Consider the following 72,089-nt stretch of genomic DNA (forward strand, 5'->3'; position numbering starts at 1 on the left):
ATAGTGCGATGAACAAGTGCATTCTTCAGGGAGCATCTTTGTATTATGGGAGAAGTAGCATTCAGTAGACTCAGCAACCCTAAGTGGGTCATCGTGCAGACACACACACAAACTCACGTTGGAGAGTCCAAAAAGAAAGGCACACTCTGACCACGAAGGAACAGTAGTCAGCTGCCTCCACCTCACTTTTATACACAATAAAGCACTTGAGCAGCATGACCATGAATATTACTGACAACTTTATACATTTCCCACCTACTCTAAAAGTCTGGTGTGTGTAAGAGAGAGAGCGAGAGGAGAGAGGTGGCTGCCAAGGCCTGACTTAGTGCAAGAAGATTAATGTGGTAGCCTGAGGCTGGACAGCTGCTATAGAGTCGACCGGCGGTCTTACTATCGCCACTGCCAACAAATATATAGCAAAAACAGGCCAAAGCCTGAATCTAGCACTGGTGATTCCATGAGCCAGCTGTATTGTTGAAAGCCTCTTTCCACAGTACAGCTGAAGGCATACAGTGCCTTGCAAAAGTATTCATCCCCCTTGGCGTTTTTCCTATTTTGTTGCATTACAACCTGTAATTTAAATTGATTTTTATTTGGATTTCATGGGCATACGCAAAATAGTTGAAATTGGTGAAGTGAAATGAAAAAAAAAAAAAAAGGAAAGGTCGTTTTTACATATGTATTCACCCCCTTTGCTATGAAGCCCCTAAATAACATCTGGTGCAACCAATTACCTTCAGAAGTCACATAATTAGTTAAATAAAGTCCACCTGTGTGCAATCTAAGTGACACATTATCTGTCACATGATCTGAGCATATATACACCTGTTGTGAAAGGCCACAGACTCTGCAACACCTCAAAGAAAGGGGCACCATGAAGACCAAGGAGCTTTCTAAACAGGTCAGGGACAAAGTTGTGGAGAAGTACAGATCAGGGTTGGGTTACAAAAAAATATCTGAAACTTTGAACATCCCACGGAGCACCATTAAATCCATTATTAAAAAATGGAAAGAATATGCCACCACAACAAACCTGCCAAGAGAGGGCCGCCTACCAAAACTCACGAACCAGGCAAGGAGGGCATTAATCAGAGATGCAACAAAGAGACCAAAGGTAACCCTGAAGGAGCTGCAAAGCTCCACAGCGGAGATTGGAGTATCTGTCCATAGGACCACTTTAAGCCGTACACTCCACAGAGCTGGGCTTTACGGAAGAGTGGCCAGAAAAAAACTGTTGCTTCAATAAAAAAGTAGGGGAGACTCCCGAAACATATGGAAGAAGGTACTCTGGTCAGATGAGACTAAAATTTTGCTTATAGGCCATCAAGGAAAATGCTATGTCTGGCACAAACCCAACGCCTCTCATCACCCCGAGATGAGAGGTGTTTCCCAGGGACTGGGAATGATGGATGGTGCTAAATACAGGGAAATGGAGGCGAACACTTTTGCAAGCCACTGTAGGCACGTGGATCAGAAAAGCAGTCAGTATCTGGTATGACCACCATTTGCCTCATGCAGCGTGACACATGCCCTTTGCATAGAGTTGTTCAGGTTGTTGATTGTAGGCCGTAGAATGTTGTCCCACTCCTCTTCAATGGTTGTGCGAAGTAGCTGGATATTGGCGGGAACTGGAACACAGTGTCGTACACGTCGATCCATTGCATCCCAAACATGCTCAACGGGTGACATGTCTGGTGGGTATGCAAACCATGAAAGAACTGGAATATTTTAAGCTTCCAGGAGTTTTGTACAGATCCTTGTGACATGGGGCTGTGCATTTCCATGATGAAACATGAGATGATTGCGGCTGATGAATGGCCTCAGGATCTCGTCATGGTATCTCTATGCATTCAAATTGCCGTCGATAAAATGCAATTGTGTTGGTTGTCCGTAGCTTATGCCTTGCTCATACCATAACCCTACCGCAACCATGGGGCACTCTGTTCACAGCGTTGACATCAGAAAACCGCTCGCCCACACGATGCCATACACGCTGTCTGCCATCTGCCCGATACAGTTGAAGCCAGGATTCATCCGTGAAGAGCACACTTCTCCAGCATGCCATTGGCCATCGAAGGTGAGCATTTGCCCACTCGGTTACGACGCCGAATTGCAGTCAGGTCAAGACCCCAGTGAGGGTGATAAGCACGCTGATGAGCTTCCCTGAGTAGGTTTCTGATAGTTTGTGCAGAAATTATTTGTTTGTTTAAACCCATAGATTCATCAACTGTCGCTGGTCTCAGATGTTCCCGCAGGTGAAGAAGCCGGATGTGAAGGTCCTTGGCTGGCATGGTTACACGTGGTCTGCGGTTGTGAGACCGGTTGGACGTACTGCCAAATACTCTAAAACAACGAGGCGGCTTATGGTCAAGAAATTAACATTACATTCTCTGACAACATCTCTGGTGGACACTCTTGCGGTCAGCATGCCAACTGCACGCTCCTTCAAAACTTGAGACAACTGTGGCATTATGTTGTGTGACAAAACTGCACATTTTAGAGTGGCCTTTTATTGTCCCCGGCACAAGGTGCACCTGTGTAATAATCATGCTGTTAAATCAGCTTCTTGATATGTCACACTTGGATGGATTATCTTGGCAAAGGAGAAATGTTCACTAAAAGGGATGTAAAAAATTTGTGCACATAATTTGAGCGAAATACACTTTTTGTGAGTATGGAACATTTCTGGGATCTTTTATTTCAGCTCATAAAACATGGGACCAAGACTTTACATGTTGCGTTTATATTTTTGTTTAGTATAGAGAAGGTTAAACAAATCAAGATGGTCCGGTAATTGTTTTCAGATCCCACCTCCAGTGCACAGACATCAAATGGCAACTGCCTCCTCCCTTGTATACTTAATATACCATCTATTGACTTTCAATGTATACCTTCGCTGCATCTCAGGTTCCCTTGTGGATGGATACATTTTAGGCCCAGATGTAACATATGGCCTGCCACAGACTTTTGTTACGTTTTCATTGTGGAGAGCTACTGGAATAGAAAAACATTGATATATACGTATACTGTAGTCTTGCTGGGCCGAACACATATCCTTTTGTATTCAATAGCACCATACAGAAGTAGCAATTGGAGAAGCTGCTGAGGTCACTCTCTGGCTTTGGTTATAAGTCCACGTGACAGGTCCAACCTTTGAGTGTCCATTAACACCTCCTTTAGCCAATGAGGGCGCTGGCAGGTTGTAGGTGAGACAACTCAACAGCCAATATGATTGCCTGGATACCTGTGGTGAGATCGTACATTGTTCTTGTTTACCCCTCACAAGTCAAAATTACATATAGCTCCGGAACTGAGCACATATATTGTTGGAATGTGTGTGTGTGTGTGTGTGATAATTGGTTTAACATAGCTGTGAAAAGTAGGTTTGATTACCAAAAAAGCGCAGACAGTCTACATGGAGGAGGAGAGGGCCGTGGTGGAGTGGTGGCAGGAAAATAACCTCAACATCAAGCAGCTGATCGTGGACTTCAGGAGATGACCATGAGCTTTGACAAGCCATGAGTTGTGTCAGTCATGGGAAAAACCAAGGTCTGTAACTTCTTGGACATGGATTAATTGAACAATTGCACTTTATAATCTAGGGGTTTGGTACACTTGCCATTAAAAACAGACTGAGGGAGCAGCATTTACAGCAGCATTCTAGTGTGGTAGGATTTAGATTTGATTGGGATCCCCATTAGCCAACGGCAATGGTGACAGCTCGTCTTCCTGGGGTCCGACACATAACAAGAAAATACATTTACAATTTACATACAGTACCAGTCAAAAGTTTGGACACAACTACTCATTCAAGGGTTTTTCTTTATTTTTACTATTTTCTACAAGTAGAATACTTGTGAAGACATCAAAACTATGAAATAACACATATGGACTCAGTTAGTAACCAAATAAGTGTTAAACAAATCAAAATATACTTTATATTTGAGATTCTTCAAAGTTCTTCAAAGTTCTTCAAAGTAGCCTTGATGACAGCTTTGCACACTCTTTGCATTGGCATTTTTTTTTAAGATAACACAAAATTAAAGGCTGCTGGTAAACTAGCCATGAGTGAAACGTATGTTTTAAGGAGAGAGAGCAGTGAATAAGTCAGTGACTATTGATTGCTGATAAGGTGACTACACTTCAGTCGTGATTGAACAACAGGGCGCAACATAATGTGCAACATAATGCAACATAATGCAGCATTATGTTGCACACACCTAACATACCACAAAATTAAAGGCTGCTGGTACAATTAGCCATGAATGAAACCTATATTTGAAGAAGTGAGAACAGACAGTGTTTATAGTGCCATGCTACAATATTAAGATACAAGTTTGAGACAATGTCGCATAGGTTTAAGAGAACTTCACACCTTAAAAGTGATTTATATCATTTTGGAGCCATTTGCCATTTCTTTACTGATGTAATCATGTTATCACAGCTTTTTGTAACACGCAACATACAGTACGGGGGCCTTATAAAAAAAAGTAGTTGTGAGATCTCGTACAATCCCTGGATGGGTAATACCTTGGTTTCACCTTCCAGTGCCCTGGGGCAGTCCCAGAAACCCACTACAGTACGAGACACAGCAAACAATTGCTGACGTGTCTCTCACCATCCACCCATATCACTGACAGCAAGATCATTGGAGGATATTAAGAGACATGCCTCTGGTTTTTTGGTCTACCTCTACCCCCCCCTCACCCTCACCCTCAAGCCGATGTCTCCATGATGCACTACTCCCTCACCTGGTGCTGAGTTTAGCTGCCGTTGCAAAGCTGGGAACACGCTGATAAACACAGGCTTTTGGCAAGAGAATGAGGGATATTGTATTGTTTGTTTTGTGCTCCACCACTGACTGATTTAGAAAGGTTTGGCATTGTTGCGGCCTGAGTAACCATTATGACGGCTAAAAGTAGAACATGCATGTACCAAATGATATGGACCTACCTGCTGGCAGCATTGTTTTTAACCAATAAATGGCCTTGTAACATTTAAGTACAGTGGCTTGCGAAAGTATTCACCCCCCTTGGCATTTTTCCTATTTTGTTGCCTTACAACCTGGAATTAAAATAGATTATTGGGGGGTTTGAATAATTTTATTTACCTACCACTTTGAAGATGCAAAATTTGTGAAACAAACAAGACCAAAAAAACAGAGAACTTGAGCGTGCATAACTATTCACCCCCCCAAAGGCCAATACTTTGTAGAGCCACCTTTTGAAGCAATTACAGCTGCAAGTCTTTTGGGGTATGTCTCTATAAGCTTGATACATCTAGCCACTGGGATTTTTGCCTATTCTTCAAGGCAGAACTGCTCCTGCTCCTGCAAGTTGGATGGCTTCCGCTTGTGTACCGAAATCTTTAAGTCATACCACATATTCTCAATTGGATTGAGGTCTGGGCTTATCTGACCAGAGTACCCTCTTCCATATGTCACATGCCTTTTGGTGAACACCGAACGTGTTTGCTTATTTTTTTCTTTAAGCAATGGCTTTTTTTCTGGCCACTCTTCCGTAAAGCCCAGCTCTGTGGAGTGTACAACCTATCCCTCATCGTAACCAAGACTAAGGAGATGATTGTGGACTACAGGAAAAGGAGCACCGAGCACGTCCCCATTCTCATCGACGGGGCTGTAGTGGAGCAGGTTGAGAACTTCAAATTCCTTGGTGTCCACATCAACAACAAACTAGAATGGTCCAAACACACCAAGACAGTCGTGAAGAGGGCACGACAAAGCCTATTCTCCCTCAGGAAACTAAAAAGATTTGGAATGGGTCCTGAGATCCTCAAAAGGTTCTACAGCTGCAACATCGAGAGCATCTTGACCGGTTGCATCACTGCCTGGTACGGCAACTGCTTGGCCTACGACCGCAAGGCACTTCAGAGGGTAGTGCGTACGGCCCAGTGCATCACTGGGGCAAAGCTGCCTGCCATCCAGGACCTCTAAACCAGGCGGTGTCAGAGGAAGGCCCTAAGAATTGTCAAAGACCCCAGCCACCCCAGTCATAGACTGTTCTCTCTACTACCACATGGTAAGCGGTACCGGAGTGCCAAGTCTAGGACAAAAAGGCTTCTCAACCGTTTTTACCCCCAATCCATAAGACTCCTGAACAGGTAACCAAATGGTTACCCGGACAATTTGCATTGTGTGCCCCTCCCCCCCCAACCCCTCTTTTATGCTGCTGCTACTCTCTGTTTATCTTATATGCATAGTCACTTTAACTATACATTCATGTACATACTACCTCAACTGGCCCGACCAACAAGTGCTCCGGCACATTGGCTAACCGGGCTATTTGCATTGTGTCCCACCACCCACCAACCCCTCTTTTTACGGTACTGCTACTCTCTGTTCATCATATATGCACAGTCACTTTAACCATATCTACATACTTCCTCAATAAGCCTGACTAACTGATGTCTGTATATAGCCTTGCTATCCTTATTTTCAAATGTATTTTTACTGTTTGCATTTCTTTACTTACCTACACACACACACACCTTTTTTTCACACTATTGGTTAGAGCCTGTAAGTAAGCATTTCACTGTAAGGTCTACACCTGTTGTATTCGGCGTACGTGACAAATAAACTTTGATTTGATTGTACGGCTTGAAGTGGTCCTATGGACAGATACTCCAATCTCCACTGTGGAGCTTTGCAGCTCCTTCGGGGTTGTCTTTGGTCTCTTTGTTTGCCTCTGATTAATGCCCTTCTTGCCTCGTCTGTGAGTTTTGGTGGGCGGCCCTCTCTTGGCAGGTTTGTTGTTGTGCCATATTCTTTCCATTTTTTAATAAAGGATTTAGTGGTGCTCCGTGGGATGTTCAAAGTTTCAGATATTTTTTTATAACCAACCCTGATCTGTACTTCTCCACAACGTTGTCCCTGACCTGTTTGGAGAGCTCCTTGTTCTTCATGGTGCCACTTGCTTGGTGGTGCCCCTTGCTTAGTGGTGTTGCAGACTCTGGGGACTTTCAGAACAGGTGTATATATACTGAGATCATGTGACACAGATTGCACACTGGTGAACTTTATTTAACTAATTATGTGACTGCTGAAGGTAATTGGTTGCACCAGATCTTATTTAGGGGCTTCTTCATAGCAAAGGGGGTAAATACATATGCACGCACCAATTTTACGTTTTTAATTTTAGAGACATTTTTTAAACAAGTAATTTTTTTCATTTCACTTCACCAATTTAGGCTTGTATCTTCAAAAACGAAGAAGAAATATCCGTTTTAGTACAGGGACACTGACTTGGAAATTAGTGTTTGCGCGCACCATGAAGACGGAACGCACCTGCTAAAATCGGTTTCCTATTGAACATACTTCTTTCCGTAAGAAATATTATAATTTGATTACATTTTAGGGTATCTGAGGAGTAAATACAAACATATTTTGACTTGTTGAAACAAAGTTTAGGGGTAGATTTTCGGATTCCTTTCTCTGCATGTTGAACGAGTGGATTACTCAAGTCGATGGCGCCAACTAAACAAAGTTTTTTGTGCCTGGCCGTGCAGTCAGAAGTGAACAGGGAGTACAGGAGGAGACTGAGCACACACCCCTGAGGGTCCCCCGTGTTGTGGATCAGCGTGCCGGATGTGTTGTTACCTACCCTTACCACCTGGGGGTGGCCCGTCCAGGATCCAGTTGCAGAGGGAAGTGTTTAGTCCCAGGTCCTTAGCTTAGTGATGAGCTTTGAAGGCACTATGGTGTTGTACGCTGAGGTGTAGTCAATGAATAGCATTCTCACATAGGTGTTCCTTTTGTCCAGGTGTGAAAGGGCAGTGTGGAGTGCAATAGAGATTGCATCATCTGTTGATCTGTTGGTGCGGTATGCAAATTGGAGTGGGTCTTGGGTTTCTGGTATAATGGTGTTGATGTGAGCCATGACCAGCCTTTCAGAGCATTTCATGGCTAGAGACGTAAGTGCTATGGGTCAGTAGTCATTTAGGCAGGTTACCTTAGTGTTCTCGGGCACAGGGACTATGGTGGTCTACTTGAAACATGTTGGTATTACAGACTCAGACAGGGAGAGGTTGAAAATATCAGTGAAGACACTTGCCAGTTGGTCAGCGCATGCTCGGAGTACACGTCCTGGTAATCCATTTGGCCCTGCGGCCTTGTGAATGTTGACCTGTTTAATGGTCTTACTCACATCGGCTGCGCAGAGCGTGATCACACAGTCGTCCAGAACAGCTGATGCTCTCATGCATGTTTCAGTGTTATTTTCCTCAAAGCGAGCATAGAAGTTATTTAACTCGTCTGGTAGGCTTGTGTCACTGGGCAGCTCTCGGCTGTGCTTCCCTTTTGTAGTCTGTATTAGTTTGCAGGAGCTGCCACATCTGACGAGCGTCAGAGCCGGTGTAGTACAATTCGATCTTAGTCCTGTATTGACGCTTTGCCTGTTTGATGGTTCATCGGAGGGCATAGCAGGATTCTGGGTTAGAGTCCCATTCCTTGAAAGCGGCAGCTCTACCCTTTAGCTCAGTGAGAATGTTGCCTGTAATCCATGGCTTCTGGTTGGGGTATATACGTACAGTCACTGTGTGGATGATGTCCTCGATGCACTTATTGATAAAGCCAGTGACTGATGTGGTGTGCTCCTCAATGCCATTGGAAGATTTCTGGAACATATTCCAGTTTGTGCTAGCAAAACAGTCCTGTTGTTTAGCGTCTGCTTCATCTGATCACTTTTCTATAGACCGAGCAACTGGTCCTTCCTTCTTTCATTTTTGCTTGTAAGCAGGAATCAGGAGGATAGAATTATGGTCAGATTTGCCAAATGGAGTGCGAGGTAGCTTTGTACGCATTAGGATCTAATGTACGCATTAGGATCTAATATTTAGACTTTAACTTTGTTTATGGCATATTTCACGAAACAATCTTCAGATTTGTTGTTTAGCTTGTCTTCTTTGTGAGGCTCCACCCTATACTCTTCTATACTTCTATGCTGTGATGTACTGTACTGCTGTATACACATTGTTATGCCTGTCAGTCACTTAGCATGCGTGTGTGCACCCTGCCTAACCTGAGTGATAAAAACAACTCTGCTTTACACGCCAGGAAGTGGGGGCACCAGCTGGCAAACATTAACAACATGAAATATGGCCAAATGGTGACTTGGAATTTTAAAACTGTTCCGTCGTTTGTAGCTAGGTTTCTCTCATGTAATCTCTGGTATAAAGAGCAGTGGACTGTTGCAGCTGATGAGTGTGTGTGTGTGTGTGTGTTTTGTATGCATGTTTGTGTGTGTGTGACTTGGAGCCAGAGAAACATTGAACACGCTCCAACCCACCATCAAAGCTAGCTCCATATCACAGCTCATTAGCGTTGACTACTTTGCCAAACCAAGTCATCTCTCTCTCGCTGTCTATCTCTCTCTCTAGCTCTCCATTTCTCTCTCTTTTCCTGCTGATGCACTAACATGAAAGGCACAGACTACAGGTACTGTTTGACAAGTGCAATTCTCCCCATGACTCGGAGCCATTCTCCTTTTTCTACTGTTTAAAAGATCACAAATCTCCCCTAAGCCTTTTATGTTTGAATAATGTTGGTGGGAGTGTAAGGGTGGTGTGTTTCAAATGAAATTCTAGTCGAGTTTATTTAGCGGGCATTGTGTTTTCTGTCTGTGTGTGTGCGTGTGTGTGCATGTGCGAGCGAGTGTGTGTGTGTGTGTGTGTGTAGCGGTAAGTTCAACAGGTTCAGAGGTTGGGGATGGAGTTGTTTACTCTGAGACTGACAGCTATTGTTCCCCAGTGTTTGCTTTTGGTTTCTGTCCCTCTGTATGTGTGTGCTTGTGTTATTGTGTGTGTTGACTGCTCTCCAGCTGGGTCTGCCATGCTTCACAGTGTCTTTATCTATTCTGACAGGGAGGAGTTAATTAATGGTTGCTGTTGAATACATACGAACACTTGAATACAAACAGACATTGACATTTATGGCCTTTATAATTGTTTTGGCTTTTGGCACTTGGCAGACAGCGTGCCTCGACAATAACACTTCTCTCTTGGGCAGCTATTCTGTTGGGCAGATACTGTGTCGTCTTACATAAAAATGATAACACAAAAATAAGTGTGTATTTGGGAACGAGAGTCAGAGAGAGAGAGGCTATGAAACTAACCGGTCTATCACTCTCTCTGACCACTTGTCCTTGCCTATATTTTCTCAGCTGGACAGCTGCAGTGAAACTTAACCCCACTGCACCTGGACTCCCCCCAAAATTTCCCACTGGTTCTGGGAATGAAGCCATAAGTTTCCCGACCGGTAAAAGAGAACGTTTAAAAAACCGTTCTGAGACCGGAAGTGAACATTTTGCCTATTTTGTAAATGTTCATTGTTTGGTTGCTGAGATGTTCTGAGAATGTTTTACTATGGTTCTCTGAAAGTTTTCCTGGGAGGTTTTATTAACATTATGGAAATTACAGGTTATTTGAAGGTAATTAAATAACATTCTGAGAACATTTCAATCACACTTTGAATAATATTGCTAGCTTATGTTAACTCTTTTGAACTCCAAGCACAGACAGGACACATACAAATTAATTTGCTTAGACATTAATGATAGAAATATTTTTTTTTATTATGGCACGCCGTCAGTGAGATTCTAATCTACGATCTTTTGTTCTCCAGCCATGGAATTAGAACCACGGCATCAGGATGGAGCTAACATGCCATGTTTTTTTTTGTACTCATACAAAGCTGATAATCTTAGTCTATTCAAACAGACTACAATTTAAAGGAACAAAGCACTCATTAAGATCAGGTGTGGCCAACACACCTGAACACACTTAACAAGATCTCAGAACGTTATGTGCTAGCTGGGTATCCTGCACCATTCCCAGAAAATTCTAGGAAGGTTGCAGTCAAAATATCCGTAGGGCAATCACACTCTCACCAAGCTCTAAGAAAAATATGGTTCTCAGAACGTGATTGTTTCAGTATGATATATTGGATGAAGTAATAAAGACAGACACCAATGTCTAGTTCAATAGCCTTGTTCATGCATTGTACAAATCCCTACACGCGGAGTCCGGGGAACAGTCCGGCTAGTCGATTACCTATCAACTAGACTCCGTAACATCATCCTTTTCAATAGAAAGTGCAAACATAACAGCATAACATTAAATTCTTAACAATCAAGTCATAACAATTAAAAACGCATGACATTTTCTTTTTACTTCAGTTGTCATCTTCCTTTCTTTTTAAATGTATTTTTTTTAAAATTTTTTTTTAATAAAGAGGAGGACAAGTTAACACAGTCTCTTGCTGACAGAGTAAGCCTGTCCGGTGGCTTGCACAGCCGACCCACCCGTGAGTAAGTATGGGCTCTGACAGGGGTAGGATTAGGGCCACGAGCTGGAGAGCTTGGTGGGGTAGAAGCCTCACCTTCAGTTGGCTCATGTCTCAATTCTGCACCTCTTACCCTTAGGCCTGGACTGTGATCCAGCTCATCTAGGTGAGTGTATGGCGTGTTCTGGTTTGTCTGCTCTGCTACGCGCAGATCCACCCGATTGCGACGATAGAGGGAGCCACCAACATCCACCAGGTAAGAGCGTGGTGCAACTCTCTGTAGGCACGTGCCCAGCCTCCAAAGTCCTCTGTGGTCTCCCGGCAGCGGTTTCATCCTTATCGTTTCACCCACCTCCAGCTCTGGTAGGTCTCGAGCAGTCCGGTCGTAGAAGCACTTAGCGAGCTGCTTTCTGTGACGCAGTTTGTCCGTGACGCCAACCATGACGCAGGGCTCAAGTAGCTTGTTAGCTACGGGGATGGCAGTCTTCAGACGTCTGGACAGAAGGCGTTGTGCTGGGCTGCTGTCCATGTTTTCGGTGGGTGTGTTCCTCCACTGTAAGATCGCTTTCCATGGGTCGTTGCTTTCGCGCGCGGCCCTGCTTAACAGGTTTTTTGCAATCTTGACAGCTGACTCTGCCTTGCCATTTGCTTTTGGGTGTCTTGGAGAGGAGGTCACGTGGTCAAACTCCCATTCTGAGGCGAAACGCTTGAACTGTGCAGTGAATTGTGGGCCATTGTCCGTGATTACCTTGTCAGGCTGACCTTGCCTGGCAAACTGCGCCTTGCAGCGCTTTATGACCGTTTCTGCAGACAAGTCAGGGAGCAGTTCAATTTCCCAAAAGTCAGAGTAGTGATCAACAATGAGAAGATAGTCCTTTTGTCTATGGCTGAATAAGTCCATGCTGACGATTTGCCAGGCCCTTGTGGGTAGTTCGTGTGACATCATGGTTTCCTTTTGATGTTCATGAGCGTACTCGTTGCACGTGGTACAGTTGCTGACAAAGTCTTTAATTTCTGCTTGCATGTTTGGCCAGTATAATGTTTCACGAGCCTGGCGGTAGCATGCGTCACCTCCAACGTGACTGGAGTGTATGCGGGTAAGCATCTCTGGACGTAGTGATTTGGGAATAATGACCTTCTGACCTCTGAACAAGACGCCATTTTGCACGCTGATCTCATCTCGAAAGGTCCAGTATTCTCTCACTGTGAAAGGTGTCTCCTCTTTCAGGTATGGCCAACCTGCGAGAGCCATGGACTTCAGTGATTGTAGGTGTTCGTCCTTGTCAGTGTGTTGCCTGATCTGGGCTAGGCGGTGATCTGTGACGTTTAAGTAGTCTGCCTGATTGATCTGTTGAACATCTTGTTGTTCCTGCTGTAGCGAACAGATGGCCTGCCGCTGATAGGCAGTGCCTCTGCCTGTACATTGTGCCGTAGCCCTGCTCAGTGTGTCGCTGATTTACATCTCTGGTCCTGGCTTGTAAATGACCTTCAGGCTGTAGTTTTGCAGAGTCAGGAGCATGCTTTGAAGCCTCTTGGGCGCGTTGAGGAGAGGTTTACTGAATATGGCAATGAGTGGTTTGTGGTCAGTTTCAGCGGTGACCAGCTCTCGACCATATAAGTAGTGATGGAATCGCTGGCAGGAGAAGACGATGCTGAGGCACTCTTTCTCAATTTGTGCATAGTTCTGTTCGGTGGGGGTGAGCGCTCTCGAGGCAAACGCAACGGGTTGGCCTTCCTGCATAAGGCAGCATCCAAGTCCCCTTTGGCTGGAATCACTCTGGATTGTGACAGGCTTCGTGACGTCGTAGTAGTGCAACACTGGCATGGATGAAGCCAGAGATTTCATCTCCTGCACCGCGGCCTCGTGCTTGGGTAGCCAGTGCCATGGTGTGTCTTTGTCCAGCAACCGGCGCAGAGGCTCACAGACTGCTGATAGGTGTGGCATGAACTTTGCAAGATAGTTTGCAAAACCGATGAGACGCTGTACGCCTTTTGCATCAGATGGGTTTGGCATGTCGAGGATCGCACGGACCTTGTCTGGGTCCGGCTTCAGGCCTTTTGCTGAAAGAATGTGGCCATGGAAGTGAATGTCTTTCACCTTGAACTGTAGCTTCTTCAGGCCAAGACGAAGCTTAACTGATCGACAGCGCTCCATCAGTGCCAGGAGCTTCACATCGTGGTCGCGTTCTGCTTCATCGTCTGTGTCACCACAGCCTACGATCAGGACATCATCGGCGATGGGTTCAATGCCCTTGAGCCCAGCCAGTAACTCGTGCTGCTTGCGTTGGTATATCTCAGGTGCCACTGAGACACCAAACGGGAGCTTGAGCCAGCGTTTCCGACCCCAGGGGGTCCAGAAGGTAGTCATGAAGCTGCTTTCTTCGTCCAGCTTGCATTGAAGGAATGCATCTCGGGCATCCACCAAGGTGAAAATCCTGGCCTTGGGAAGCTTGTAGAGGACATCCTCTAGTGTCGGCATGATGTAGTGGGATCGTTTCAGTGCTTGGTTCAGATGCTTTGGGTCGATGCAGACCCTCAGCTTCTCTGGTTTTTTCACTATGACCATATTGCTGATCCAGTCAGTTGGTTCGGTCACAGATGTCATGTGGCCATCGGCCTCATACTTGTCCAGCTGGGCCTTCACAGCCACTTTCATTGCAATGGGCACATTGCGAGGAGCACACTGGACTGGAGTGATGCTCTCATCCACTTCAAAGTGTACCTCCCCAGGCACTGATTCAACGGGCATGTTGAATACATCGTCATATCTGCTGAGTAGTTGTTCTTTGGACAGGGGTCCATGCTGGACATGATCCACAACGTGCAGGTCATTTGGTACAGTGAACTGCATCAGTCCCAGGCGTTCGCATGTAGAGCCTGAGAGGAGAGGATGTTGACTGGTTTTCACAATCTCAAACTCCAGCTTGTGTTTGCGTCCCCGAATAAGACATTCGGTCTCAAAGGTGCCCATAGAGCTCATTAGCTCTCCTGAGTACAGCTTTAGTCTAGTGTCGCTGGGCAATAGATGTGTGTCAGGTGCCAGATTGATTTTGTCTTTGTAGCTCATTACATTGCATGTAGCACCGGAATCCAGTTGACATTGTTGTTGCTTGTTGTGTAATCGTAGTGTCACAAACCATTTCTTCCCTCTTGAGTGTACAGCCCCAATGGATTCATGCATGTAAATGTCACTTTCACTGTTCAGCTCTGAACATGGAGTGATGTCATCAACACAGTGAATCTTGCCCTCACTCACCCTTCTTTTGCTTTTGAGACACACTTTTGCAAAGTGATTATTAGTTCCACAAGCTCTGCATGGTTTTCCATAGGCAGGGCAGTGCTCTTTGCCACGTGTGTGCGTATTCCCACAGTATTTACATGCTACTGGGCTCTCTGTGTTCACCGTTCGTGGTGAATTACTCTGCCTCGATTGGTTTTGCCTGAATGTCTGCCTAGCAACAGCGTGAACAGTATCAACGTTGGAGCGTGGTGTTTCGATTTCCATTGCTCTCATTCTCATGTCAGTGACTTCGGCAGTGCGGCACATTTCGATGGCAGTTACTAATGTTAAGTCCCTCTCTCTCAGTAGACGCCGGCGTGTATCCTCATTTGCAATTCCCAGTACTATTTTGTCACAAATCAATTCATCTTTCAATCCCCCGTATTCACAAGTGGCGGATTTTTCTCTCAAACGGGTTACAAAGTTGTGTACTGACTCACCCTCTTCCTGTTTGCAGCTTCCGAAAACGAACCGCTCGTAAATTACGTTTCTGGCGGGTTTGAAGTAATTCTCCAATGCATCAATATAGCCTTTGCATCACACTGTTGTCGCGCTGTGAGGGTGAGATTGTGCTGGTAGATATGCCTGCATTCGCTGCCCATTAAACTCCTCAGAGTTGCCGCTTGTACCTCGTTGGGTTTCTCATGTAGACCGGTCGCCAGCGCATAGTCCTCGAATTCATCCCTAAAATTGTCCCAATTAGTATTCCAGTCCCCTGTGAGAACCATGGGATTTGGTGGCGGAATGTTCGCTGCCATAGCGATGGAATAGGAGATTTATTTGCCTTCAGTCATCGAGGTAGGTAGTGATGCTAGCTAACCAGCTAACAACTAGTTGATCAGTGTTGTGAGTAGGAATCGGCGTGTGTTCGCATATGGAACGTAACCGCGCCTATACTGTACTTAGCTACAAAAATAACAAACGTGTGGTTTTCGAGCCACTTCTGATACCATGTTTCAGTATGATATATTGGATAAAGTAATAAAGACAGACACCAATGTCTAGTTCAATAGCCTTGTTCATGCATTGTACAAATCCCTACACGCGGAGTCCGGGGAACAGTCCGGCTAGTCGATTACCTATCAACTAGACTCCGTAACAGTGATGTGCTAGCTGGGTATCCTGCACCATTCCCAGAACATTGTGGGAATATTGTATGCAAAATAACTATAAGGCAACCACGCTCTCATCAAGCTCTAAGAAACATATGGTTTACAGAATGTTATGTGCTAGCTGGGTGGTTATTATGCAATATAGTGATATGGTTCTTGTTGTGCCCTGTCCTTTTCATCTCGAAAGGGCGTTCGTGTACTCCTATAAAAAGGTAAATGTGCTGTTGTGTAAGTGTCCATTATTAAAAAATATATATATTCTCAGGCATAGTCAGAGAAAGAAAGAGAGAGTGAGGTAAGATAAAGTGAGAGCGAGCACAAAGAGAGAGAGAGAATAAAAGAGACGAGAGATCAGACCAAATATACACACACGTGTCAGCACACAGCCACAGACCCTGCCTATCTAATCCAGAACACTTACAGGTGCACCGTACCTCCCAAGATGCACTCTGTACACTGCCCAAGTAATCACATGACACACCCACAAATATAGCCATCCTCAAGTGTGTTCGTCTGACAGGGCGATTGAAGTCATTCACATTAATCAGCACCAGAGAAATCATCCTCACCATGGATCAAATTTAAGCCAATACTAGCTCCAGAGCTCTTCTTATGAGAGGGATTGAACTGTAGCTTTACAACACTTTTAATTTTCTATAGCATTTTTTAGCCCAATGCTGGAACTTCATGGATAGTTCTTAGGGGCTACTTGAATTTTAAAGCGAAATGTGGAATCCAAAATATATTGTGTATAAAATAACATATTCTAAACCATTTCTCAGACATGAACACATAGCAGCGGGCCAGTGTGTGCATTACAAGTAGGCCAGTGAGTCTAATACACCTGGTAGAAAGTCAGATGATCAAACATCGCCAATAGCGCATGGAGAAAAGGGAGGGTAGGTAATGTACCTTTATTTTGATAGGCCCTTTGTTTTTCTGTCACTTCTTTCTCCCTCTCTCTCGCTCTCTCTTTTTGGAACAGATGCACCAGATCCTTTCAGCAGAACATAACTAGTGGAGAAGGATCTATCAACAAAAATTCCTGGGCCTGTTTTTTATCTGGGTTTATTTTGTTGAGAAGCCTATTAATATTTTAATCACCCCTGTTAAAGAGAGCAGCAACAGGAAATGGATTAACCTGACATTTACTAGCCCTGGAAGTGTGTACTTGCAGTGGGATATGTGGCGCACCCATACTTTAAATGGCCTTTTAGTCTGGGAGTTCTGATGTTAGATTTAGGGCTATCATCTCCAGGAGTTGGCTGAGGATTTGGGGCTGAACCTACTCCCAATAAAATGTACTGTGGGTTTCACGTTTAATTTCCTGTGATTGGATTCGGAGGAAGAAAGAAAAGAATAATCCCTAAAAAAATTAAACGAGTTGGGAGCTGTGGCATCAAGATCAGTTTGTTAAATTGGTTGGTCCCAGTAATGGGTTGGGCGGTTGGGCTATGCACCACAAAGAATATTGCCTTTGTATGCTTCGACTAGATGGGCTGAAAAGTACTTATTTCCAGCAATGCAAGCCTCCACTCCGCAGACAAAGCTGTGCAGTGTTCTTGCGTTTTATGTAACGTTTGCTCAAGCTGATACTTAATGTGTAGGGCCCAGATAAGGTGCGGGGGGGGGGGGGTGTTAGTCAACCCCTGTCCATGACAGGTGCGCAGTTGACCCCACTCTGCTCAATTCAGGATCAGGTTCCCGCCTTTTGAGCATTCAGTGTCTTTGCTGTTATGTGTTTAACCCTGATAAACCTGACTAGCGTACTCAGGGATCAGTTTTAAGTTACACGAACTGCAGTAATAATACAAAGAAGGCTTTGACGTACATATTCAAAATAGTTTTTAGTGATTTACCTCCATTTCAATTTAGCTATACCACAGAGAGTCATCATACACTGACTGTACAAAACATTAGGAACACCTGCTCTTTGCATGACAGACTGACCAGATTAATCCAGGTGAAAGCTAGGATCCTTGTTAGATCCACTTCAATCAGTGTAGATGAAGGGGAGGAGACAGGTTTAAGGAGTATGTTTAAGTCTTGTGACAATGGAGACATGGATTGTGTATTTGTGCCATTCAGAGGGTGAATGGGCTAGACAAAAAATGTAAGTGCCTTTGAATGGCGTATGGAAATGGCAGGTGCACCGGTTTGTGTCAAGAACTGCAATGCTGCTGGGTTTTTAACAAACAACATTTTCCCATGTGCATCAAGAATGGTCCACCCTTCAAAGTCCATGCCCTGATGAATTGAGGCTGGTCTGAGGGCAAAAGGGGGTGCAACTCAATATTAGGAAGGTGTTATTCATGTTTTGTACATTCAGTGTATATCTACCACTGTTCACAATGTAGGGGAGAGTGGGGTAAGTTGAGTCAAAGGGGTAAGTTGAGTTCCCTTGTTTTTAGGAAACCATAGACAAAACGAATCATTAGACCAAATATTTACGAATAGGTCATCATTTCATGGAGTCTGCGAAGAAAGAAACAACATGTAAAAAGTGGTACGCAAGTTACGCCCAAAAAAACAGATTTTATGAGGTCCTAAACCTAGCATGAAAGTGCATCTTTGTAGTTGTGTGAAATTATATAGTCAAAATATTTTCCTTGGGGTAAATTTAGCCAATGACCATGGGGAAAGTGAGGCAATAGCTAGTTGAGCAAAAAAAAAAAAAAATGTATTCTCAGATGTAATGCAAGGCATTATTGCTGGAATATGAGGTAACAACAAGGCCTGTCCTACGTTAAAACTGTTTTTAAAAAGTACAAAGCGTTTGTTAGGCAAAGAAGCCCAAGGCAGAAAAAAATATTAAAAGTTTACTTTTGGAATTATCTTGTCCAAACAACTTCAAATGACTTAGCATCTTATTTGAACAACTTAGTATATTGTTTTAATTATTTAGTAAAAAAAAAACATGGATAAATGTCAGAACCTGGAGTCAAACTAGTAAAACCATGCTCTGGCATTCAAAAGCAACCCTATCAAAGAACTGTCAATGAATAATCATATAAATGAATGGAATCAGTGAATGAATGGCTGCATAACTGCATAACAAATGAGGCCTATTTAGACAAAATAACAATTAAGGATCTGCACCTTTTTTTAAATTTTCACCTAAAATGACATACCCAAATCTAACTGCCTGTAGCTCAGGATCTGAAGCAAGGATATGCACCTTATTGATACCATTTGAAATGAATGTAGGAGAATATAACACATTAGATCTGGTTAAAGATAATACAAAGAAAAAAACATGCATATATATTTTTTTTTTGTACCATCATCTTTGAAATGCAAGAGAAAGGCCATAATGTATTATTCCAGCCGAGGTGCAATCTAGACCAATGGATGGCAGGAGTGTATGTGCAAAGTTTTAGACTGATCCAATGACCAATTGCATATATGTTCAAAATGTTGTATCAAGACTGCCCAAATGTGCCTGATTGGTTTATTAATACTTTTTGAAGTTCATAATTGTGTACTCTCCTCAAACAATAGCATGGTATTCCTTCACTGTAATAGCTACTGTAAATTGGACTGTGCAGTTAGATTAACAAGAATTTAAGCTTTCTGTCCATATCAGTTTTGCAATACTGACTGTCCAAACAACAAGTTACAAGTGACCAAATCAGATTTGTGTGTGTTCAAACAGTAGTATTTTTCTGACATTGCTATACTATTTGTCATAACAATGATGGGTGTGTGCACAGTGGTGTAAGCTGATTGGTGGTGATGCTTGTACTTCCTATCACTTAAAAGTATTGTAACAAGCTAAGGTGACAACAATGCCTGCCATGGTGATTAAAAGGCAAAAATCTATTGTGATGCATATATGTTTGGAAAATAAAGATAGTTACGTTCTTAAAAAGTCAGTGGTAGTATTTTATTCAGAACAGAAGTTTGAAGGTGGCTTAACTTACCCTGTCCTGTGACACATCTTACCCTATACCTAGGGTAAGGTGTGCCAAGAGACCACTTTAATGTAATGTTTACATTCATTCAGATTATTTCAACATCCTGAAATATATGTAGATATCTTTGTTAGAAAGTATACTATACAGTGCATTCATAAAGTATTCAGACCCCTTCACTTTTTCTACGTTTTGTTAAGTAACACAATTATTCTAAAATGTATTAAACCATTTTTTCCTCATCAATCTACACACAATAGACCATATTGACAAAGCAAAATGTTTTATTAAAAATAAACAACAGAAATACCTTATTTACATAAGTATTCAGACCCTTTGCTATGAGACTTGAAATTGAGCTCACGTGCATCCTGTGTCCATTGATGATCCTTGAGATGTTTGTACAACTTGCTTGGGGGTCCCCAAGAACACAATGGCCTCCATCTTTCTTAAATAGAAGAAGTTTGGAACCAACAAGACTCTTCCTAGTGCTGGCCGCCCGGCCAAACTGAGCAATCGGGGGAGATGGGCCTTGGTCAGGGAGGTGATAAAGAACCCGATGGTCACTCTGACAGAGCTCCAGAGTTCCTCTGTGGAGATAGGAGCACCTTCCAGAAGGACAACCATCTCTGCCGCACTCCACCAATCAGGCCTTATGGTAGAGTGGCCTTTTTCCTCAGTAAAAGGCACATGAAATCCTGCTTGGAGTTTGCCAAAAGGCACCTAAAGGACTCTCAGACAAGATTCTCTGGTCTGATGAAACCAAGATTGAACTCTTTGGCCTGAATGCCAAGCGTCACGTTTGGAGGAAACCAGGCACTGCTTATCACCTGGCCAATACCATCCCTATGGTGAAGCATGGTGGTGGCAGCATCATGCTGTGGGGAACTTTTTCTGCGGCAGGGACTGGGAGACTAATCAGGATTGAGGGAAAGATAAACAGAGCAAAGTACAGAGAGATCCTTGATGAAAACCTGCTCCAGAGTGCTCAAGACCTCAGACTGGGTTGAAGGTTCACCTTCCAACAGGACATCGACCCTAAGCAAACAGCCAAGACAACGCAGGAGTAGCTTCGGGACAAGTCTGACTGTCCATGAGTGGGCCAGCAATAGCCCGGACTTTAACCCGATCAAACATCTCTGGAGAGACCTGAAAATAGCTGTGCAGCGATCCAATAGCTGTTCTCCCAACCTGACAGAGTTTGAGAGGAGCTGCAGAGAAGAATGGGAGAAACTCCCCAAATACAGGTGTGCCAAGCATATGGAAGTAGCCAAGAAGACTCGAGGCTGTAATTGCTGCCAAAGGTGCTTCAACAAAGTACAGGGTAAAAGGTCTGAATACTTATGTAAATATTATATTTCTGTTTACATTTTTAATAAATTAGCAACAATTTCTAAAAACCTGTTTTTGCTTTGTCATTATGGGGGAAAAAACTATTTAATCCATTTTAAAATAAGGCTGTAATGTAACAAAATGTGGAAAAAGTCAATGGATCTGAATACTTTCCGAATGCACAGTATTTCCCTTGACGGAGTGACGCTGAACGTAAAAAATGGCTCAACTTACCCCACTCTCCCTTAAAAGTAATCTCTTCATGCCAAAGGGTAGTAATTGGAACATATTACATATATTTATTTAACTAGGCAAATCAGTTAAGAACAAATTCTTATTTACAATGACAGCCTACCCCAGCCAAACCCTAATGACACTATGCCAATTGTGCACTGCCCTATGGGACTCCCAATCCCAGCCGGTTGTGATACAGCCTTGGATCGAACCAGGGTCTATAGTGACACCTCCAGCACTGAGATGCAGTGCCTTAGACCACTGCACCACTCTGGAGAGGTTAAACATAAGGTTAAATAAAATAAATACATATTTACAGCGAGATGCTCAATGCAACAATTACAACTTTAAGTTTTCGATGGGAATTCAGTCATCGTGCCTGAATTGAAGAATGTAGGTCTCATTCTTCAATTCAGGCACGATGACTGAATTCCCATTCTGAACAAAGGGAGACAGAAAATAGTTACAAAACTAAAAACTTCACTGGGAGATGTACAGTGCACTATAGTACCAACCCAAGGTTTGTTCCTATGATTTTGGTGTACTCCAACATGTTTACTGGAGCAGAGTTCAACACAACCAGTGTTTAATTTGAGTTCCAATGAATGACCATTCATTTCATGGCCGTCTGACAGAATCGGACAAAAGTCAAAACAACATGAGGCGAGAATGTGTTTCAGGGATAATTGAAGGGTTTGGAGTAGCCTACAGCCCGTGTTGGCAAGGACTAGGCAGCCATTTGAGATCTACTGGTTTGGACAGAGAGCAACAGTAACCAACGGTTATTCAGCTGATATGGTTTATTGCTCATTTGCTCTAGGCTTCTGTTTTTGTTATTGTGCAAGCCTTGCAGTGTCTTTCTTTTTTTTTTTAAGAAACTTGACCTCCAACTCCATACACCAATGTGAGGATTTGTCTGTTGCCCAAGGTCTCCATTTGGAGTTTAGAGGATTATGAATTATGATCATGAATTCAACCATTGTCAGTTTGGGGAAACTCAAGGACTTTCTACAATAATTCAAAGCCTGAGCATGGCCAAAGGCAAGCAAGCCCCAGTTGGAGAATAGACCGTCAAAAGCAGATCTCCCCCCCCCCTCATGGACTGACTATCTTTACAAGTTGAGTTAGAAGTTCAAACAACCTTATTTGCTCTGGCTGATATGTGACGGTTAACGGCCTGGGGGTAGTAGCCATCTGTGGCCAGAGGTGCATTCAGAGTGTGTAATGCTGTTAAACATTTGAACAGTTCATTCTGAATGAGAGGACTTCAACATTTTTTAAGTTATCAGTGAGATTAAAGTACAGTCGAATACACTTTCAGCTGCCACACTGACAACACTCTGCAACTAGGTGTTCAATTCAACACTGTGACTGTTTTTCTAGAGCTCATTTAACATTTAAAGCATTCTGAACACATCCCGAGTATTGACGACGTAGGTGAGGGGGAGGAGCAGGAGAAGGGGGCTTGACTGCAGGCAGATGTGGGCAGGACTGGGCTCTCCCTTGGCCTGCTGTTGGATAGATTCGCCACTCTGGACCAATGACTGGCGGCTGGTGAGAGCAGCACCAATCCCTCACACATGCTACATCCATTTCCTGTGGAGCCCAAAATTTACGCCTGGAACCAAAAAAGAGATGATCGTAATCAAAATGAAGAAAAAAAAATGTCTGGAGATCCAGCTGGGGAGTGGTTCAGAGGTCGGGAGTGGAAACCTGGTTGCTGTTGTAGCTGTTACAGGAGACAGGCAGGGAGAGGGAGAGAAAAGGAGATAGGCCCTTGGGCATGAGTCCAAATGTCAGTCTGTTAGGAACCCCCCCTCTCCTCCCACCCACCCCGAACACATTTCACTTTGTAGATAATTGCTTGAGGTGTTTTTTCCATTTACTTGAGCAAGCACACCCCTTCAGCGTAAGTATAAAATAATATGGGAACAACAATAATAACATTTAAGAACATGAAGTGAAATTTAAGTAAGACAGTGAGGTAATGTCAAATATACCTGTCCCAAAGAAAAACAGACTGGATATACTGGATACCTGCCCAGCTAAAATCTAACACTTGCTCATCTGTGCTCTTTTAATATATATTTTCCATAGAATATGTAGAAACTAAACGTATGTTCCAAAAAAAATAATGATATGTGATGTTAGAATTCAGATGATCAAAATGAGATTTAATTATGATCATCTTTACTTTTTACCTCCCTTCTGCTTGCATATGATCAGGACAGAAACAACGACAACGTTTTTGGGTTTAAACCAGGCATTTCTCTCTGTGGAAGAGGTGGCATGAGGGAAAGTAGCATACTGTAAGTAAGAGGCACATTGAGAACGAAGCAGCAAATGCACTGAATCAGAAGTATTGTATGTTCTCGGCCCTGACAGAGACTCCGATGGGGTGAATGGGCCCATTGTTTGTATAGGCCTTTATGACACTAGCCATTTCATTGCACTCCGAGCTGAGGCAGCAGGAGACAATGCTGGCTGCAACGCAGGATGCGATTGAAAGCAATCTCTTTCTCCCCCGCCCTCTCTCTTTTTCTCCCTCTTCCTCCCTCTCTTTTTTCCTCTCCTTCACCTTTCTCTCTCTCCCCCTTTCCCTCTCTTTATTTCTCTCCCTCTATCCCTCTCCCGCATTCCTTCTCTCTCCCCCTTTCCTCTCTCTTTTGTTCACCATGTGCAAAAGGCTAGTCCTCTGAAAGGTTCTGTAGTCCCGGTGAATGCGACCTGCATCGATAGAGAGACAGCCCATAGGGGCAAAGCACACAAGAAACATGGAGGAAGCCCAAATAAGTGCCAATCCAGCCCCCTGATTTTGTAGTGAGGGGTGAGGAGGGAGGGAGGAAAGGAGGAAAGCAGTGATGGAGTTGGCGTAAGTAGAGAGAAACATTATATCCATTGGCTTAATGGAGATGTTTCTCCCATGACTAGTGTCCATATCCAGGTGGTAGGTTATACCAGATGGAATCATGCTGTTTTGTTTCTCTTTCTCACACAATAAACATCACACACACAAGTGTCTTTGTCCCGAAGATGAACAGTCATACGAACATGTAATGTTCTAACTCCATGATGACACCATTCAGTGTGAACGTCAAATCCCCTTTGTGTTGTAGCCCCCATGTCTTGTGTTATAATGTATTATTATACATAGCTCATAAGTTGTTATGAATGAGGTTAAAGTGCATTACGAAGTGGGTATTTATATCAGTATCTTTTGCCAAGTTCAGTGTTGTTTGCCATGTGGAACATGTAACCCAAAGTCTGTCGACAATACATGCACTTAACCGAAGCAAGCAGCCAATACGTGCATTTAACCAAAGCACACAAATATCTGGACTAAATAATGCATTTTAATTGGGATGAGTGACCAGCAATGCACTCAGCCGTTGTTCCCTTGGAATCGGGGAGTCGGGCTATAATGTTTTCAAGAACATAATACATAATGTACATAGTTTTTCAAATGCTCTTGCAGCGAGCATGGGAAGTCTGCGTGCCTGTTTCTCCTACTCAATGTTATCAAACTTCTGTGGCAGCTCTCCATAAGCTCCAGTCGTTAGCACAGAGGTCTGTGAACTATCGTTCCCTCGCGTTAATCAAGGGGTTTGGTACGGGTTAGGGAGGAGCAGACAGTGCTGTCTGCCTCCAGCTTTCTGTGGATCTCGGTGTCTCTCATTCTCCCCATTGCTTCCTCAGGCATTTTTTTCTCCAACCCCCCCCCCTCCTTTCTATCTACTCCCAACCCCCCTCCTCCCTCTCCTCTTCTCTCTCTCCACTCCTCCCCTCTCTCTCTCTCTCTCTCTCTCTGCGGTCTATCCGTCCCCGCTCTGAACCCTTGTGGCCGCCTGGTGCTGTGGCTCTGTTATTGGAAACACCCCTCTGATACTCCCATTAGCCTGATGTAAAGATGATAGGTTGTGCTTTGTTTGGATATCCGTTTCCAATAGCAGGTCACGATGCGCAAATGACACCGAGATGATGGGGTTGCTGTGGGATGGAGGCTGCCAAAAGGCAAAGAGAAGGAGGGAGAAAGGAACAAAAGAGAAAAATAGGGAGGTAGGGGGTGGTAGTGGCCAAGTCAATGCCTGACCAAGATAACAAGTACAAGAAGGAGAAATAAAGACAGAGAGAAGGGGATGGAGAAGGAGGGAGAAGGGACAGTGGAGAGGGAGAAAGGGAAATCTGAGGAGGAGAGAGAGGGATGGAGGAAGAAGAGAGGAGAAAGGAGAAAGGGAAGAATTACGAGGAGAAAGATAGAGGGGGAGAACGAAGGAGAACGCAATAAATCCAGCAGCCTTGAATTGGTTCAAGGTTACAAGGGAGGGTCACATATCAGGGAGATAAGGACCACCCACAGCAGCTATGATGAGGGATGAATAGCTCATACCACCATGCTACCCATTATACCCGAGCTTAACAACATGCTACCCTGCTCTGTTTGATCCATGATCGATACCCAATGAATACAGATTAACATTCAGATATCAGGGAGGTAACGTGACCGATGTAGCTTCATTGAGGCTCACAGAAGTGTATGAGTTCCTTAAAAGCCTTTGTAAATCCCATTATAGGGATACAATAAGATTGTATACCTTACTATAATATGTAATAGATCATCTAAATATTATAGAATGTGTAAAATGGCCAATTATTTTTTTAATCGTAGTGTGTAAACTTTTGATGAACAGCAATGACATTTACTCTAATGGGTGGTCAATCAGATCTAGCTGAAAGCCACAACCCTAATAAACCAAGCCTCATGAAAATAACCTAAGGATTACATTCTAGAACACCCATCTCAACCCAGCATGAGAGTAAAAAATACCCAATTGATGGTTAAATTAACCCATGTTTGGAAATCCCAACAACCCAACTTGTTGGGTTATTCACTCAACCCAACTGGCTGGGTCAAAATACCCAGTGTGTTCTGTCCAATATTTACTCAGCGCTGGGTTACCAAATATCCCAATTTGGGTTGTTTTTAACACAGCATTTTTTAGAGTGTGCATATAGTATATGCAGGTGTGTAGTGGATGTGAAACCTGTAACATGTTGGCTGGAGTATACCGATGTGTCCCCTCCCTGAGATCTGAATGCCAATTGTTGCTCAGGGGGTGAAAGAATAGTCTCTTGCTCTATAGGCTAATACAATTGGCTTTGAGTGGTGTGTGATGTTGGCCAGCAGGTTGTGGGTTCCAGGCCCACTCTGTTATACAGGGAAGACACGTGAAAGTGACCTGTATGTGAACTTACAGATGTAGGTTCTTAATTTAAGCCAGTTTGCTAAAGCAGGAAAATAATCCTGCAGCAACAGGAAATGTGAATTATTATGTGGATTATAATTAATGGACAATTTTTGTAGGGTTTGATACATTTACGTTCAGGCAAAATCAAGTCTGACATTTTAAAGTGGATATTACAAACTTTAATTGCCATGTCAAACCCTGAATACACTACAAGAAGGAACATTTTCATCAACAAAATAGATAAAATTAAGATCCTACATCTATATACCATTTAATCACAATGACATACTCTCAACAGGATACTACAAAAGCTTCTCCTTCAAGCGGCCTGAGTCCTGAGTTTCCTCAGAAACAGAAAAATACTGCTTTCTAGAACCCGAGGTGGACCCAGACTGAATGGTCTATTTGGGCTGTTTGATTCATGGACCATTTGCTCAACCCGCTGGTCATCCTCCAAAGGCTTCTGATGTGGTCTAACTCACTTTGAAGACCAGCGGGATGCATCAAATGTGTGAGCCTTGTGTGCTGCATCATGGGTTCTTCGGTCATTGTAAGGTCGTACTGGAAACCTCGCTCAATATGTTTTTGCCTGGATCTGTGAATCAGCCACTATATTGTAATACAACCATATTTCTTTCCCCTCATCTGCCAAACAACATTAAATCGTATTTTGACTTTATTTGAACCAAATGTATGCTTTTAAACTTGGCTTGCACCATCAGATTAACCAGATACACATTCATCAATCATGACATCATGGAGTGGAATTGACCTGCTCTTTCTTGTTTTGTTCTCTGGGCTGTGAGTTTCGCTTTTCGCCTATTGACAAATATCACACTATGGGACCAGTGGTTCGTTTGTGGTGCAAGAAAATATTTTCCCCTAGACAATGATCTACGTTCCGTTTTAGGTTTACCCCCTCATGGTTAAAGTCCCAATGTGGGATATTTCCATCTGTTCAAATGGCTGCTCATATCTTTTCAAGATATAGAGCCATTGATTCTTGAAGAATGTAGAAAAATAAGAAGGGATACAGCCAAGGGAGGGATTGTAAAGTTGACAGGCAGGTGCAGTGTGGATAGAAGTTACTGGGAGACGCACACAACACCAATCCATCAACACGAGTTTAGCATAACTGTAATACACTACATACCCAATCAGGAACCGCTTAGGGCATATACTTACACTACATAATCAAAGGTGCAGAGAACTTTTAAAGGGGCGATTTGTAGTTGCTACATAAAATGTTTGTACACATTGATTCTTGCATAATATAACTTACAAATGCTTGATGAGCTTAGTTCAACTGTCATACCCTAACAGAAGCCAAAGTATTGCCTCCAAACATGGTTAAAACTATCATTTTGATATCATGGATGGTCACTTCTTGCATCCATAGTTCTGTCTATGAATTTGAGAGGGGTTACTGAAAGCTGTTTACCTTAAAACAGTGGATGGGAAAATGCTTTGATACATATTTATGCTGCAAGGTTTATGATAATCAAGACCTACTATGGGGTATTTGATAATCAGTTTAAAAGCTAAGAAAAAAAGTGATGTGGAATAAATGTAGAATACTTAATGTCTCAAAAATGTCCAAGATGTGTAGATTCACTTGTGAAACCATGTGTTTATTTAACATGTGGATTTTCACCTGATCACTTAACCTTTAACATGTGGATAAACATTTTCACATCAGATTTCACAGTTGAAATAAATGATTCAATATGATACAGACTAATGATTAACTGCAATGGTAAAGTCATTGTTTGTCTGCTTTACCACAGATTGCTCAGGACTTCTCCATTTTAAACCCGGACTGCTCGGGGAAACTCACTGAGAACTGGATCGCAGTCTCCAAGGACAAAACTTCACATCACCAGCCAAGAGAAGCATGCCCAAGATGTTCTGCAGGTATAGTTTGAAATGAACCTGTTGGTGGTGCCTCACATGCTCATTCATTTTTAGCCTGAAACAAACAAGTTATTCAGTAAACATTCTTCTATCCAGATACAAAATGGTGTAATCACTTTAAGACGTCTGCCAGTGGTCCTCCTAACACCAGTCTACAAGATAGGCAGGAAGACCTTCTGACCCACCTTCGGAGAAACCAGAAAGTCCTTCATTGACTTGCAGCCTGTAAGTTTAAATAGTGGATAGGCATAGGGAGATTGACGGGGAAATTAGATGATAGCATTTGTAAACCTTGAATGAAAGGAACAGCATTCCAAACTCGGTTAACTGCAAACTCCAAGGCATTGTTGTGTAAATGAACCTCAACCCCAAATTAATGGAAGATGTACAGTAGGCATCAAACAGGGTTTTAATGTTTTTATTGATGTGCAAATGGATATATAGTATACAAAATAAATTGTTTGTGATGGCATTGTCAGTGTGCCTCCATTCTTTGCACAAGTCCTCATATTCTAAAATCAAATGATTTCTTTCTAACAGGTTGGGACCAACATGGTTGAGTACCTGAGCCAGGCGGAGGTGACCAGATCCTACAGAGTTATGTTGGCTCTTGGGGACTGACCACAGGTTTTACAGTCATTAGTGGACAGGTATTGGAGCAAGGTAGAGTGCATTCGGTAAGTATTCAGACCCAAGGACTTTTTCCACAATTGTTTAAGTTACAGTCTTATTATAAATGGATTAAATACATGTTTTTCCTCATCAATCTACACACAATAACTCATAATGACAAAGCAAAACAGGTTTTTAGATATTTTTGCAAATGTATATATATAGGACCAGTCAAAAGTTTAGAAATGTACTCATTCAAGGGTTTTTCTTAATTTTTTACAACTCCTTCAAGACTGTTGGAAAAGCATTCCAGGTGAAGCTGGTTGAGATAATGCCAAGAGTGTGCAAAGGGTGGCTACATTGAAGAATCTAAAATCTAAAATATATTTTGATTTGTTTAACACTTTTTTTGTTACTGCATGTTTCCATGTGTGTTATTTCATAGTTTTGATGTCTTCACTATTCTACAATGTAGGAAATAGAAAATCCCTTGAATGAGTGGGTGTGTCCAAAATTTTGACTGGTACTGCATATAGAAAAATTAAATATCACAGTTAAATTAGTATTCAGACCCTTTACTCAGTACTTTGTTGTAGTACCTTTGGCATCGATTACAGCCTCGAGTCTTCTGGGGTATGACGCTACAACCTTGGAACACCTGTATTTGGGAAGTTTCTCCCATTCTTCTCTGCAGATCCTCTTAAGCTCTTTCAGGTTGCATGGGGAGTGTCTCTGCACAGCTATTTTTTAGCTCTCTCCAGAGATGTTCGATCAGGTTTAAGTCCAGGCTCTGGCTGGGCCACTTAAAGACATTCAGAGACTTATCCTAAAGCCATTACTGCTTTGTCTTGGCTGTGTGCTTATGGTAGTTGTCCTGTTGGAAGGTGAACCTTCGACCCAGTCTGAGGTTCTGAGCGCTCTGGAGTAGGTTTTCATCAAGGATCTCTCTGTACTTTGTTCCAGTCATCTTTCCCTCGATCCTGACTAGTCTCCCAGTCCCTGTCGCTGAAAAACATCCCCACAGCATGATGCTGCTAACACCATGCTTCCCCATAGGGATGGTGCCAGGTTTTCTCCAGACGTGACGATTGGCATTCAGGCCAAAGAGTTCAATCTTGTTTTCATCAGACCAGAGAATCTTGTTTCTCATGGTCTGAGAGTCCTTTAGGTGCCTTTTGGCAAACTCCAAGCGGGCTGTCATGTGCCTTTTACTGAGGAGTGGCTTCCGTCGGCCACTGTTCCATAAAGGCCTGATTGGTGGAGTGCTGCAGAGATGGTTGTCCTTCTGGAAGGTTCTCTCATCTCCACAGAGGAACTCTGGAGCTCTTTCATAGTGACTATCGTTTCTTGATCAAGACCGGTGTCCCCCGATTGCTCACTTTGGCCGGGTGGCTAGCTCTAGGAAGTCTTGGTGGTTCCAAACTTCTTCCATTTAAGAATGATGGAGGCCACTGTGTTCTTGGGGACCTTCAATGCTGCATAAATGCTTCGGTACCCTTTCCCAGATCTGTGCCTCAACACAATCCTGTCTCGAAGCTCTACAGACAATTCCTTTGATCTCATGGCTTGGTTTTTGCTCTGACGTTCTCTGTCAACTGTGGGACCTTATATAGACAGGTGTGTGCCTTTCAAAATCATGTCCAATCAATTGAATTTACCACAGGTGGACTCCAAAGTTGTAGAAACATCTCAAGGATGATCAATGGAAACAGAATGCACCTGAGCTCAATTTTGAGGCTCATAGCAAAGGGGCTGAATTCTTATGTAAATAAAGTAATTATAATTATTTTATTTTGCAAAAACAACCTGTTTTCGTTTTGTCGTTACGGGGTATTGTGTGAAGATAGATGAGGACAATTTTTTATTTAATCAATTTTAGAATAATGCTGTAACGTAAGCAAAATGTGGAAAAAGTCGAAGGATCTGAATACTTTCGAATGCACTGTACATTGCTTGGGGCACTGGATGTATTCTTCAAGTCCTATCATGTGTTTGATATCAACTTTCCTACAGACCACAGTGTATCAGCTGCCAGGAACAGAATCCCCCGCAGTTAGACTGGTGCTAGCATGTCTTTTATCCATTGAACAATAGTGGATAAGTATCTGCTCTTCTATGTAGTGTGAGAAGTTACAGGAGGAAGCACATCCCTCCGGCCGATGTGTTTGTGTTCATGTGAATTAATAGATCAATGGATGGATGAGCCATGTGTTTCTCTCTGATTCAGAAGGGTCGGGTTAAATGTGTAAGACACATTTCGGTTGTAACCCCTTTTCTCTTCATATTACAATGCAAATATGCTCTTAAGTCACTATCTATAGCTTAGTTTAATATATCGTGCCTGCCTTTTTGCCTACTGTACAGTATGTGCTTGTTAGCCTTTAGTTCAACTACTGTTGCACTAAATCTGTATATATTTGTATGATTAATATATACAGTGTATAAGCTGGGTGTTAACGCTTTCCGATACGCTTTCATTCAGTCACAACAATTTATTTTAAATTCAAATGTTACATTTTGGGAATTGTGAAATGTTATTTATGAGTGAAATACAGTTATTACTTGAGTAATGACAGTCATTAGTCCATTTCCTTAGTAGAGTGACCTTCAGCCCTTCAAATATGTTACACTTGCTCTCTGTGTAACAATGTTTTGACTCTACCCAAATGAAGAACATTATTGTATGGCAAAACTACATGATGTGTGTGTGTGTGTGTGTGTGCTCTCACCTACAATAGCTGAAGTGTGTCAGTGAATATCTATTCATTTGCCCTGGCTCTGTCTGGTAGACAGATCTGTGTTAATACCACTAAAGACAGTGTCACACGGAGAGAAGCCTTGTTTTTTTTAAAAATCAGATCGCAATCTGAGTGTGCACATCAAGTTCAGCTGAGGCATCAGCCTGATGTGTGGACTGTTTGGTTAAATTTTAGGATTTCATAAGATAGGATTGATTACTATCTTATGAAATAACACATATGTAGACAATAGGGCTTTGTTTCAATGTACTATTTAAAAAATGTATATATTGTTGACAATTCTCTGATGTGTTGTACAGTATGTACTGAAATGCAGGAAATACAAATTCATTATTTGAAATTCAACATTGTATCTTGATTGTGTGTAGGAAAGGGAGGGTGTGGGATGGTAGGGAAGGCAAAAACATATATAATCAAAATTGACATTGGGATACATAAAGATTACATAAATTAACCAGCTCCTGGGTCAATACCCCTACCCAATGTGCTGGGTTTGTCACAACCCAACACACTGAGTTGTTTTTACCCTGCAATATAGTCTAATTTACCCAGCAGCTGGGTCAAGCGCTCAACCCAACGTGCTGGGTTAGAAGCACAACCCAACCTTACTGGGTTGAATTAATCCAATGCTCTCTTTGTCCAATTTTGACCCAGCACTGGGTTATCGAAATGACCCAAATGTGGTTATTTTTAACTCAGCATTGTTTTGTGTAATAAATACATTTTCAACCTTTTTTGAAATAAAATGTTTTCAGTAATTGCTTTCAGGCTCCTAATTTTGTTTGTTTTGTGTTTACTGAATGTTTCAGTGCATGTATTCAACAAGCTTTGGACGAAGGATTTCCACAGGGCCGTTATCTCCAAAGTTCACTCAAAAAGGCAATCGTTCTGAACTGGGTTTGATTTAGTTTTAGTTTTAAATATTTACATTTAATGAATTATCTTTTAAATTTCCATTGGTTTAAATATATTGCTCAGTTATCACTTGGCTCATGTAAATAGTTCTGTACTTGGCCCTTTAAACATCCTAAGGTCAACATCCTCATAGTGTTCATATTTCTCTCATGTAAATGTTGTAGCTACATAAAAATATTAAATAAACCATTTATTTGGGAAATCCAGTCTTTGCTTTTTTTCTTCGTTACCATGCTGATGATTTCAAGTTGTAATTGATTATCTGTTAAGACATTATTTGTAAATTTACTACATTTCATGTTTTAGTTTTTTTCTCTGGGAAGTAATTTCATTTGAAGTTATATGATTAGGTTTATGTAGATACGACATTTCAATGGTGTTATCACACAGTAACCAAAAACCTGATCTAATTTGCATTTTCATACTGAGTTTCAGCAAATATGCAGCAAACAGAATGTTCACTACAAGTTACCTAGAATTGTTTGCCAGAAGTTCACAAGTTGCCACAAATGTAACAGTTTGCCTAAAAACTGTGAAAATTTGAGCTTGCCGCAAATATTTGTCACAACTGTTTGCCAGAAACTCGTTTTTTTGGTAAGGGCGCATTTTCACAAGATTTCACACGTATGTCCTAGAGACATCCTGGGTGCTTTGCTGACCAGGGATTTTCCCCATCGGCGCTCTGACCAACCTGCACCGCGTCCCTGTGGTCGTCCCCAAGACCGGTGTCATTCCGCTGCTAGTGCAGCGCGTGTGGGGGGGGGGGGGGTCACTGTCACAGATTCCCCCTGGTACTGCTGCTCATTCCATTCACCAGTTCCGGAGGTCTACGTCACCGACCTCTAGACGTCAATGAACTGTCTTATTACGCACACCTGATTCCCATTCCCCTGATTAGTAATTGTATATATGTGCTCTCTGTTCACCATTGTCTTGTCGGTTATTGTTCCCATGTCCGTTGGTCTGTGAGTACCTGTGTTTTGTTGTTTCGGCTTTCGTGCTGCGTGTATTGTGCACTTGTTATTACGTGTCTCGTCCTGTGTATTGTTGTGCATATGTTATTACGGGTCCCGCCCCGTATAGTGTATTGCGGGTCTCGTCCCGTGTTTTTATTCAAGTTTTTACCTCGCTCTTTTGTTTGGGTTACATCCATGTGTTTTGGTATACGTGTTTGTTTTGGGCTTCATCGCCGTGCCTTTTCATGGCATGTTGTATAATTGGGTGGAGTATTAAAACCCCCTATTACGTATTCCTGCGCCTGTCTCCAATCATTTATACAATGAGATATGATATGTCACATGTGAAGTGTTCCAAAACAATCGTGTGAAATCATGCCATTTTCCACGTGTAAAATCCAATGTTAGCCATTATTGTTAATGTTGTGGTAAATTTTACAGACATTATACGGCCAATTTCTACAGTAATAGGATACTGTATTAGTGTTTTGCTATATACTGTATTTACTGTCAATCACAATGCACTTGGGTACTTTTTGCCGCGTCCTGCAAATTAACTTGGCATGTATCACTTGCAAATGCATGTAAACTTATAGGATACTTTAGATGCACTTATGGTATCTAAGAAAATGTTATAGTAAGTTACCAGCTACCGATTTGCAGTGAAAATAGTGGAAACAACTTTTAATGTATTTTTACAGCTGAACAGTATTTTGTCAGTAAATATACAACAATGAACTGTATTAAGGAATTTCCTACTTCCCCACCAGGTCTGTGACCATGACAGAAATCGACCAGCGTTTATTGGCAAGAATATATTTCTGAACTTTACTAAAAGTTGCCCGTAATCAAGTCAATCATTGTGTGATTATCTAACAACAACTAAAAGCAGCAGTGCTCAGGGACATTTGACATTAAGGCCTAGATTCAATCAGAAAAGTGTAAATATGCAATATTCGGATCCCCGTTAGCTTTTGCAGAAGCACCAGCTACTCTTCCTGGGGTCCACAAAAAAACACAAAACATGACAATTAACAAAACACTGATAAACGAGGAAAGTCACACAAATTTTAAATACAACGATATACAAGCAATGCAACTAAAGAATAATGTGTGTTAGAGTGTCCCATCACAGTCCGCTCCGTTCCATGAGTTGTTGTTTTTTAATCCGTTTTTTGGGGGTCCAGGAAAATTAAGGCACTTATATACAATTAAAAACATGACATTACATTTCACAACACATTAAGTGTGTGCACTCAGGCCACTACTCTACTACTACATATCTACAACATAAAATCCATATGTACGTGTGTGTGCATCGTGCGTATGTTTTTATATGTGTGTATGTATGTGTCTGTGCTTGTGTGTGTGTGTCTCTTCACAGTCCCTGCTGTATTTTATCCGATTTTTTTAACCAGATTTTACTGATTGCATGAGTTACTTGATGTGGAATAGAGTTCTGTGTAGTCATTGCTCTATGTACTATAGTACTGTGCGGCTCATGTCTGTTCTGGACTTGAGCTATGTACTAGTAGTTTAAACAGACAGCTTGGTGCAGTCAACATGTCAATACTTCTCTCAAATACAAGTAGTGATGAAGTCAATATCTCCTCTGTTTTGGTTGAGTAACTGGAGATGGAAGGAAGTTCCAAGAGATCCTTGCTCTGTATAAAACTGTGTTATTCCAGCCCACTGAATAACTCCCAAAGCTTCACCTGAAATGGGTTGCACAACACCAGAGAGTTATTCAGCCTATTGGAGCTAGAAATGTATCTGTGTGTTTTAGTTAATGGTTGCCAGGGAAAGGGTGGGGCTCTATCTTGCCTCCGAGGAGGGATTCCCAAATCCCAAATCCCCATCCTTCCCATCGTTGTCTGAACAGCCCCAACATTTTTCCCATGAAGGGCTGTCACTGAGGAATCAGGTGGCTGGGCTGGAGTTTCACTGGATTTCCCTGGAGAAGAGCTGCTGGGGCAAGGACTCAAGTATGCCACTAAATCTCCATGTGCAAGTCCCTGCAGAGCGCAGGAACACAATAGGAGCGTTCCGGACATTCGGCTACTCTCCAGGAAATTCCACCTTGCACAATCTGTCTTTGTAGAGAAAGCTGGCATGGCCCTCACCAGGGAGATGTCATGACCAGACCCAATAGCACGCAGCAGACATGCTTATTACGTGTGTATACTCATTCAAAGGAGCCTAAGATGGCTGGCATCCAGTTGATCGGGCTTGAGCATTTTTTTCTGTTGTTTTCACCAAAAGTTTTGTTAAAGACCTGGTGAATTTCCACCAACCTCCACATGAACTCCCATCCGTAACCAAGAAAGACTCCTCATTTCGAGAGAGTCCAACGACTGATAAACATTGGGAAAGAAGAAGATGAAAAGCGAAAAAAGAGAGGAACATGGAAAACAGGGCTGGCATTTCCAGCAGGTTTATTTGAGGCTGTGCCTGCCAGCCCCTTGGAAAGGGGACAGCGTCTAAAGGCCGGGTGTGCAGACAGCTAGGGGGTATACAAAGGTGTCGTGAAAAGAAGACATCGCATTTTAAAGCCCCTCCCTTCTCCATGGAGTCTGGGAGATAAAGGTAAGCAAAATCCGATTATTTACTTCCCCGGATCCCTGTCCGATCCCTGTCGGATCCCTGACAGACCCTGTCGGACGTAGGCAGAGCTGGAGTGCCTGGGAATAATTTGCCTGAGCATTTATTCCAATCCGTTAAAAGGACGGGAATTGCAGGCCATGCTGCAGGCCTGCTTTATTGACGGGAGGATGAAAAGAGGAATGCTCATGTGTTTTACTTCCTCCTTACCTCCCTCCCTCTCTCTACTATTGTGTGGCCTCAACATCAGAGCATGACACAGACACCATATTGTTAAATATTCCTTCACATTTGGACATTTGGTCCCGTTCAAGCCACCAACATCAACTGCATCATTTTGTGTGTGGGTGTGTCCGACTCCAGCACAGGCGTTCCAGCTTGGGGCAGGCGGTCCAGCTTGTAGTGCAGCTCATTTATAGTCCAGAGAGCAACTTAGGGATAGCTCTCTGAGGTAGCGGCAAGCTGTCACATTGCGAAAAGGCCATCCAGAGTGGCTCTCTCTTTTATTGGGAAATGATGTTACACAGAGGGCTGGTGGTGCTGGTGTTGCTCTGAGAGCCAGACTGCGGTTATTTGGTTTCTTTTTGTTCATTGTCTGACACTCTCTGGCCCTCTCTTCTCCTCCGACCATGTGGTCACATCGGGGTGAGGCTGTGGCGTCTCCAGAGACGCTTGTCTTCCTCCCAGCCGTCTCTGGGTCTTCCTGTCCATGAGAGCAGGGCTGACGGGGGGAGCGGGGCCGGCCGTCAGGACCTGTTTTTCAACGTGTGAGGAATTGGCAAATTACACCGCCAGCCAGGAGTTGAAAGGGACCATGACTCTGTGCCAGAGTCGACACTGTTTCCGAGCAGAGAGGAGGCCACAAAAATAGCAGCGCTAACTAAAGCACTGCCACCAAGTCTTTGACTCATTCATTTATGGCACGTTTATGGCAACACCTCATGTAAGGTCCTCTGTTAAAGCCGACAGAATGCTGGTGTAAGAGTGACAAAATTAGTCATTGAAATGTTAGTGAGGTTATATGAGGAGTATGAGGATTTGTTTAAAGCCACAGACCAATCTATCCAAAAGTTAATTGACATATATGCAAGAGGCATTAAATGGTAAATATGCATTTCTGTGAATACTTCATCTTTGATATTTTTCCTTGGTTGTTTACCTTTTCATTCATTATCATGGAGTTAGCTACACTGAGTGTACAAAACATTATGAACATTGTTATTTCCAAGACATAGACTACCAGGTGAATGCAGATGAAATCTATGATCCTGTCTTGATGTCATTCGTAAATCCACTTAAATCAGTGTAGATGAAGGGGAGGAGACAGGTTAAAGAAGGATTTTTAAGCCTTGAGACAATTGAGACATGGATTGTGTATGTGTGCCATTAAGAAGTTGAATGGGCAAGACAAAACATTTAAGTGCCTTTGAACGGGTTATGGTAGTAGGTGCCAGGTGCACAGGATTGTGTCAAGAACTGCAACGCTGCTGGGTTTTTCACACTCAACAGTTTCCCATGTGTATCAAGAATGGTCCACCACCCAAGGGACATCCAGCCAACTTGACACAACTTTGGTAAGCATTGGAGTCAACATGGGCCAGCATGCCTGTGGAATGCTTTCGAAACCTTGTAGAGTTCAAGCCCCAACAAATTTAGGCTGTTCTGAGGGCAAATTAGGAAGGTGTTCTTAATGTTTTCTACACTTAGTCTATGTAATTTGATATAGTGTAGTACCTTTCATTATTATGATGGGTATTATATATTCTATATGTCAGGAAGTGTTACAGGGACACTTGACAATCCGCAAACCATGCTATTGCCGTGACTCAGAAGAGGCCATTACAGGAGTAATCTTTTCAGCCTTGCAGGATGAACTTGTTCAATTAAATGTTCTGGTGCTGGACTAGCCCGGAAGAATCATAAAATAAATGTGGTGTATTCAAGATCCACTCTCATTGCAGGAGAGCTGGGACCTGGCACAAGGGCAAAGGGAACTAAGAACTGTTTTGAGAGGAAGATGGAAATGTCATTACACAACTTCTCTGCCCACTCCACCCATACGCTACCCAAACAGAGAGAATGTACTTGATTACATTTTAGAGTTAATTTCAGCTCCATTTCCTCTCTCGGGATGGATTTGTTGCCTTTGTAGTCTGGAAATTGCTTTTTTTGTCCAACTTGGCAGCTATAGGATAACAATTTGATGTTCTGAAAGTAGTCTTGACTTCTGTTTACAACTTCATAAATTCAGGCTGGAAAGGACACTGTTTCTGTTACAAAGAAAACAGGGTGAAGATATCTCTGCTACAAACCTAGGTAAATCAAGATGTAGGATGTTCGACTGTGGGACCGGACATTTATCATTTTTTCTTGGGGGCTTTCAGAATGTAGGCCATTCATTTCTCACAACAATGTACTTTTTTGCATGAATAAAAGACAACCAACACATCAATATTTCTTTGTTTCAATGCGCAGTCTATAAAGCATAAAAACCTACCATATTGAAATTACATTTGGGTTAGGAGTACTTGTCTACTATGGACCATCTAAATTGCATTGATTGTCACCTGCCATCTATAAAACATTACAGTGAGTATACAAAACATAAAGGACATCTGCTCTTTCCATGACATAGACTGACCAGGTGATTCCATGTGAAAGCTATGGTCCCTTATGGATGTCACTAGTTAAATCTACTTCAATCAGTGTAGATGAAGGGGAGGAGAGGTTAAAGAAGGATTTTCAAGCCTTGAGACAATTGAGACATGGATTGTTTATGTGTGCCATTCAGAGGATGAATGGGCAAGGCAAAATATGGTAGTAGGTATGGTAGTAGGTGCCAGGTGCCCCGGTTTGTGTCAAGAACTGTAGCGCTGCAGGGTTTTTCACACTCAACAGTTTCCCGTGTGTTTCAAGAATGGTCTACTACCCAAAGTACATCCAGCCAACTTGACAACTGTGGGAAGCATTGGAGTCAACATGGCCCAGCATCCCTGTGGAAAACTTTTGACACCTTGTAGAGTCCTTTCCCCGACACAACTCAATATTAGGAAGGTGTTCCTAATGTTTGGTATACTTAGTGTATATTTCACATTTCGGAAACTCCTAGCTCCCTCCTAAAAATGCCTCCTGTCCATTCTCTTTTCAGATTATGGAGAGGAATTGACCAGGATTTTGATGGAGGAAGTTGTTTCTAAAGTGTAATATGGCCCTTCAGTATGGTGGCCCCCATTTTTCCAGAAGAGGTGAGCCAGTGGTGGTCGGTGCTGTTTAAGATGAGGGAGGATTATTTAAAAAAATATATGAACATGGCCTTATTTCTATTACAGCATATTGGATGACTGTCATTCATATTCCATTCACCCAGCTCAATGTAACAATTATAGGTTTAGGCTACAACATGATACTCAAAAATTCTCTCTACCCCTCATGAGGTTCCTAAATCTGTTTAGAACGTAGGTGCAAAGGTCGAGAGAATTTTGAGTTATAAAGTTGACAGACAATGACACATTCAATATCGCTTTGCACACTCTTGCCTGCATCTAACTGATCTAGGATGTAATCATTAGTCCAACAGTTCCAAACGATAGTTTCTATTGGACAAATTCAGGTAAGTTTATCCCTATTTCGTTCCGTTTGCTTCCATTTAAGAAAGGTTTTTAAAAATAATTGGCGCAATGAATACACCCCTGATCACACGCGAACACAGTTCACTTTCATAGCAGACACATACAAACAGGTTATTGTATATATAATTCCTTCTCTCATCTATCTATGCGCTCTCCACCTTTCACATTTTCCCTTCGCATGTAGACTTCAGTGCAGAACATATCAGCTGTCTGTGACCAGGCAAAAAAACTTCCCAAGGTAAACCTTGAAATCATGACTGCTAACTGCTACACACAGCCTACATTGTTGTCACGTCATAGTCAACATAGACATAGCTACTAGAACTAAGGCGTTAGTAAACCCTCTACAATCACGCAGAACAGTGTAGTCAGCAGGAATCAGTTTATCAGTTACACCGGCAGGCCCCGGTGGCAATAGATTAATAAAGCCAATAGCTTGACTTGGATGAGTTCCAGTGTTGGATAACCATAGCCAGCTAGCTAACATAGCATCCCTCTCTGTTAGAGTAGGCTATACTAGCTAGCTGCATTTGACACTAGCTAAGTAAGTGAAAGTGGAAAAAAATATATACTACGAAATATAGCTAGCTCTCACTCCTTCTGTCACGGTTGTCGAAAGGAGGAGCGGACCAAAGTGCAGCGTGTGTGTCGTTCCACATTTTATTTACACCGTGAAACTATGCAATACCTATAAATAAACTGAACAAAAGAACAAAGAATGGTAGGAGAACAAAAACAGAACAAAAACAGAACAAAAACAACAAACCGTGACGCAGAAACATACACTAACTCAGAAACAATCTCCCACAAACCCAGGTGGAAAAAAAACCCGACTTAAGTATGATCTCCAATTAGAGACAACGAGGACCAGCTGCCTCTAATTGGAGATCATCCCAAACAAAAACCCCAACATAGAAATACAAAACTAGAATCTGAACATAGAAATAGAAAACATAGAGAGAGAAAAAAACCTGTCACGCCCTGACCTACTCTACCATAGAAAATAACATCTTTCTATGGTCAGGACGTGACACCTTCTCTCTCTTGCTTCTCCTTAATTTTGGAGGAAATGAATTTGTTCAAAACTGCTCAACTATTGTCTCTCTCTCTTTGATATTGTCTTTCTCTCTGTTTGAGTCATCTACCACATTTTATGCATTGCAGTGCTAGCTAGCTAGCTGTAGCTTATGCTTTCAGTACTAGATGTGTTCTCTGATCCTTTGATTGGGTCGACAACATGTCAGTTCATGCTGCAAGATCTCTGTTATAAAAAATATACACTGCTCAAAAAAATAAAGGGAACACTAAAATAACACATCCTAGATCTGAATGAAATAAATAATCTTATTAAATACTTTTTTCTTTACATAGTTGAATGTGCTGACAACAAAATCACACAAAAATAATCAATGGAAATCCAATTTATCAACCCATGGAGGTCTGGATTTGGAGTCACACTCAAAATTAAAGTGGAAAACCACACTACAGGCTGATCCAACTTTGATGTAATGTCCTTAAAACAAGTCAAAATGAGGCTCAGTAGTGTGTGTGGCCTCCACGTGCCTGTATGACCTCCCTACAATGCCTGGGCATGCTCCTGATGAGGTGGCAGATGGTCTCCTGAGGGATCTCCTCCCAGACCTGGACTAAAACATCCGCCAACTCCTGGACAGTCTGTGGTGCAACGTGGCGTTGGTGGATGGAGCGAGACATGATGTCCCAGATGTGCTCAATTGGATTCAGGTCTGGGGAACGGGCGGGCCAGTCCATAGCATCAATGCCTTCCTCTTGCAGGAACTGCTGACACACTCCAGCCACATGAGGTCTAGCATTGTCTTGCATTAGGAGGAACCCAGGGCCAACCGCACCAGCATATGGTCTCACAAGGGGTCTGAGGATCTCATCTCGGTACCTAATGGCAGTCAGGCTACCTCTGGAGAGCACATGGAGGGCTGTGCGGCCCCCCAAAGAAATGCCACCCCACACCATGACTGACCCTCCGCCAAACCGGTCATGCTGGAGGATGTTGCAGGCAGCAGAATGTTCTCCACGGTGTCTCCAGACTGTCACGTCTGTCACATGTGCTCAGTGTGAACCTGCTTTCATCTGTGAAGAGCACAGGGCGCCAGTGGCGAATTTGCCAATCATGGTGTTCTCTGGCAAATGCCAAACGTCCTGCACGGTGTTGGGCTGTAAGCACAACCCCCACCTGTGGACGTCGGGCCCTCATACCACACTCATGGAGTCCGTTTTTGACCGTTTGAGCAGACACATGCACATTTGTGGCCTGCTGGAGGTCATTTTGCAGGGCTCTGGCAGTGCTCCTCCTGCTCCTCCTTGCACAAAGGCGGAGGTAGCGGTCCTGCTGCTGGGTTGTTAACCTCCTACGGCGTCCTCCACGTCTTCTGATGTACTGGCCTGTCTCCTGGTAGCGCCTCCATGCTCTGGACACTACGCTGACAGACACAGCAAACCTTCTTGCCACAGCTCGCATTGATGTGCCATCCTGGATGAGCTGCACTACCTGAGCCACTTGTGTGGGTTGTAGACTCCGTCTCATGCTACCACTAGAGTGAAAGCACCGCCAGCATTCAAAAGTGACCAAAACATCAGCCAGGAAGCATAGGAACTGAGAAGTAGTCTGTGGTCCCCACCTGCAGAACCACTCCTTTATTGGGGGTGTCTTGCTAATTGCCTATAATTTCCACCTGTTGTCTATTCCATTTGCACAACAGCATGTGACATTTATTGTCAATCAGTGTTGCTTCCTAAGTGGACAGTTTGATTTCACAGAAGTGTGATTGACTTGGAGTTACATTGTGTTGTTTAAGTGTTCCCTTTATTTTTTTGAGCAGTATATATATTTTACCTTTATTTAACTAGGCAAGTCAGTTAAGAACAAATTCTTATTTTCAATGACGGCCTAGGAATAGTTGGTTAACTGCCTTGTTCAGGGGCAGAACGACATTTTTACCTTGTCAGCTCAGGGATTCGATCTTGCAACCGTTCAGTTACTAGTCCAACGCTCTAACCACTAGGGTACTTGTCGCCCCGGATAGGTTGGAGGACGTCCTCTGGAAGTTGTCCTAATCACTGTGTAAGTCTATTTTAGGGGGTGAGAACCATGAGCCTCCTAGGTTTTGTATTGAAGTAAATGTACCCAGAAGAGGACAGAAACTAGCTGTCCTCTGGCTACACCATGGTGCTACCCTATAGAGTGCTGCTGAGGCTACTGTACACCTTAATTGCAAAACAGTGTGTTTAAATCAATTATTTGGTGATGTAAATATATTTAGTATAGTTGTATAATAAATCCAAAGGGAATAGGCAATAGAATGGTTGTGGCCAGGCAAAAGGTCATAACCAGATTCCAGGAGGTACAGAGTGGCAGGCAGGCTCGAGGTCAGGGCAGGTGGAATGGTCAGGCAGGCGGGTACAGAGTCCAGAACAGGCAAGGGTCAAAACCGGGAGGACTAGAAGGAGAAAAGGCAAAGCAGGAAAATGGGAAAAAAATGCTGGTAGGCTTGGACATACACGACGAACTGGCACAGAGAGACAGGAAACACAGGGATAAATACAATGGTGAAAACAAGTGACACCTGGAGGGGGAGGAGACAATAACGAGGACAGGTGGAACAGAACAGGGTGTGACACAACTTTTTTAATGTTTCACAATTTTTATTTTTATGAAAATCACTAAGTAGGATGGTCCTCCCCTTCCTCTTCCGAGGATCCTCCACTGAGCTGAACAGCAGTCTACTGCAGTCTGGATGGTAGCTCCATCTGTCAGAGAGAACACAAAACACCAATGGTCCATTATTTAAAAAATATGTCACTGTGTCCCTCACAACCATACTCCTACCATTCTTCATCAAGTGAAACTCAATGTGGCCCTTAAGTTGGTGGTGAGTGGAATTCATTTTCTGTCTCTGGTCTTTACAAGGCTTTGTGGGAGGCTTCATGTGGGAATCAGAGCATACAAATGGAAGCTCTGTCAAACCCCTTGTTTGTGGCAGACGTTGGATTTGCACCACCAGAAGTTGTTTTAAAGAGTCTTTTATGGCACTTGGGGTTGTTGCAAGACGTCTGAAATAAACCGAGCCACTGTGATGTCATCGTTACTGAAGTAGGTTATGAGCTCCGAAGCTACCTCCTTTAAATCATTTATGCCCATTTCATACAATCATTCAACTGTTGAGGGGGGAAAATCTCATGAAATATTTGGGGTGTTTGGCCTCACTTAGACTGATTTAAGGCATCTAGGTGCCCATGGCACTGGCATATGAAACAGGCCCGTCTGTTTTCTGGCTCTCACTCTATACAGGGTCCGGTCTGAGGATATTATGAGTCATGTTTGCTTTCCAGGAAAACTGTTTTCAGTTGGTCACTTACAGCACAGCTCTTGCTAATGACTTGGTTGCACACTTGCTGATTTTGGACCATTTTCAAAGCATTTACAAATCAGTGTATTTACATTGAAAGCATTGTAGCCAACAAAATGTATATAGTATGTGATTTTATTGGTTGAATTTCCCAAGATGGTGTGTAAAACCAATTTGGTAATTCATTCAAAGTTGTAAATAACACGTTCACACTCAATAACTACTCTAAAATAACTTACACTTTTTATGTTATTTATTTTAGTCATAACAAGGGATCATGAACAAACATTCAGGCTCAATAGCCTTTCTCAGTGTGGAGGCCAGAAATGAAATATGATGTTTTATGGTCAAGAGAGGTATTAAGAGTACATTCAAAACATTAGGTATGCGTAGAGACAACTCAAATATAACCTTGTGGGCCATATTAATTTAAGCAAGCACATGAGTGTAAACACATTAACATATTATTACAACAGCTGTGCAAGGGAACATTTTGAAATTAACACCGAATATGAACTGAAGAGTTTTTCAGTGCCCCTTGACAGTTATTTTAGTCATATTCTTTCCCTGGCCCTTCCATTTATCTTAATCTCTTTTATGAGGTTTTCTTCTCTGAAAATGTCAAGTGTGCCTTTACTTGATGGAAGAGCCAACCTCATAGGAGAAATGTGTCAAAATCAATCTTGTTATTAATTCATCATAATGTTTTCACTAATGACCACAGATGGAACTCCTTTTGGATGATCTGGAACTTCCATTATCAAATTGATGAAGACTGTACTGACGTACTTGTGTGTGTGTGTGTGTGTGTGTGTGTGTGTGTGTGTGTGTGTGTGTGTGTGTGTGTGTGTGTGTGTGTGTGTGTGTGTGGGGGGGGTGTGTGTGTGGGTGGGTAGGTGGTGGATGTGTGGGTGGGTGGGTGGGTGGGTGGTGGATGTGTGTGTGAGTGAGTGGGTGTGTCAGTGCGTTGGTTTATTCTTCACAGATTTCAGAAGATATCAATTATTCATGATGAAAGCATTTTTCTGCATATATGATTGATGTGCTACTGATCTGAATTCTTTAGCATTTCAACTCTAGCATTTCAAAAGAATGATTTTGAAAAGAATGCCATTCTCAGTTCTCAGAATGGCAGGTCCTTTTGAGCAGCACTTGGCAGTTCCTTTTGAACAGCACTTGGCTTCACACAAATGTCTATGCTCAAATCATACAGTATGTTTGGAATGATGGTTTAAGGCCTTTAGTGAAACATAACAAACTTAGTCTTAGCATTCCTAGAAATTGTTCTGTTTTTAACATCTTCCACACATTACTTCAGATTAGGAGATATTGAGAAACCAGACATGCATATTTTCCCCAGAACCCGCCAACATTGCCATAAGGTGTATTTATAGAGAATATAATAATACCTTAATTCCACTCAAGGAATGTGGGTCATATTATCTCTATGTCTCTAGAGCCCAATGATTTCTATCAACCGTTTGGTTTTAAAACCTCCACCTCCATTCATAGTCAATTTATTAAAAACAATAGTCTCTGAGTCATTTCACGATTCCACAATATGCACAAATCGCCTTCTTCCTTACTGAGATGTCATATAACTTTTCACACTAAGTGCTCAACAATGTTCTGATAAAATCAACAGCATTGAGGCCAGATGTAAAAATACAAATAAAAAAAAGTCAGAAGCACGCCTTTATTTCAACAATGTGTGCTAAAGACAACTTCTGCCCGAACCAAAACATGGCAGCATAAGCCTTTGTCATTGAGTGTGTGGTTTCCTTAACCAGTGGGCTGCTGCTATGGAGGGCAGCCAGGTCTGTAGTGTGGGTGTGTATGAGTGTGGGTGTGTATGTGTGTGTGTGTGTGTGTGTGTGTGTGTGTGTGTGTGTGTGTGTGTGTGTGTGTGTGTGTGTGTGTGTGTGTGTGTGTGTGTGTGTGTGCACCCACGCATGTGTTTGTGTGTGTGTACCTGCACGTTGGCCAGGAGTTGACAACCTAACATACATGGGTAATTCCAATAATTCGGTGCCTTTTGAGAAATGTAACTTGATCAGAAAATCGCTTGATTTGACCAAAGTGTAACATTCTGTCATAAAGACCATATGTTTATCTTCATGAAAAAAAACATGCTTTCCAATCTCAAGAGGTAAAATAAAAAAAGTACTATAGTTAGTGCCTGTTATGTGCCAAATAAAGGGTTGACGATTTTATCTTAAATCAGCCATATCTCCTCTTGTGACTGGAGGAATGAAAGCTTGTTGTGTGCAACAGGGAGGGGCAACTGAATGGAATGCAAGCTTACATTCATTATTATTATTATCTATGGGTAACAGGGTTGACGTGTTATTCGTGACCCGCTCAGTTTTCCACCACAAAACACCAGAAAATGGTCAAAAATAGTAGAACCAGCTCACCTGCTTTTACACTGTGATTTCACTATTAGATGTTCAATGTTTCTTTTGAAAAAATATATTTTAAAAAGAATAGTTTCACCATATCAAAACGAGAGGTCACAAGAGGTTGAACTTCAAATGAGGGACAGATGTAAATTAAACAGTAATCGCATTAAATAAATAATAACCTTCAGAAATGACCCCTTGACTTTTTCCACATTTTTCCACATTACAACCTTATTCTAAAATTGATTAAATTAAATGTTTTCCTCGTCAATCTACCCACAATACGCCATATTGACAAAGTGTCAAAAGGTTTTTAAAATTTTTGCAGAACCTATTAAACATAAACAGAAATACCTTATTTACATAACTATTCAGAACCTTTGCTATGAGACTCGAAAATTGAGCTCATGTGCATCCTGTTTCCATTGATATCAAATCAAATCAAATGTATTTATATAGCCCTTCTTACATCAGCTGATATCTCAAAGTGCTGTACAGAAACCCAGCCTAAAACCCCAAACAGCAAGCAATGCAGGTGTAGAAGCACGGTGGCTAGGAAAAACTCCCTAGGAAGAAACCTAGAGAGGAACCAGGCTATGAGGGGTGGCCAGTCCTCTTCTGGCTGTGCCGGGTGGAGATTATAACAGCACATGGCCTAGATGTTCAAATGTTCATAAATGACCAGCATTGTCAAATAATAATAATCATAGTAGTTGTCGAGGGTGCAACAAGTCAGCAACACAAGAGTAAGTGTCAGTGGGCTTTTTCATAGCCTATCTTTGAGAGTATCTCTACCGCTCCTGCTGTCTCTAGAGAGTTGAAAACAGCAGGTCTGGGACAGGTAGCACGTCCGGTGAATAGGTCAGGGTTCCAGGAGGTCTGGGACAACAGGTCTGGGACAGGTAGCACGTCCGGTGAACAGGTCAGGGTTCCATAGCTGCAGGCAGAACAGTTGAAACTGGAGCAGCAGCACGGCCAGGTGAACTGGGGACAGCAAGGAGTCATCAAGCCAGGTAGTCCTGAGGCATGGTCCTAGGGCTCAGGTCCTCCGAGAGAGAGAAAGAAAGAAGGAGAAAGAGAGAATTAGAGAGAGCATATTTAAATTCACACAGGACACCGGAAAAGACAAGAGAAATACTCCAGATGTGACAGACTGACCCTAGCCCCCCGACACATAAACTACTGCAGCATAAATACTGGAGGCTGAGACAGGAGGGGTCAGGAGACACTGTGGCCCCATCCGATGAAACCCCCGGACAGGGTCAAACAGGTAGGATATAACCCCACGCACTTTGCCAAAGCACAGCCTCCACACCACTGGAGGGATATCTCCAACCACCAACATACCATCCCGGGACAAGGCCGAGTATAGCCCACAAAGATCTCCGCCACGGCACAGCCCAAAGGGGGGGCACCAACCCAGACAGGAAGACCACGTCAGTGACTCAACCCACTCAAGTGACGCACCCCTCCCAGGGACGGCATGGAAGAACACCAGTAAGCCAGTGACTCAGCCCCCATAATGGGGTAGAGGCAGAGAATCCCAGTGGAAAGAGAGGAAACCGGCCAGGCAGAGACAGCAAGGGCGGTTCGTTGCTCCAGCCTTTCCGTTCACCTTCACACCCCTGGGCCAGACTACACTTAATCATAGGACATACTGAAGAGATATGTCTTCAGTAAAGAGTTAAAGGTTGAGACTGAGTCTGCGTCTCTCACATGGGTAGGCAGACTATTCCATAAAAATGGAGCTCTATAGGAGAAAGCCCTGCCTCCAGCTGTTTGCTTAGAAATTCTAGGAACAATTAGGAGGCCCGCGTCTTGTGACCATAGCGTACGTGTAGGTATATACGGCAGGACCAAATCGGAAAGATAGGTAGGAGCAAGACCATGTAATGCTTTGTAGGTTAGCAGTAAAACCTTGAAATCAGCCCTTGCCTTAACAGGAAGCCAGTGTAGGGAGGCTAGCACTGGAGTAATATGATACATTTTTGGGGTTCTAGTCAGGATTCTAGCAGCCGTATTTAGCACTAACATGTATTTAGTGCTTTATCCGGGTATCCGGAAAGTAGAGCATTGCAGTAGTCCAACCTAGAAGTAACAAAGGCATGGATTAATTTTTCTGCGTCATTTTTGGACAGAAAGTTTCTGATTTTTGCAATGTTACGTAGATAGAAAAAAGCTGTCCATGAAACAGTCTTGATATGTTCTTCAAAAGAGAGATCAGGGTCCAGAGTAACACCGAGGTCCTTCACAGTTTTATTTGAGACGACTGTACAACCATCCAGATTAATTGTCAGATTCAACAGAAGATCTCTTTGTTTCTTGGGACCTAGAACAAGCATCTCTGTTTTGTCCGAGTTTAAGAGTAGAAAGTTTGCAGCCATCCACTTCCTTATGTCTGAGACACAGGCTTCTAGCGAGGGCAATTTTGTTGCTTCACCATGTTTCATTGAAATGTACAGCTGTGTGTCATCCGCATAGCAGTGAAATTTAACATTATGTTTTCGAATGACATCCCCAAGAGGTAAAATATATAGTGAAAACAATAGTGGTCCTAAAACGGAACCTTGAGGAACACCGAAATTTACAGTTGATTTGTCAGAGGACAAACCATTCATTGAGACAAACTGATATCTTTCCGACAGATAAGACCTAAACCAGGCCAGAACTTGTCCATGTAGACCAATTTGGGTTTCCAATCTCTCCAAAAGAATGTGGTGATCGATGGTATCAAAAGCAGCACTAAGATCTAGGAGCACGAGGACAGACGCAGAACCTCGGTCTGACGTCATTAAAAGGTCATTTACCACCTTCACAAGTGCAGTCTCAGTGCTATGATGGGGTCTAAAACCAGACTGAAGCGTTTCGTGGACATTGTTTGTCTTCAGGAAGGCAGTGAGTTGCTGCACAACAGCTTTTTCAAAATGTTTTGAGAGGAATGGAAGATTCGATATAGGCCGATAGTTTTTTATAATTTCTTGGTCAAGATTTGGCTTTTTCAAGAGAGGCTTTATTACTGCCATTATCCGGGGGATAGAGAGCCGTTTATTATGTTCAACATAGGAGGGCCAAGCACAGAAAGCAGCTCTTTCAGTAGTTTAGTTGGAATAGGGTCCAGTATGCAGCTTGAAGGTTTAGAGGCCATGATTATTTTCATCATTGTGTCAAGAGATATAGTACTAAAGCACTTTAGTGTCTCCCTTGATCCTAGGTCCTGGCAGGGTTGTGCAGACTAAGGACAACGGAGCTTTGGAGGAATACGCAGATTTAAAGAGGAGTCCGTAATTTGCTTTCTAATGATCATGATCTTTTCCTCAAAGAAGTTCATGAATTCATCACTGCTGAAGTGAGAGCCATCCTCTCTTGGGGAATGCTACTTTTTAGTTAACTTTGTGACAGTATCAAAAAGAAATTTCAGATTGTTCTTATTTTCCTCAATTAAGTTGGAAAAATAGGATGATCGAGCAGCAGTGAGGGCTCTTCGATACTGCACGGTACTGTCTTTCCAAGCTAGTCGGAAGACTTCCAGTTTGGTGTGGCGCCATTTCCGTTCCAATTTTCTGGAAGCCTGCTTCAGAGCTTGTGTATTTTCTGTATACCAGGGAGCTAGTTTCTTATGACAAATGTTTTAAATTTTTAGGGGTGCAACTGCATCTAAGGTATCCTGAGATGTTTCTGCAACTTGATTGGGGTCCACTTGTGGTAAATTCAATTGCTCAGTTGTGTACCGGGGCCTCCCACTCCTATTTATATTCTGGTTAGGGCCAGTTTGCGCTGTTCTGTGAAGGGAGTAGTACACGGCGTTGTACGAGATCTTGGCAATTTCTCACATGGAATAGCCTTCATTTCTCAGAACAAGAATAGACTGATGAGTTTCAGAAGAAAGGTCTTTGTTTCTAGCCATTTTGAGCCTGTAATCAAACCCACAAATGCTGATGCAATAGATCCTCAACTTTTTTCAGCCATGCTAACATCATTTCAAAAGGGTTTTCTAATGATCAATTAGTCTTTTAAAACTTAAACTTGGATTAGCTAACATAACGTGCCATTGGAACACAGGAGTGATGGATGCTGATAATGGGCCTTTGTACACCTATGTAGATATTCCATTAAAAATCAGCCGTGTATAGCTACAATAATCATTTACAACATTAACATTGTCTACACTGTATTTCTGATCAATTTGATGTTATTTTAATGGCCAAAAAAAAATATTTCAAAAACAAGGACATTTCTAAGTGACCCCAAACTTTTGAACGGTAGTGTATATTCAATATTGGTGCACAATTTTTACTTAAAATATCAAAGGGTAGCAAAAGGCACTCATTTCGTGGAAAATTCTAGAATTTGATAGGACAGCTTATCCTTACAAAAGTTAATGCTCAAATAATACAGTACGTTACACACATATTACATCTAGACATGATACATCTTTCCAGAATTTGGGAGGTTGTCCTTACAACTCTAATAGCAATGTAATGGCCTTAGTTAGAAAGCAGAAACACTGTAGTGTTCTCAATGTATCAGATAGATTTGGGTCTTTCGGGATGTAACAGGACCAGCTGTAGGTGTATCTAGTCCGGAGTCATATCAGAAACAAGAAGCAGAACGTGAAAAGGTCCAAACCAATTACAGTTGAAGTCGGAAGTTCACATGCACCTTAACCAAATACATTTAACTCAGGTTTTCACAATTCCTGACATTTAATCCTAGTAAAAATAAGAACAAATTCTTATTTTCAATGTTGTCCAGGGGCAGAAAGGCAGATTTTTTTTACCTTGTCAGCTCGGGGATTTTTATCTTGTAACCATTCGGTTACTAGACCAATGCTCTAACCACTAGGCTACCTGCCACCCCATTTGCTGAAAAAATGACTTGTGTAATGCACAAAGTAGATGTCCTAACCGACTTGCCAAAACTATAGTTTGTTAACAAGAAATTTGTGGAATGGTTGAAAAATTAGTTTTAATGACTTCAACCTAAGTGTATGTAAACTTCCGACTTCAACTGTATACGCTATATATACAAAAGTATGTGGACAACCCTTCAAATGAGTGGTTTGGCTATTTCAGCCACATCCATTGCTGACAGGTGTATAAACTCGAGCACATAGTCAAGCAATCTCCATAGACAAACATAGGCAGTAGAATGGCCTTACTGAAGAGCTCAATGACTTTCAACATGGCACCGTCATAGGATGTCACCTTTCCAACAGGTCAGTTCATCAAATTTCTAGCCTGCTGAAGCTGCCCCTGTCAAATCTAAGTGCTGTTATTATGAACTGGAAACATCTAGGAGCAACAATGGCTCAGCCGCGAAGTGGTAGTCCACACAAGCTCACTTAACGGGACCGCCGAGTGCTGAAGCGCATAAAAATAATCTGTCTTCGGAAGCAACACTCACTACTACGTTCCAAACTGCCTCTGGAAGCGACGTCAGCACAAGAACTGTTCGTCGGGTCCTTCATGAAATGGGTTTCCAGGGCCAAGCAGCCACACACAAGCCTAAAATCACCATGTGCAATGCCAAGCGTCGGCTGGAGTGGTGTAAAGCTCGCCGCCATTGAACTCTGGAAAAGTGGAAATGCGTTCTCTGGATTCACCATCTGGCAGTGAATCATGCTTCACCAGGTGCTCGAATGCATAGTCCCAACTGTAAAGTTTGGTGGAGGAAGAATAATGGTCTGGGGATGTTTTCAATGGTTCAGGCTAGGCCTCTTAGCAGGAAATGCAGCAAAAGGAAATGTGGATTATAATTAATGGACATTTTTGGTTGATACATTTTTCGATAGGGGAAATCAAGTCTGACATCTCTAAGTGGAAATTACAAACTTTAGAAGCATTTTTTAAATTCAAATACACTACAAGTTCGCATTTCCTGCTAAGCAGGAAATTTCTCAGCAACAAAAGAGTGATGAAATTAAGATCCTACATCTGTAGTATGTTCATTATGTTTATACGTGTGTGTTTGTGCGTGCTTGTGTGTGGCATGTGTTTGTGTGTGAGGTATGTGTGTATGTATGTGTGCGTATGTGTTTGCGTGTACGGTGGTTACTGCCTGGCACCGGACCCCCAAGTTGTTAACCCCCCACTGCCACCAGCCTGATATGGACTAGCGCTCGAACACTCCTGTTCCCATAAATTAGACATTAAGTAAAGCTTCAAGTCAAAGTCTGCTTTTAAAAGATTAGGGTTCTGGTGAATTTAACAAGGTGTGACATACATGAAAGCTTTTTTTCTGTCATTTTGATGAAGGACTATGGAAAAACAAGTCCTTCTAGACATCACTGGATAGAATAGGTACTTACAGTTGAAGTCGGAAGTTTACATACACTTAGGGTGTAGTCATTAAAACTCATTTTTCAATTTTTTTATTTCTTGTTAACAAACTATAGTTTTGGCATTTCGGTTAGGACATCTACTTTGTGCATGACAAAAGGAATTTTTCCAACAATTGTTTACAGACATATTATTTCACTTACAATTCACTGTATCATAATTCCAGTGGGTCAGAAGTTTACATACACTAAATTGACTGTGCCTTTAAACAGCTTGGAAAATTGAAGAAGTTGACTGTACCTTTAAACAGCTTGGACAATTCAAAAAAATTATTTCATGGTTCTAGAAGCTTCTGATAGGCTAATGGACATCATTTGAGTCAATTGGATGTGTACCTGTGGATGTATTTCAAGGCCTACCTTCAAACTCAGTGCCTCTTTTCTTGACATCATGAGAAAATCAAAAGAAATCAGCCAAGACCTCAGAAAAGAAATGTAGACCTCGACAAGTCTGGTTTATCCTTGGGAGCGATTTCCAAACGCCTGAAGGTACCACGTTCATCTGTACAAACAATAACATGCAAGTATAAACACCATGGGACCACGTAGCCGTCATACCGCTCAGGAAGGAGACGAGTTCTGTCTCCTAGAAATGAACGTACTTTGGTGTGAAAAGTGCAAATCAATCCCAGAAAAACAGCAAAGGACCTTGTGAAGATGCTGGAGGAAACAGGTACAAAAGTATCTATATCCATAGTAAAACGCGTCCTATATCGACAGAACTTGAAAGGCCGCTCAGCAAGGAAGAAACCACTGCTCCAATACCGCCATAAAAAAGCCAGACTATGGTTTGCAACTGCACATGGGACAAAGATCGTACTTTTTGGAGAAATGTCTTCTGGTCTGATGAAACAGAACTGTTTGGCCATAATGACCATAGTTAAGTTTGGAGGAAAAAGGGGGAGCCTTGCAAGCCGAAGAACACCATCCCAACCGTGAAGCACGCGGGTGGCAGCATCATGTTGTGGGGGTGCTTTGCTGCAGGAGGGACTGGTGCAGTTCACAAAATAGATGGCATCATGAGGTAGGAAAATTATGTGGATATATTGAAGCAACATCTCAAGACATCTGTCAGGAAGTTAAAGCTTGGTTGCAAATGGGTCTTCCAAATGGACAATGACCCCAAGCATACTTCCAAAGTTGTGGCAAAATGACTTAAGGACAACAAAGTCAAGGTATCGGAGTGGCCATCACAAAGCTCTGACCTCATCCTATAGAAAATTTGTGGGCAGAACTGAAAAAGCGTGTGCGAGCAAGGAGGCCTACAAACCTGACTCAGTTACACCAGCTCTGTCAGGAGTAATGAGTCAAAATTCACCCAACTTATTGTGGGAAGCTTGTGGAAGGCTACCCAAAATGTGTTTCCCAATATTAACAATTTAAAGGCAATGTTACCAAATACTAATTGAGTGTATGTAAACTTCTGACCCACTGGGAATATGATGAAAGAAATAAAAGCTGAAAGAAATAATTCTCTCTACTATTATTCTGACATTTCACATTCTTAAAATAAAGTGGTGATCCTAACTGACCTAAGACAGGTAATTTTTATTCGGATTAAATGTCAAGAATTGTAAAAAACTGAGTTTAAATGTATTTGGCTAAGGTGTATGTAAACTTCAACTGTAGTGCTGAGCAATACATATATTTTGAATGAAAGACATGGTCATGAACCACATACATGGGGCTTTTATAAGGAATTACAATGTCATAATGTATGCTACAGACACTTTTTGGGAACCGAAAAGGATTAAAAGTGACTAGTCTTAATTGCAAAGCAGAAAATGGCAACCTTCAACAAACACAGGCTTATGAAATGTGAGTAGCTACAGATGATGTTGGGTATGCCATCTTTTCAGCACGTTTCATCCAGATCAAAATAATCCTGTGAAGTGTTCGATTTCACCTTCAAATTTGCTGTAACTTAGGGGCCTCCCGAGTGGCGCAGTGCCTCTAGAGATTCTGGTTTGAGTCCAGGCTCTGTTGCAGCTGGCTTTGACCGGGAGACCCATGGGGCGGCGCACAATTGGACCAGCATCGTCCGGGTTAGGGGAGGGTTTGGCCGCCAGGGATCTTCTTGTCCCATCGTGCACTAGAAACTCCTGTGGCTGGCCGGGTGCAGTGTATGCTGACACGGTCGCCAGGTGTATGGTATTTCCTCAGACACATTGGTGCGGTTGGCTTCCGGGTTAAGCGGGCATTGTGTCAAGAAGCAGTGTGGCTTGGCTGGGTTGTGTTTCGGAGGACGCACAGCTCTTGACCTTTACATCTCCTGAATCCGTACGGGAGTTGCAGCAATGGGACAAAAATGATTTGCTGTAACTTTGGTTTTGAATGACACTAAGACAAATTCAACCAAATATAGTTATACCATATACATAGTTATACCACACACATCCACCTAGATCAAATGCATATGATCCCAGGACATTTAGTTGATAAAATGCCTTTAGTTTCTTTAAAAAAAGAAGGGAGTACACTTACAAATTTTTTTTTCCAAAATGGTTATTTGCAGAGGGATAGGGTTCTACCAAGACCTTTCAACATCATAAGAACCGCATTTGGAAGATAATAGTTCTTTGGTGATTATTTGGTAGGCAAAAAGGATTCTTTGGAAGGCAAGAAGGGTTCTACATAGAACCATATATCATTTTCCCAAACACGCTCTAATGCAGGGTGATTTTCAAAATAGTTTGTTTTAATATCTGTGTTTTGTATGTACATTGCTTTTGGAAGACAAGGGTTCTATGATTCTTTGGAAGGCAAAAAGGATTCTTTGGAAGGCAAAAAATGTTCTACATAGAACCATATATTATATTTCCCAACATGCTCTACTTACTGTAGGGTGATTTTCAAAATAGTTTATTTTAATAATTCTGTTTTGCATGTACATTGATTGATTGACACATTTTATGCTACACAAAGAAATAGCATATATTTTTCTCAACTAAATCAATCTGTTAGTAGTTGGACTTATTGCACCTGTTACTGAGATGGTTGTTCCAGTTCAGATGATTGAGGTAGTCTCAGCATTCCATCCTCCCTACCCTGACAGTCATTCTGAATGCAGGATGATAAACATTTTTACTTGTTGGATATCCTAACTCTGGCTGGATCCTAATAGGAATTAAACATCACTTTGCAAAGCCAGCATTATGTCACTTGCAGGCCTGATGTGGCCTGTAAACCAGGAGTTTCCTAACACCACTGTGTTAGAGTATAACTAGGCACTCAAAGAAAGGTCTTATGATATATGTAATGTATTGTAATAAATAATTGCAATTTAAAGGCTGATAAAGCCGGTGGAACCATTCATAGAGGGTTGTAGGAAGAACTCTCCAAATATAAAAGTGTTTTTTGGTAGAACCCTTAATAGAGGGTTCTAGGTAGAACCATACAGGGGGTTCTATGAAGAACCCTACATAAAGGGTTCTACTTAGCACCCCCAAAAAATTCCCTGTGGGGACAAACCAAAGAACTCTATATGGTTCTACTTAGCACCTTTTTTCTAAGAGTGTAAACTACAAAGGAGGCCAAATTATTTCTGTGCATGGTTAATAATAGTTCTTCAGTGATGTTGATCTCTTTGAGCTGCAAGCTGTCCAAGCTGGCACATCCACTCTTCCTAAGGTTGTCATTAACCTTAGTCAAAGGGTGGAGGAGGGATATCTTCCTCTCATAAAACAACTTGGCCTTAAATCAGTGAATCCATGAGGACCAAATCGGACATGCATTCACATTTAGCTCAGATAATCTAAATAGCCTTTGTGTGGACTTTGGAGACCCAGCTCAAAGACTCCATGACCACTCAATGAACAGCAGACTGTTCCCATGTCCATGGAGGTAGGAAGGGGAAATTGTCAGAGAAGGGCTCTCCAGAGCATTCAATATTCCATGGCAGTATAAACATACTAACAATGTCTTTCACTCATGCTCTTTAACGGGATTGATTTGACAACATCCGTGTCACGTCCTGACCAGTATAAGGGTTATTTGTTATTGTAGTTTGGTCAGGACGTGGCAGAGGGTATTTGTTTTATGTGGTTCGGGGTGGTGGTTTATTTAGTAGGGTGTTTGATTTATTATTTCCGGGCACTGTTCTATGTTAGTGTATTTCTATGTTCTGTCTAGTCTTTTGTATTTCTATGTTTTGTTTATTGGGGTTGGACTCTCAATTGGAGGCAGGTGTTTTCTCGTTGCCTCTGATTGAGAGTCCTATATATGGGTATGTGTTTGGTTTAGTGTTTGTGGGAGATTGTTCCATGTATAGCTTATGGCCTTACAGGACTGTTTATTCGTCGTTGTGTTCTTTTGGTGTACATGTTTATTTTGGTTTTTCCTTCTTTCCTTAATAAAAGAAGATGAGTACACATATACCGCTGCGTTTTGGTCTCAATCCGACGACAACCGTTACAATCCGGTAAATTGCAGAGCGCAAAATTCCAAAATACTAAATTCGTAATATTAAACATTCATGACGATACAAGTGTCTTACATCATTTAAAAGCTTAACTTCTTGTTAATCCAGCCACTTTGTCAGATTTCAAAAAGGCTTTATGGTGAAAGCATACCATGTGATTATCTGAGGATAGCGCCCCGCATACAAAAGCATGAAAAACATTTTCCAATCAAACAGATGGATCACGAAAGTCAGAAATAGCGATAAAATAAATCTCTTACCTTTGAAGATCTTCATCTTTTTGCATTCCCAAAGGTCTCAGTTACACAATGAATGGTCGTTTTGTTTATTTGGCGCGTTTGATTCAGAAACACACCGGTTCCAACTCGCCCAACATGCCTACAAAGGATCTAATAAGTTACCTGTAAACTTGGTCCAAACATTTCAAACAATGTTTCTAATCCAACCCTAATATGTAAATAATTGATCAAATCTAAGACGGAATAAACTGCTTCCAATACCAGAGAAAAACAACGAGGAGCGCGCTCTCATTCACACTCACCTAAAGAGTCCACCTGAGTGACACTTGGAAAGAATACGACTACTTCTTCACTTTTCAAAAAAAAAACATTGAACAATTTCTAAAGAATGTTGACATCTAGTGGACGCCATAGGAACTGCAATCTGGGTCCTAATAATTATGCTTTCCCATAGAAAAGCATTGGAAACTCCAATGACCTCAATAACAAAAAGATTCCTGGATGGATTGTCCTTGGGGTTTCGCCTGACAAATCAGTTCTGTTATACTCACAGACATTAAACTTTAGAGTGTTTTCTATCCAATAGTACCTTGCATATGCATATCCTAGCTTCTGGGCCTGATTAACAGGCAGTTTACTTTGGGCACCTCAGTCATCCAAACTTCCAAATACTGCCCCCTAGCCTTAAGACGTTTTAATGATCAAAGTGTTTAATCAGCTTCTTGATATACCACACCTGTCAGTTGGATGGATTATCTTAGCAAAGTAGAAATGCTCAATAACAGGGATTCTAAAGACATTTGTGTACAAAACTTGAGAATATTACACTTTTTTTGCATTAATAACATTTCTGGGATCTTTTATTTCAGCTCATGAAACATGGGTCCAACACTTTACAATTTGCGTTTATATTTTTGTTCAGTAATACAATGGGAGTGTCACGCCCTGATCTGTTTCACCTGTCTTTGTGCTTGTCTCACCCCCCTCCAGGTGTCGCCAATCTTCCCCATTATCCCCTGTCTATTTATACCTGTGTTCTCTGTTTGTCTGTTGCCAGTTCGTCTTGTTTGTCAAGCTTACCAGCTTTCGTCCTGTCAGCTCCTGTCTTTTCCCAGCCTCTCTTTTTATTGTCCTCCTGGTTTTTGACCCTTTCCTGTCCTGACCCCTGTCCTGACCCTGCCTGACGATTCTACCCGTACCTGAGCCTGCCTGCCGTCCTGTACCTTTGCTCCTACTCTGGATTATCGACCCCTGCCTGCCTTGACTTATTGTTGTTTACACCACAGGGGCAGGTGTAAACATTGTTACTTCACACATTCTGCACTTTGGCCTTACATTGATTCGTGATAAGAGTATGTCAGTTACTTCTTCCATCCGTCAACAGATGCCGTATGCAGATGATGTATCATTGCCAATAATGTATATAAACTCTGCCGTGGAGGCTGCTGAAGGGAGGACAGCTCATAAAAATGGCTGGTATGGCGCTAATGAAATGGGATCAAACATATAGAAACCACGTGTTTGATGCCATTTCACTAATTTCGCTACATCCATTACCACGAGCACGTCCTCCCCACGTCCTCCCCAACCAACCTCCTGTGAAACCCTGGATTGCTGATGCTATGTATTGTCCAATGAGAGGCTTTGAAGCCACCGGTCGGCAGTGGTGTAAAGTACTTTTGTAAAAATACTTTAAAGTACTACTTAAGTAGTTTTTGGGGGTATCTGTACTTTATTTTATTATTTATATTGTTGACAACTTTTACCTTTACTTCACTACATTCCTAAAGAAAAGAATGTACTTTTTACATTTTCCCTTACACCCACTACACTCACTACATTTTGAATGCTAAGCAGGACAGGAAAATAGTCCAATTCACTCACTTATCAAGAGAACATCCCTACATCCTCTGATCTGACAAACTCACTAAACACAAATGCTTCAGTTGTGTTGGAATGTGCACTTGACTATCCATATATGAACAAAAACATTGTGCCGTCTGGTTTGCTTAATATAAGCAATTTTAAAGGATTTATACTTTTACTTTTGATTCTTAAGTATATTTTTGCAATTACATTTACTTTTGATACTTACTTGAGTCATTTTCTATTAAGGTATCTTTACTTTTAATCAAGTATTACAATTGGGTACTTTTTCCACCACTGCCGGTCGGCCATATTGGCACTCCTCAGAAAAGCAGTCCTCAATAGCAGTGGTTCTCAAACCTCTACTCGGGGACCCTCAGACGTTACACAATTTAGTTGCAGCTCTGATCTAGCTCACCTGATTCACATATTCAAGGGCTTGATGATTAGTTGATAAGTTGAATCAGGTGTGCTAGCTCTGGAATAGATCAAATACAGTACATGGAACAGGTAGGGAATGCCGAGGAGAGGTTTAAGAACCACTGCTCCATAGGAATAAATGGAATTCTACAATATTTCATTTAAATGTTCAAGGACAAAATTGTATTTAAGTAAAAAACATTGTGAAGTGGGGACAGTAGCATCGTACTTTCTATATACAGTACAAGTCAAAAGTTTGGACACACCTACTCATTCAAGGGTTTTTCTTAATTTGTACAATTTTCTCTTGGCATTCTCTCGACCAGCTTTAATAATTGTCATAAGTCACCAAAGGCCATAGCACAGTAAAAGGCTGTCATACTCATCAGTATTACGTGTAAAATGAAAATGGCCTTATGAAACACATTCTATCCTTTATATTTACTGTATGTAAATGCAAGCAGGTCCGTTTTATTGCCATTCTTTAGCTCGTTTCCTCATGATTTATTCTGCGAGACAGTGGGATTCGACAGGGAATGTATATCACGGAGAAAGAAGAGGATAAAGTCCACCAGACAAGCGCAATCTTCCTCCACCTGCTGTTGGACAACATGCAAAAGTCCCCCCAAAAAACTGCCGCAAGCGGCTTTGACAACATACCTGATGACTGTGCCCGTATATCCATCCCTTGCATCACTCATTCCTGGGTGTTTCTTGACAGTCTAGGCTAACAACACTTCGATAAGCTCGTTTGTAAACATGGCAGGAACACAAACTGCTCAAATTCCAACCATAACAGGACTGGGGTGGACTGAGTGGGAATGTGACATTTTTATATGGTCATGATCTATCCATTTTATAGAATCGTTAATAATGTGCCTGGAATGGGCTTTTAAGAGGGGGAATCTATTTGTGGGCAGTGGCGACCCGTCATTCAGGGCAGGTGGGGCAGAGCTCCACCTTTCTAGCAAAAGAATTACATATAATACAAATAATAATATTTTTGGGGGGGTGCCCGTATTACATTTTATTTTGGCATTAATACGTGTCACATATAAGTTTGCAAGCAACGTAAAAAAATATATATTTTAGTTAATAAACTGCAAGCAAACTTCATCTCTTTTTCACTTTCTTGAGTAAGGCAGTTCCGAAATGCAGGTGTTTCAGCCTAGCTCAGTGCTTTCTGTGGTGGTGGGGCAGTCAGCGGAAAATACGGAGCGTAGGGGTTGGTAATGTTCTGTAGTTGCGCCGTGACTGGCTCATCGTTCTGTCACTCGACGGGATATTACTTCACTGCCAAATCTACTTCACCACCAAAGCCATTCAAAAGCGAATGTGTAAGGCCGTTCAAAAACGTTGTACTTCTGATCCTCTTGATTTCTCCCCTCTCTCTTTGAGGATCATAAGTACAACGTTTGGCAAACTGCTGTGGAAAAAAGAGCCTGGCTCTTTCAAGTTCTTCACGGGATAGAGGATATCGAGTCGGAGTAAAAAAAATTGCAGATTGTAAAAATTGACCAAATGTTCTCTCTGTGACACAGCTGGGAGATGGCAGAGGCCAAATTCTGATCTGATCTCCACAGGGCTGCTGGCTTGGGTTTGCAATGTCATCGGGCTTCAAAGTGCTCCGCTGTGTCCTCCACAGAGAGAGCTGTGTTGAACTCCTGTCAATAGTTGTCAAATTGCAATCGCTCCACCTCATACATGCTACAAATCACCAGCCGGTCAAAAAGATCTCCCCTTTGTTGGAAACTCTACTGGGCTTTTGAAAAAGTGTGATTCCCAATGTGAGTATTGAGTGCACTGCTCTTTTGAACCCGGGAAATGAGTTAGACTGGTTTGTGGATGAGTTACGAGTTTGAGGATGTTTCATAATTGTCAGTGACTATTTAGGACTTTTTTACTGACATAGGGCTGGATTCAATATCTATCTCTGAAGTATCCCAGAAGAGCCACGTTAACATTTACCTTGGATGCAGACTCTGCGAATGCGGGAACATCCAGCCCTAAATACACTGAGTGTATAAAACATTAAGAGCACCAGCTCTTTCCATGACATAGACTGACCAGGTGAATCCAGGTGAAGGCAATGGTCCCTTCTTGATGTCACTTGTTAAATCCACTTCAATCAATGTAGATGAAAAGTAGGAGACGGGTTAAATAATTATTTTTAAGCCTTGAGTCAATTGAGACATGGATTGTGCATGTGTGCTAATTCAGAGGCTGAATGGGCAAGAAAAAAAACATTTAAATGCCTTTGAACGGGGTATGGTAGTAGGTGCCAGGCGCACCGGTTTGTGTCAAGAACTGCAACGTTGCTGTTTTTTTCATGCTCATCAGTTACCTGTGTGTATCAAGAATGGTCCACCACCCAAAGGACATCCAACCAATTTGACACAACTGTGGTAAGCATTGAAGTCAACATGGGCCAGCATCCCTGTGGAACACTTTTGACAGATTGTAGAGTCTATGCCTCAACGAATTGATGCTGTCCTGAGGGGAAAAGGGGTGTAGAAACTCAATATTAGGAAGCTGTTCCTAATGTTTGGTATACTCCATGTATGTTTCCCAGAGACCAGTTCTAGTCCATAGACTGAAGTTTGAGTACACGCATCTATGAACTCGACACAGCTAGAACTCCAGGAATATCAGTACTTTATAAACCTCTTTACTCCCAAGTGTTGTTACACTATTTAATAAAATTTTACTAGGCAAGTCAGTTAAGAACAAATTCTTATTTACAATGACGGCCTAGGAACAGTGGGTTAACTGCCTTGTTCAGGGGCAGAACAACAGATTTTTACCTTGTCAGCTCGAGGATTTGATCTAGCAACCTTTCAGTTACTGGCACAACACAACCACTAGGCTACCTGCAGCCCCACTAGGTGTGCATAAAAGATAGCAATATACAGTATTGCAGGTAATTATTTGTTATAATACTGTTTTAACACCCAATCCCTCCACGGCCAATAAACTGCAAGGGCTTAACACGAGCTGCACTATATCCCATATTTTGAGTTGTTACCAGATTACTATGGATGGTTTAAAGAGAATGAGTTTCTGCATCATCAAGGGGGGGGGGGGGGGGTTCTACTAAGCTATAAGGAATTGTTTTAAGGTCATACAAGGATCATTTAGCTATTTGATTTGGAATTTTAAGACCCCTTGAAGTATCCCCCCAAAAAATGTAAAAAAATGTTTTATGAAAATGTTTTTGGGCCATACTACTATTATCCCATACGAACACATTGAATAACAGATTCACTAGAAGGAGCAGATAGTCCTCTCCAAAAATGTAAAGGAAGTTTGTTCTGAATTGTCTGTCCTATATCTAAGAGATGTAATAAAGATCAGAAAACATTTTAATCACTTACTTTTCTAAAGAGTCTCCATATATACTTCCATACATTTTTTCAACTGGTACCCGGAGACCTTCAGACGAGTCTTGAGAAGACAGATTTTTGGGATGTCTCATGGTCTGACAAACACTGCTCTAGCTCTGTCACCTTTCACCGCAGATGCTGAAGTGCGACATAGGCGGATGAGGTAGATTGAGAAGCATCCAATGCAAAAAAAGAAGATATCTCTAGCTGAAATTGACCGATTTTTATGGGGATTTTTGTATTATGCTAATTACACTCTAGGGATGTAAGATATGTGTGAGGCAAAGAAAGTCTTTTCCACCAACCATTCACCTCCAAATCAATGCCAGAGACAGAAGGAGGCACACCTTTGCTTATGACTTTACAAAAATCGTTGTGATACTAATACTGTGCTGCCACATTTTAAATGTTGTTGTAAGATGTATAAAGTTGTGTTTGTTTAGTGTTAGTCTATAGTAAAAGGTGTGTATGCTACTTGATGTATGTCTTCATGTTGAGGCATAACTCCCCAGAGGACTTATGTAGTGTTGTTACAACTTGAGATAAAACTGCTCTCTCCCAGTAAGCTTCTGATGTGGATATCTGCCACACATTTTTCCCCAAACCCAATGCCATGAGCCCTAGGACTGAATCCAAGTCTCAATCACTTACTTTTCTTGTTTAAGTGGCTTTGATTCTAAGGCAGGCCATGTTGTACATATAGTATATACTGAACAATCTGTATCCTCCTTTATTTTTCTCCCTCTCTCATTCCCCGTCGTTCCAGAATCACAGACTTGTGTTTTGTCTGGCCGAAGCCCTAGCATTTCTCCTGAGGTTGGGACCAATCACAAGGTCTTGGGTTGTTCTTAAAAATAACCTTATGGTTCTATTACCTCCACCGACAGGCACTTGATCCCTTGATGTCTGCAGACACGGCCAAGTGCACACGGTCCATGTAGCCTACACACTTTCTCTACTCCTTGTTCCATCTGTGTCACACACCCATTGACATATCTGGGTTGGTAATTAAGAAGTACGAAGCAAAGCAAGGTATAAGATGAAAGGTCTGACTTTGGTGTGTGAGATAGTCGTGAGCCAATTCCTTTCGCACGAGAGCCTTGAGGAACTGGCATTGGTGGTAGTAGAAAGGAAAGGCAAAGGCCAGAGACGTTCCCAAAGACAGACATTTTGGGCCTAGATTGAGGTGCACTTGTGTTATATTCCGTGCAGGAACATGTCATCATTTGAAAGGGGATCGTGTTGAAGTGGGGACTCTAATGGAACCACACCTTATCTAAACAAAGTACCCCATTTAGACATTGGCGTTTAAACACATTCCTTGCTGAAAAAGAGGGAGTCTTGAAGTTTGAATAGCCCCATCATTAAAGTGATTTGATGAAGCAGAAGAAAAACTCAAGAAAAAAAATGAATAAATCTGCTAAAGGAAAATATGACTGTCCCAAAATATGACTTCAAATGAATGTCGCTCCAGTAATTGCGATGAATAAATAATGAGTGATTGAGACAGGACAGAGTCAAGTACACAGGGATAGGGTTACAGAGTGCAAGGTCTGGCACATTTCAGGGGAATACAGAGGAGGGGGGAAAGTATGAGACAGTGTTTGCAGTCCTGTATGGCTTCTTAAAACCAACACTGTAATTGTTTATCTGGGCAGAGCATAACAGAGACATACATATGTAATTTGTCGCCAATGCAATTTGCATTTCTGCTTTGTCCGATCACTTTTTCCCCTCTCCGACTTCTGGAAAGATCCACAATGAGACATGCAGTATAGCAACAAGTTGTTATGGGGGTTGATACTACCTACGTGCACAGTTGTCAGATCTATTAACAGAAAAATACTGCTTTAATTTAGGTAATATTTCACATTTAAATGTACAGTATCATAACCTTTTTATTGGGGAACATCAGAAATAAAACAAAGGGTAGGGACTATATCAACAATGGGTCACAACATTTGGTTGGTTTATAAGGGTGTAGCAGGTGTCACACTAACAAGGTACAGAGCTTACATGGCAACACCCTTATAGAGTGAATACTCTGGGCTATAGGATATAACTTATAGTGCTTTCATCAGGTATAGATCACATCCTTTGGAGAATTGGTCAATATGTTAATTTGATACATGTGTTTTGTATCCAGGAACGGTCTTATTATTTTAGTTGTTTGGATATTTGATTCATCCTTCTCAACCATTGAGGAATACTTAACAAAGCCTACACAGCATTTCCTTCTGACCTAAGACTTTCAGATGCACTATGTATAAAAAAGTATGTGGACACCCCTTCAAATTAGTGGAATCGGTTATTTCAGCCACACCCGTTGCTGACAGGTGTATAAAATCGAGGACACATTCATGCAATCTCCATGGACAAAAAAAAATACAAAAAATGTTAGTTCTCAGTTGCAACACTCAATACCGAATTCCAAACTGCCTCTGAAGGCAACATCAGCACAAGAACTGTTCATCTGGAGCTTCATGAAATGGGTTTCCATGGCCGAGCAGCTGCACACAAGCTTAAGATCACCATGCGCAATGCCAAGCATTGGCTGGTGTAAAGCTCACCACCAATGGGCTCTGGAGCAGTGGAAATGCTTTCTCTGGAGTGATGAATCACGCTTCACCATCTGGCAGTCCAATGGACGAATCTGGGTTTGGAGGATGCCAGGAGAATGCTACCTGCTCGAAAGCATAGTGCCAACTGTAAAGTTCGACAGAGTAATAATGGTCTGGGGCTGTTTTTCATGGTTCGGGCTAGGCCCCTTAGTTCCAGTGAAGGGAAATCTTAACTCTACAGCATACATTGACATTCTAGACGATTCTGTGCTTCCAACTTTGTGGTAACAGTTTGGGGAAGGTCCTTTCCTGTTTCAGAATGACAATGCCCCCGTGCACAAAGCGAGGTCCATACAGAAATGGTTTGTAGAGATCGGTGTGGAAGAACATGACTGGCCTGCACAGAGCCCTGATCTCAACCCCATAAAACGCCTTTGGGATGAATTGGAACGCCGACTGTGAGCCAGGCCTAATCGCCAAACATCAGTGCCTGACCTCACTAATGCTTTTGTGGCTGAATGGAAGCAAGTCCCCCGCAGCAATGTTCCAACATGTTCCAACATGTAGTGGAAAGCATTCCCAGAAGAGTGCATGCTGCTATAGCAGGAAAGGGGGTACCAATTCCATATTAATGCCCATGATTTTGGAAAGAGATGTTTGACGAGCAGGTGTCCCCATACTTTTGGTCATGTAGTGTAGCTGGCTTATACAAGTATACAGACTTCCCCTGTGAGTGAGTGTGATCTTTTCATACACAGATGTAGAATCTTAATTTAAGCCAGTTTGCTACAGCAGGAAAATAATTGTGGAGCAACAGGAAATGTGAATTATTATGTGGATTATAAAGTATGGACATCTTTTTGTGACGGTTGATACATTTTTGGTTAGGGCAAATCAAGTCTGAAATTTTAGAGTGGAAATTACAAACATTAGAAGCCTTTTTAAAGCTTGAATACATTACAGGTTTGCATTTCCAGCTGTGATGGAAAATTCACAGGAAAAAAAGAGGGATCAAATTAAGATCCTACATCTGTAATAGAGGAAATATGAGAGAAAAGACTGTAGTGAGCGTGACAGGCCCAAATATAATTGGGAAAATGTTAGCCATCGGCAAGGAGCAGATAAGTAGTAAAACCACAATGCATCTGAATGGAAATCGGCATGGAGTCGTTTAAGCATTGCCTTGTCAGTAATTTATGGCTTTCTCTCCTCAGGAGGATCCAATCTTGGCATACTGCATCCCTTTCAGTCTGCGCCGGGTTGCTCATGGAGCAACATGCACGCAAAGACACAAACAATCACTCGTTCATTTCTCAGGGTCAAAGAAACATGGATAGAATTTCATCCAAGCAAGCAGAATATTTATTGGAAATGGAAAGAGAGTGGTGGGAGGGTTGGAAGGCAACAAGATGTAAATGTTTTGATGGTGAACAGCCTTTTAGTGGAGCAGCACTCCAGATGGCAAGAGTCCAATTTAATCAGTTTACACCTGGCTTTGGCATGGTGATTATCTGAATGTTTAGATACAATATACAGTACCAAACAAATTTCTAATTTACTTTTAGCTCACATTTAAGTTCATTGCACTGTTGTGAGCATGTTACTGTGGTAGACTTGTAATATGTAGTGTGTGATATGATATTGCTCTACATCCTGTCAAATCTGGGTGTCCAGAACCATAAAATATGTTGATCTTGATGCCACAGGAATGTTTATCTTAGGTACTTCATTTTAATTGGCATGCTGACAATACAGTATACAAATACAGTATAATGCCAGCATTCAAATATCACCAATAGTACATTATCGTGTATATCCCTTCTGTAGCCCTTTACACTCTTACCCGTACACAGGTTGAAAATTGCAGATTTGGACACTGATAAGCGACTAAATTGATACGCAGTGGCTGTACAGTAACATGCTATACATGACGTCAGAGCTCAGGTTCTCTGCTTAACAGCTCTGTATGGGTTTTGATGGACAGCCATTCTGAACTTGAGCAAGAAGTTGCCCCCATCCCTCCCAATGAGGGAAATGCTGTACATTACGAGGAAGCCAAACACCTGTGAGACCAAATGTGCACTTCACCTTTCCATATCATAAAACTCATGTAACATACAGTGTCAACATTTATGAAAGCTATGTTTGATGTACAGTTACAAGATGACATGGCCTTGTGAAAGCCTAACACTGTAAGTTCAAATTTTATAATTTAGCTAGTAGCTTTCAAATTATGCCCACCTGACCCTGATTGCGATTTAAAAAGGACACATTTTGGATTGCGTAAACAACAACAGTAATTGTGTAAAGGCAGGGATGCAGGGCTGTGTTCCAAACAAAACAACTACACGTTTGCTTGCTCTAGTTCCTCAATGGCACAGCTAGGAGAGCTTAAAAAAGCATGTCACGACTTCCGGGGAAGTCGGCTCCTCTCCTTGTTTGGGCGGCGTTCGGCGGTCGACGTCACCAGCTTTCTAGCCATCGCCACTCCATTATTCATGTATCCATTTGTTTTGTCTTGTTCCCTGCAGACCTGGTTTTCATTCCCCAATCAATCTACATGTATTTATTCGTCTGTTCCTCATCATGTCTTTGTTTAAGATTGTTTGTGTTACGTGTTTGTTGTTGACGCGCCAGACTGGTTTGTTTTTTCCGTGGTATTTCACGAAGATGTTTATTGTTAAACATAATTCTTGTGACTGTTTTGCGCGTTTTGCACTTTTGCCTCAATAAAGTGTGCGTCTGTTCACAAATCTCTGCTCTCCTTCACCTGACTTCACTACCAGTACGCACACGCCTGACAGAATCTTACACCAACCATGGAGTCAGCAGGAGCAGGTACCCTGGTCAGAGGAGTCGAGGAACGCGTCCAGGAACACGCAGCAATGCTACATCATCTCAGTGCCATGATGGATCGCATTGTCCAGACCATGGACCGCTGGGAGAGACAGGAAGTCTCCTCGACCAGCGCAACCGGGGTTACCTCTACCCATCCAGTCCGGATCCAGCTCCAGTGGGATGCGTCTCTCCCTTCCCAGGGAGTATGATGGGACGGCCGCACAGTGCCAGGGGTTCCTTTTACAACTGGACCTATACCTGGCCACCGTTCACCCAGCTCCCTCAGGAAGGGAGAGAGTATCCGCCCTCGTCTCATGCCTCTCGGGGAGAGCTCTGGAGTGGGCAAACGCCGTGTGGGGAGAGGAAGACGCGGCGTTGGACCACTTCGAGGAGTTCACCCACCACTTCCGGGCCGTATTTGACCATCCGCCCAAAGGTAGAGCGGCGGGGGAACGACTCTTCCATTTGAGGCAGGGGACGAGGAGCGCACAGGATTTTGCGCTGGAGTTCCGGACCTTGGCCGCCGGAGCAGGATGGAATGACAGGGCCCTCATCGACCACTATCGATGCAGCCTACGTGAGGACGTCCGACGGGAGTTGGCCTGCAGGGATGCCACCATTACCTTTGACCAACTGGTGGATCTGTCCATCCGGTTGGATAACCTGCTGGTCATCCGTGGACATCCTGAGGGGGCTCTGTTGGTTCCATCTGCCAGCACTCCCGCTCCGGTGCCCATGGAGTTGGGAGGGGCTGCCTGCGCGTAGGGAGGCTGGAGGAGGGACATTCACGTGCACCATCTGTGGCCGCAGAGGGCACACTGCCGGTCGGTGCCGGGTTGGTCCCTCTGGGAGTCGAAGCAGCAGACAGGGCACTCTGGCATCATCCCAGGTGAGTCTGCACCACTCTCATCCAGAGTCCTCTGTTGTCCACCTGTTTGTACCTGTTTGTTTCCCTGAGTTCTCCCCGCATTCCCAGCATAAGGCGCTCGTCGATTCAGGCGCAGTTGGGAATTTTATCAACAGAGCGTTAGCTCTTAGTTTAGGGATCCCCATTATTCCTGTGGATAGACCTTTCCTGGTTCACGCTCTGGATAGTCGACCATTAGGATCCTGGCTAATCAAGGAAGCCACCATCTCCCTGGCCATGGAGACGCAGGGGGGTCACACGGAGAGAATTAGTCTCTTTCTCATTGACTCTCCTGTGTTTCCCGTGGTACTAAGCCTTCCCTGGTTGGCTCGTCATAACCCCACCATTTCCTGGCAACAGAGGGCTCTCACGGGGTGGTCGCGAGAGTACTCGGGGAGGTGTGTAGGGATATCCGTTGGTGCTACCACGGTGGAAAGTCCAGACCAGGTCTCCACCGTGTGCATTCCCCCAGAATATGCCGATTTGGCCCTTGCCAAAAGAAGGCGACTCAATTACCACCCCATCGACAGGGGGATTGTGCGATAAATCTCCTGGTAGACGCTGCACTTCCCAGGAGTCACGTGTATCCCCTGTCGCAAGCGGAGACGGTGGCTATGGAGACATATGTCTCCAAATCCCTACGTCAGGGGTACATTTGGTCCTCCTCTTCACCCGCCTCCTCGAGTTTCTTTTTTGTGAAAAAGAAGGATGGAGGTCTGCGCCAGTGCATTGACTATAGAAGTCTCAATCAAATCACGGTGAGGTATAGTTACCCGCTACCTCTTATCGCCACGGCGATTGAGTCAATGCACGGGGCACACTTCTTCACTAAACTGGATCTCAGGAGTGCGTACAATCTGGTGTGTATCCGGGAGGGAGACGAGTGGAAAACGGCGTTTAGTACCACCTCAGGGCATTATGAGTATCTCGTCATGCCGTACGGGTTGATGAATGCTCCATCAGTCTTCCAATCTTTTGTAGACAAGATTTTCAGGGACCTGCACGGGCAGGGTGTAGTGGTGTATATAGATGACATTCTGATATACTCCGCTATATGCGCCGAGACTGTGTCCTTGGTGCGCAAGGTACTTGGACGACTGTTGGAGCATGACCTGTACGTCAAGGCTGAGAAATGCCTGTTCTTTCAGCAGGCCGTCTTCTTCCTAAGGTATCGCATTTCCACATCAGGTGTGGAGATGGAGAGTGACCCCATAGCAGCCGTGCGTAATTGGCCGGCTCCCACCACAGTAAAGGAGGTGCAGCGATTTTTAGGGTTTCAAATCAAATCAAATGTATTTATATAGCCCTTCTTACATCAGCTGATATTTGCCAATTACTACCGGAGATTTATCCGGGGTTTTGGCCAGGTGGCTGCTCCCATTTCCTCACTGCTGAAGGGGGGTCCTGTACGTCTGCAGTGGACGGTTGAGGAGGACAGGGCTTTTGGGCACCTAAGAGCTCTGTTTACCTCGGCTCCCATGCTGGCCAATCCGGATCCCTCTTTGGCATTCATAGTGGAGGTAGACACGTCCGAGGCTGGGATTGGAGCCATGCTCTCTCAACGCTCGGGCACACCACCGAAGCTCCGCCCCTGTGCTTTCTTCTCGAAGAAGCTCAGCCCGGCAGAGCGGAACTATAATGTGGGGGACCGGGAGCTGTTGGCTGTGGTTAAGGCTTTGAAGGTGTGGAGACATTGACTTGAGGGGGCTAAACACCCTTTCCTCATCTGGACTGACCACCGCAATGTGGAGTACATCCGGGCAGCTAGGAGACTGAATCCTCATCAGGCAAGGTGGGCCATGTTCTTTACCCATTTTGTGTTCACCCTGTCCTACAGACCAGGTTCCCAGAATGTGAAGGCAGACGCACTGTCCTGGCTGTATGACACAGAGGAGCGGGCCATGGATCAGACTCCCATTCTCCCGGCCACCTGCCTGGTAGCGCCGGTCATGTGAGAGCTGGACGCGGACATTGAGCAAGCGTTGCGTACAGAGCCCGCTCCACTCCAGTGTCCCGTAGGGCGTCAGTACGTTCCGTCTGCTGTCCGTGACCAGTTGATCTATTGGGCCCACACGTCACCCTCCTCTGGTCATCCGGGGCTCGGTCGGACGGTGCGCTGTCTGTCTGGGAAGTACTGGTGGCCCACCTTGGCTCGGGACGTGAGGGTTTATGTTTCCTCCTGCTCGGTGTGCGCCCAGTGTAAGACTCCTAGACACCTGCCCAGAGGTAAGCTACATCCCTTACCCGTTCCACAACAACCTTGGTCACACCTGTCGGTGAATTTTCTAACTGATCTTCCTCCCTCACAGGGAAACACCACGATCCTGGTCGTTGTGGATCGTTTCTTTAAGTGCTGTCGTCTCCTCCCTCTGCCCAGTCTCCCTACGGCCATACAAACTGCAGAGGCCCTGTTTACACACGTCTTCCGGCACTACGGGGTGCCTGAGGATATAGTGTCTGATCGAGGTCCCCAATTCACTTCGAGAGTCTGGAGGGCGTTCATGGAACGTTTGGGGTTCTCGATCAGCTTCACC

At 42.8% G+C, this 72,089-nt stretch overlaps 1 long non-coding RNA gene across 1 annotated transcript; it reads left to right on the forward strand.

Moving 5' to 3' along the window:
• Nucleotides 1-28,040: 28,040 nt before the first annotated feature.
• LOC115155945 (uncharacterized) lies at nucleotides 28,041-29,019 on the forward strand. Its single transcript, XR_003868171.1, has 3 exons — nucleotides 28,041-28,328; nucleotides 28,425-28,553; nucleotides 28,869-29,019. It is a non-coding gene; the product is annotated as an uncharacterized LOC115155945 (long non-coding RNA).
• Nucleotides 29,020-72,089: the final 43,070 nt, after the last annotated feature.

Source organism: Salmo trutta, chromosome 20 (genome assembly GCF_901001165.1).
Source record: "Salmo trutta chromosome 20, fSalTru1.1, whole genome shotgun sequence".
Lineage (NCBI taxonomy): Eukaryota > Metazoa > Chordata > Actinopteri > Salmoniformes > Salmonidae > Salmo > Salmo trutta.